Here is a 72,089-nt window from a genome sequence, read left to right on the forward strand (position 1 = left end):
ATAACGATTTATTGATGATTTAAAATGGATGGGGTTAAGGGTAATTAATACCTATTCCAAAGATAGAACGTCCTCGATAGATGGAGCCTTACAAACGATGGGGCTCTAATTTGGCCGTGGCCATCTTGTTAAACTTTCATAAATAAAGTACAACATTATATGCTTATGAAAATCAATGTTATTGGATATAAGTTAAATGTAATTAACTATAATTAAGTACTTCTTTAAGCAATTTGAAATTGATCAACCCCAAATGTATGACGGTAAAGCAAAAATAAAATTATTCAAATTTTAATTAAATTAAGACTGAAGTGACAGATATTATAAAAAAAACGTCTTGGTTTAGACCAAGGCCGAAAAAACAAACGATATGTGTGAGGTTTATCATTTGACTGAAGTTTCATATGTTGCAATTGTTTTAGTTATTTTTATCCATTTAATCCTTAATCAATATTAAATTCAATCAACTGATTTTACTGTTAATCGATCCATTCCCTCTAAATTAATTGAAAAATTACATATCTACGCTTTTTCAAGAACAATTACATTTTCCGAAAACATTTTATCATGAAATTAATTATTTTGAAGGGATTTCGTGTCGACGATTAATAACTTGAAAGCACCTTGACGGGCATAGTTTTAATAGACCTTTTCACCGGTAGAGCGGGGGTGAAAAGGGGGGAAAAATTTCGAGAGGTGAGCATGCGTAGAAAGAATGTTTGGGGGCAGCGCAGTACTTTTAACCATTCCTTTTGCCTTATTTGCTACACATTCGAGTTTATTTTTATAAAACAGTGTTGTATTACTTGTTGTAAAAGTATTAATTGAACTTCCGAGGTAAAATTTTATCGAATTTAATTGATAAACGTAAAATTAGGGCATTTAATGAAATTCTACACACTAAATTGGGCACCAGAGCTTACGGGCAGCGCTTTCGGGAGCGGCATCGGCGGACATCGCCGTCTATTTGCCGATGAAGCGATGATCCCATGCCGTCGCCAAGGCTTAGTGAGTTATAGCGGCGTACTAATATCAATGCATCGTTTCCATTAGAACTTAAACACTTTATTTCTTAACATGGTTTTAATTGTACTATCTAGGTTTTAAATACTAGGCATTTTATTTTAATATTAAATTTCAAAAAGTTCTCCCATACGTCCATCGTAGTTTAGTTTACACGTTAACTCCATAGAAGCGCTATAACTCATGCCCCCAAACATTGCAACTTCTCATGCGCGGCCATAAGTGTGAAAAGGTCTATTAAGGCTGGCTTGACAAATTTTGAAGTTTGCACCAAAAAAGTTTAAATCTGTAGTAAGTTTCTGAGAAGACTGATGTTCAAGAAATTATGATAAATAACTTATTCCGGACTTGCCCGCCAACCTTAATAACCTAAAACTATAAAACATTTGTGTACATGAATGATTACGGTTGTGGCTTGACACTCGCTAGCGCCTGAAGGACCGATCACTCAGTGTAATCGGTGTTCATTTGTAAGTGAGTGGACCATTTTGGAAATTACATACAGATAATTAAAACACAGCCACCATTGAGGTCTTCTCTCTCTCTTGCCTAGAAGCCCCGCTATAGGCGGTGAGAGTTGACTAGCCTCTTGCCTGTAGTGAACTTTGGCACAGTCTGGCAGTGACCCTTGGTGTGAGGGAGAATACCCCAATGGTGGCCTCGCCCCTTTGTGTTTTTCGAAATGGTTTTTATGCGTACTAAAATGATTACACGTAATACGTAACCGGTGAACAAGTAGCGCCAACAATGTAGAAATGACGTTTCAAATGAAGACTGAATTATGACCAAGAAATTTTAAAGCACGGAGAGGGAAATTGCAGTGCAATCTTTTCTTCATAGAGGCGACAATAGAAATGTAGCATTTCGATTAACGAAATTAAATGTATAAATTCATGCAACACCCTTGTTTGGCATCCACTATTAAATATTTACATTTTCCTTTCGAATTATGTCAAAGTTCACCTGCTCTTTTTTGAAAGTCAGTAGAATATTTTAAATATTCAATATTGACCCCTTAACACGTACTCCCTTCAAAATAATTAATTTCATGATAAAATGTTTTCGGAAAATGTAATTGTTCTTGAAAAAGCGTAGATATGTAATTTTTAAATTAATTTAGAGGGAATGGATCGATTAACAGTAAAATCAGTTGATTGAATTTAATATTGATTAAGGATTAAATGGATAAAAATAACTAAAACAATTGCAACATATGAAACTTCAGTCAAATGATAAACCTCACACATATCGTTTGTTTTTTCGGCCTTGGTCTAAACCAAGACGTTTTTTTTATAATTAGATTTTGAGTTAGTGTCAAAGCCTATATAAATAGGCCTATATAAACTCGATAAATTTACAAGTGGGGACCTTCACTGTCATTTCAACAGAGAAGTGGGGTCTTTTAAACACACATTTTCTAATTTCATGTATATTTTTATTTTATAGTTAAAATATTGATTATCAGAATGAAATATAGGTAATCGGACCTTTTAAAGGCTTAACACTTAAGTTTTAAGCTAATTTCAGGTTTACAAGTGGGGACCTAAACCGTCTTCCAACCTTATATCTGGGGACATTTGTGTATAAATTATTAGATTTTGAGTTAGTGTCAAAGCCTATATGGTTCCATCAGGTATTTCAATTTCATTTTTCACACTCGATAAATTTACAAGTGGGGACCTTCACTGTCATTTCAACAGAGAAGTGGGGTCTTTTAAACACACATTTTCTAATTTCATGTATATTTTAATTTTATAGTTTAAATATTGATTATTATAATGAAATTTAGGTAATCGGACCTTTAAAAGGCTTAACACTTAAGTTTTGAGCTAATTTCAGGTTTAAAAGTGGGGACCAAAACCGTCTTCCAACCTTATATCTGGGGACATTTGTGTATAAATTTTTAGATTTTGAGTTAGTGTCAAAGCCTATATGGTTCCATCAGGTATTTCAATTTCATTTTTCACAATCGATAAATTTACAAGTGGGGACCTTAACTGTCATTTCAACAGACAAGTGGGGTGTTTTAAACACACATTTTCTAATTTCATGTATATTTTAATTTTATAGTTTAAATATTGATTATCAGAATGAAATATAGGTAATCGGACCTTTTAAAGGCTTAACACTTAAGTTTTAAGCTAATTCCAGGTTTACAAGTGGGGACCTGAACCGTCTTCCAACCTTATATCTGGGGACATTTGTGTATAAATTATTAGATTTTGAGTTAGTGTCAAAGCCTATATGGTTCCATCAGGTATTTCAATTTCATTTTTCACACTCGATAAATTTACAAGTGGGGACCTTAACTGTCATTTCAACAGACAAGTGGGGTCTTTTAAACACACATTTTCTAATTTCATGTATATTTTAATTTTATAGTTTAAATATTGATTATTATAATGAAATTTAGGTAATCGGACCTTTAAAAGGCTTAACACTTAAGTTTTGAGCTAATTTCAGGTTTAAAAGTGGGGACCAAAACCGTCTTCCAACCTTATATCTGGGGACATTTGTGTATAAATTTTTAGATTTTGAGTTAGTGTCAAAGCCTATATGGTTCCATCAGGTATTTCAATTTCATTTTTCACACTCGATAAATTTACAAGTGGGGACCTTAACTGTCATTTCAACAGACAAGTGGGGTCTTTTAAACACACATTTTCTAATTTCATGTATATTTTAATTTTATAGTTTAAATATTGATTATTATAATGAAATTTAGGTAATCGGACCTTTAAAAGGCTTAACACTTAAGTTTTGAGCTAATTTCAGGTTTAAAAGTGGGGACCAAAACCGTCTTCCAACCTTATATCTGGGGACATTTGTGTATAAATTTTTAGATTTTGAGTTAGTGTCAAAGCCTATATGGTTCCATCAGGTATTTCAATTTCATTTTTCACAATCGATAAATTTACAAGTGGGGACCTTAACTGTCATTTCAACAGACAAGTGGGGTGTTTTAAACACACATTTTCTAATTTCATGTATATTTTAATTTTATAGTTTAAATATTGATTATTATAATGAAATTTTGGTAATCGGACCTTTTAAAGGCTTAACACTTAAGTTTTGAGCTAATTTCAGGTTTACAATCGGGGACCTAAACCGTCTTCCTACCATATATCTGGCGACATTTGTGTATAAATTATTAGATTTTGAGTTAGTGTCAAAGCCTATATGGTTCCATCAGGTATTTCAATTTCATTTTTCACACTCGATAAATTTACAAGTGGGGACCTTAACTGTCATTTCAACAGACAAGTGGGGTCTTTTAAACACACATTTTCTAATTTCATGTATATTTTAATTTTATAGTTTAAATATTGATTATTATAATGAAATTTAGGTAATCGGACCTTTTAAAGGCTTAACACTTAAGTTTTGATCTAATTTCAGGTTTACAAGTGGGGACCTAAACCGTCTTCCAACCTTATATCTGGGGACATTTGTGTATAAATTATTAGATTTTGAGTTAGTGTCAAAGCCATTATGGTTCCATCAGGTATTTCAATTTCATTTTTCACACTCGATAAATTTACAAGTGGGGACCTTCACTGTCATTTCAACAGAGAAGTGGGGTCTTTTAAACACACATTTTCTAATTTCATGTATATTTTAATTTTATAGTTTAAATATTGATTATTATAATGAAATTTAGGTAATCGGACCTTTTAAAGGCTTAACACTTAAGTTTTGAGCTAATTTCAGGTTTACAAGTGGGGACGTAAACCGTCTTCCAACCTTATATCTGGGGACATTTGTGTATAAATTATTAGATTTTGAGTTAGTGTCAAAGCCTATATGGTTCCATCAGGTATTTCAATTTCATTTTTCACACTCGATAAATTTACAAGCGGGGACCTTCACTGTCATTTCAACAGAGAAGTGGGGTCTTTTAAACACACATTTTCTAATTTCATGTATATTTTAATTTTATAGTTTAAATATTGATTATTATAATGAAATTTAGGTAATCGGACCTTTTAAAGGCTTAACACTTAAGTTTTGAGCTAATTTCAGGGGACGTAAACCGTCTTCCAACCTTATATCTGGTGACATTTGTGTATAAATTATTAGATTTTGAGTTAGTGTCAAAGCCTATATGGTTCCATCAGGTATTTCAATTTCATTTTTCACACTCGATAAATTTACAAGCGGGAACCTTCACTGTCATTTCAACAGAGAAGTGGGGTCTTTTAAACACACATTTTCTAGTTTCATGTATATTTTAATTTTATAGTTAATATATTGATTATCAGAATGAAATATAGGTAATCGGACCTTTTAAAGGCTTAACACTTAAGTTTTAAGCTAATTTCAGGTTTACAAGTGGGGACCTAAACCGTCTTCCAACCTTATATCTGGGGACATTTGTGTATAAATTATTAGATTTTGAGTTAGAGTCAAAGCCTATATGGTTCCATCAGGTATTTCAATTTCATTTTTCACACTCGATAAATTTACAAGTGGGGACCTTAACTGTCATTTCAACAGACAAGTAAGGTCTTTTAAACACACATTTTCTAATTTCATGTATATTTTAATTTTATAGTTAGAATATTGATTATCAGAATGAAATATAGGTAATCGGACCTTTTAAAGGCTTAACACTTAAGTTTTGAGCTAATTTCAGGTTTACAAGTGGGGACCTAAACCGTCTTCCTACCTTATATCTGGGGACATTTGTGTATAAATTATTAGATTTTGAGTTAGTGTCAAAGCCTATATGGTTCCATCAGGTATTTCAATTTCATTTTTCACACTCAATAAATTTACAAGCGGGGACCTTCACTGTCATTTCAACAGAGAAGTGGGGTCTTTTAAACACACATTTTCTAGTTTCATGTATATTTTAATTTTATAGTTAATATATTGATTATCAGAATGAAATATAGGTAATCGGACCTTTTAAAGGCTTAACACTTAAGTTTTAAGCTAATTTCAGGTTTACAAGTGGGGACCTAAACCGTCTTCCAACCTTATATCTGGGGACATTTGTGTATAAATTATTAGATTTTGAGTTAGAGTCAAAGCCTATATGGTTCCATCAGGTATTTCAATTTCATTTTTCACACTCGATAAATTTACAAGTGGGGACCTTAACTGTCATTTCAACAGACAAGTAAGGTCTTTTAAACACACATTTTCTAATTTCATGTATATTTTAATTTTATAGTTAGAATATTGATTATCAGAATGAAATATAGGTAATCGGACCTTTTAAAGGCTTAACACTTAAGTTTTGAGCTAATTTCAGGTTTACAAGTGGGGACCTAAACCGTCTTCCTACCTTATATCTGGGGACATTTGTGTATAAATTATTCTACAGGGCCGGCAGGCCCTTGTAGATATGACTTGATACTCTTTTGTAACGTTAAAGCAAAATTCACATGCTTTTACCAATTTTCCTATGGAGATTAACATGGGGTTTTTCATGATATTTAGCCACCTCTAAATGAAAAACTAGAGCGAAGTTACTTTTCGGAATACTCTTAATTTAACAATTAAGTATTCAGGGTGTGCCTTTTGCAAGTGTCATGAAAAACAATTAAGTCTAAGTATTTTAATTTTAGTTAATTACGGAAGTACGGCTCTTGAGTTAAACGTCAGGTTAACCTGTTAGCGCGCTGATACCCATTTCTTCAATTTTCAACCAGATTGAGAACAAGGGAGGGCCTAGCTTTGTGGCTGATAACAAGTTATGTTGACGTTTTCAGTTTGCTTCATTCTGTGGAAGTTGAACCTATAGCGCGAGCAGCCTGCGTACGCGAGTCGCGTGATCCAGGTACTTGTGGGTACTTGTAGGTGCTTGTGGGTACTTGTAGATGCTTGTAGATGCTTGTGGGTGCTTGTAGGTACTTGTGGGTTCTTGTGGGTACTTGTGGGCGCTTGTAGGTACTTGTGGGTTCTTGTGGGTACTTGTGGGTTCTTGTGGGTACTTGTGGGTACTTGTAGGTGCTTGTGGGTACTTGTAGGTGCTTGTGGGTACTTGTAGGTACTTGTGGGTGCTTGTAGGTAATTTTGGGTACTTGTGGGTGCTTTTAGGTACTTGTGGGTACTTGTAGGTACTTGTGGGTACTAGTAGGTACTTGTGGGTACTAGTAGGTACTTGTGGGTACTTGTGGGTACTTGTAGGTACTTGTGGGTACTTGTAGGTACTTGTGGGTACTTGTGGGTACTTGTGGGTACTTGTAGGTACTTGTGGGTACTTGTAGGTACTTGTGGGTACTTGTAGGTACTTGTGGGTACTAGTAGGTACTTGTGGGTAATTGTAGATACTTGTGGGTGCTTGTAGGTACTTGTGGGTGCTTGTAGGTACTTGTGGGTACCTGTGGGTGCTTGTCGGTGTTTATAGGTGCTTGTCGGTGTTTGTAGGTACTTGTGGGTGCTTGTACGTACTTGTGGGTACTTGTGGGTGCTTGTGGATACTTGTAGGTGCTTGTGGGCACTTGTAGGTACTTGTGGATACTTGTAGGTACTTGTGGATACTTGTAGGTACTTGTGGATACTTGTAGGTACTTGTGGGTACTTGTAGGTACTTGTGGGTACTTGTGAGTGCTTGTAGGTACTTGTGAGTGCTTGTAGGTACTTGTGGGTGCTTGTAGGTACTTGTGGGTACTTGTGGGTACTAGTAGGTACTTGTGGGTGCTTGTGGGTACTAGTAGGTACTTGTGGGTACTTGTAGGTACTTGTGGGTACTAGTAGGTACTTGTGGGTAATTGTAGATACTTGTGGGTGCTTGTAGGTACTTGTGGCTGCTTGTAGGTACTTGTGGCTGCTTGTAGGTACTTGTGGCTGCATGTAGGTACTTGTGGGTACCTGTGGGTGCTTGTCGGTGTTTGTAGGTGCTTGTCGGTGTTTGTAGGTGCTTGTCGGTGTTTGTAGGTACTTGTGGGTGCTTGTAGGTACTTGTGGGTGCTTGTAGGTACTTGTGGGTGCTTGTGGATACTTGTAGGTACTTGTGGGTACTTGTGAGTGCTTGTGGGTACTTGTGAGTGCTTGTAGGTACTTGTGAGTGCTTGTAGGTACTTGTGAGTGCTTGTAGATACTTGTGAGTGCTTGTAGGTACTTGTGAGTGCTTGTAGGTACTTGTGAGTGCTTGTAGGTACTTGTGAGTGCTTGTAGGTACTTGTGAGTGCTTGTAGGTACTTGTGAGTGCTAGTAGGTACTTGTGGGTGCTTGTAGGTACTTGTGGGTGCTTGTAGGTACTTGTGGGTGCTTGTAGGTACTTGTGGGTGCTTGTAGGTACTTGTGGGTGCTTGTGTGTGCTTGTGGGTACTTGTAGGTACTTGTGGGTGATTGTAGGTACTTGTGGGTGCTTGTAGGTACTTGTGGGTGATTGTAGGTACTTGTGGGTGATTGTAGGTACTTGTGGGTGATTGTAGGTACTTGTGGGTGATTGTAAATACTTGTGGGTGATTGTAGGTACTTGTGGGTGCTTGTAGGTACTTGTGGGTACTTGCCCCGGGTACTTGTGGGTACTTGCCCCGGGTACTTGTGGGTACTTGCCCCGGGTACTTGTGGGTGCTTGTAGGTACTTGTGGGTACTTGTAGGTACTTGTGGGTGATTGTAGGTACTTGTGGGTACTTGCCCCGGGTACTTGTGGGTGCTTGTAGGTACTTGTGGGTGATTGTAGGTACTTGTGGGTGATTGTAGGTACTTGTGGGTACTTGCCCCGGGTACTTGTGGGTGATTGTAGGTACTTGTGGGTACTTGCCCCGGGTACTTGTGGGTGTTTGTAGGTACTTGTGGGTACTTGTAGGTACTTGTGGGTGCTTGTAGGTGCTTGTCGGTACTTGCCCCGGGTACTTGTGGGTGTTTGTAGGTACTTGAGGGATTATTTAGTGGTTCCAAGCAATCATTTTAGCACTGTTAAAAGCACCGCGTCGAGGGGCTATTCACTAATGAAGATTTTCTTTCATTGGTGATTTTTATTGATGCTTTTAAATGTGATAACGATTTATTGATGATTTAAAATGGATGGGGTTAAGGGTAATTAATACCTATTCCAAAGATAGAACGTCCTCGATAGATGGAGCCTTACAAACGATGGGGCTCTAAATTGGCCGTGGCCATCTTGTTAAACTTTCATAAATAAAGTACAACATTATATGCTTATGAAAATCAATGTTATTGGATATAAGTTAAATGTAATTAACTATAATTAAGTACTTCTTTAAGCAATTTGAAATTGATCAACCCCAAATGTATGACGGTAAAGCAAAAATAAAATTATTCAAATTTTAATTACATTAAGACTGAAGTGACAGATATTATAAAAAAAACGTCTTGGTTTAGACCAAGGCCGAAAAAACAAACGATATGTGTGAGGTTTATCATTTGACTGAAGTTTCATATGTTGCAATTGTTTTAGTTATTTTTATCCATTTAATCCTTAATCAATATTAAATTCAATCAACTGATTTTACTGTTAATCGATCCATTCCCTCTAAATTAATTGAAAAATTACATATCTACGCTTTTTCAAGAACAATTACATTTTCCGAAAACATTTTATCATGAAATTAATTATTTTGAAGGGATTTCGTGTCGACGATTAATAACTTGAAAGCACCTTGACGGGCATAGTTTTAATAGACCTTTTCACCGGTAGAGCGGGGGTGAAAAGGGGGGAAAAATTTCGAGAGGTGAGCATGCGTAGAAAGAATGTTTGGGGGCAGCGCAGTACTTTTAACCATTCCTTTTGCCTTATTTGCTACACATTCGAGTTTATTTTTATAAAACAGTGTTGTATTACTTGTTGTAAAAGTATTAATTGAACTTCCGAGGTAAAATTTTATCGAATTTAATTGATAAACGTAAAATTAGGGCATTTAATGAAATTCTACACACTAAATTGGGCACCAGAGCTTACGGGCAGCGCTTTCGGGAGCGGCATCGGCGGACATCGCCGTCTATTTGCCGATGAAGCGATGATCCCATGCCGTCGCCAAGGCTTAGTGAGTTATAGCGGCGTACTAATATCAATGCATCGTTTCCATTAGAACTTAAACACTTTATTTCTTAACATGGTTTTAATTGTACTATCTAGGTTTTAAATACTAGGCATTTTATTTTAATATTAAATTTCAAAAAGTTCTCCCATACGTCCATCGTAGTTTAGTTTACACGTTAACTCCATAGAAGCGCTATAACTCATGCCCCCAAACATTGCAACTTCTCATGCGCGGCCATAAGTGTGAAAAGGTCTATTAAGGCTGGCTTGACAAATTTTGAAGTTTGCACCAAAAAAGTTTAAATCTGTAGTAAGTTTCTGAGAAGACTGATGTTCAAGAAATTATGATAAATAACTTATTCCGGACTTGCCCGCCAACCTTAATAACCTAAAACTATAAAACATTTGTGTACATGAATGATTACGGTTGTGGCTTGACACTCGCTAGCGCCTGAAGGACCGATCACTCAGTGTAATCGGTGTTCATTTGTAAGTGAGTGGACCATTTTGGAAATTACATACAGATAATTAAAACACAGCCACCAATGAGGTCTTCTCTCTCTCTTGCCTAGAAGCCCCGCTATAGGCGGTGAGAGTTGACTAGCCTCTTGCCTGTAGTGAACTTTGGCACAGTCTGGCAGTGACCCTTGGTGTGAGGGAGAATACCCCAATGGTGGCCTCGCCCCTTTGTGTTTTTCGAAATGGTTTTTATGCGTACTAAAATGATTACACGTAATACGTAACCGGTGAACAAGTAGCGCCAACAATGTAGAAATGACGTTTCAAATGAAGACTGAATTATGACCAAGAAATTTTAAAGCACGGAGAGGGAAATTGCAGTGCAATCTTTTCTTCATAGAGGCGACAATAGAAATGTAGCATTTCGATTAACGAAATTAAATGTATAAATTCATGCAACACCCTTGTTTGGCATCCACTATTAAATATTTACATTTTCCTTTCGAATTATGTCAAAGTTCACCTGCTCTTTTTTGAAAGTCAGTAGAATATTTTAAATATTCAATATTGACCCCTTAACACGTACTCCCTTCAAAATAATTAATTTCATGATAAAATGTTTTCGGAAAATGTAATTGTTCTTGAAAAAGCGTAGATATGTAATTTTTAAATTAATTTAGAGGGAATGGATCGATTAACAGTAAAATCAGTTGATTGAATTTAATATTGATTAAGGATTTAATGGATAAAAATAACTAAAACAATTGCAACATATGAAACTTCAGTCAAATGATAAACCTCACACATATCGTTTGTTTTTTCGGCCTTGGTCTAAACCAAGACGTTTTTTTTATAATTAGATTTTGAGTTAGTGTCAAAGCCTATATGGTTCCATCAGGTATTTCAATTTCATTTTTCACACTCGATAAATTTACAAGTGGGGACCTTCACTGTCATTTCAACAGAGAAGTGGGGTCTTTAAAACACACATTTTCTAATTTCATGTATATTTTAATTTTATAGTTAAAATATTGATTATCAGAATGAAATATAGGTAATCGGACCTTTTAAAGGCTTAACACTTAAGTTTTAAGCTAATTTCAGGTTTACAAGTGGGGACCTAAACCGTCTTCCAACCTTATATCTGGGGACATTTGTGTATAAATTATTAGATTTTGAGTTAGTGTCTAAGCCTATATGGTTCCATCAGGTATTTCAATTTCATTTTTCACACTCGATAAATTTACAAGTGGGGACCTTAACTGTCATTTCAACAGACAAGTAAGGTCTTTTAAACACACATTTTCTAATTTCATGTATATTTTAATTTTATAGTTAGAATATTGATTATCAGAATGAAATATAGGTAATCGGACCTTTTAAAGGCTTAACACTTAAGTTTTGAGCTAATTTCAGGTTTACAAGTGGGGACCTAAACCATCTTCCTACCTTATATCTGGGGACATTTGTGTATAAATTATTAGATTTTGAGTTAGTGTCAAAGCCTATATGGTTCCATCAGGTATTTCAATTTCATTTTTCACACTCGATAAATTTACAAGTGGGGACCTTCACTGTCATTTCAACAGAGAAGTGGGGTCTTTTAAACACACATTTTCTAATTTCATGTATATTTTAATTTTATAGTTTAAATATTGATTATCAGAATGAAATATAGGTAATCGGACCTTTTAAAGGCTTAACACTTAAGTTTTAAGCTAATTTCAGGTTTACAAGTGGGGACCTGAACCGTCTTCCAACCTTATATCTGGGGACATTTGTGTATAAATTATTAGATTTTGAGTTAGTGTCAAAGCCTATATGGTTCCATCAGGTATTTCAATTTCATTTTTCACACTCGATAAATTTACAAGTGGGGACCTTAACTGTCATTTCAACAGACAAGTGGGGTCTTTTAAACACACATTTTCTAATTTCATGTATATTTTAATTTTATAGTTTAAATATTGATTATTATAATGAAATTTAGGTAATCGGACCTTTAAAAGGCTTAACACTTAAGTTTTGAGCTAATTTCAGGTTTAAAAGTGGGGACCAAAACCGTCTTCCAACCTTATATCTGGGGACATTTGTGTATAAATTTTTAGATTTTGAGTTAGTGTCAAAGCCTATATGGTTCCATCAGGTATTTCAATTTCATTTTTCACAATCGATAAATTTACAAGTGGGGACCTTAACTGTCATTTCAACAGACAAGTGGGGTGTTTTAAACACACATTTTCTAATTTCATGTATATTTTAATTTTATAGTTTAAATATTGATTATTATAATGAAATTTTGGTAATCGGACCTTTTAAAGGCTTAACACTTAAGTTTTGAGCTAATTTCAGGTTTACAATCGGGGACCTAAACCGTCTTCCTACCATATATCTGGCGACATTTGTGTATAAATTATTAGATTTTGAGTTAGTGTCAAAGCCTATATGGTTCCATCAGGTATTTCAATTTCCTTTTTCACACTCGATAAATTTACAAGTGGGGACCTTAACTGTCATTTCAACAGACAAGTGGGGTCTTTTAAACACACATTTTCTAATTTCATGTATATTTTAATTTTATAGTTTAAATATTGATTATTATAATGAAATTTAGGTAATCGGACCTTTTAAAGGCTTAACACTTAAGTTTTGATCTAATTTCAGGTTTACAAGTGGGGACCTAAACCGTCTTCCAACCTTATATCTGGGGACATTTGTGTATAAATTATTAGATTTTGAGTTAGTGTCAAAGCCTATATGGTTCCATCAGGTATTTCAATTTCATTTTTCACACTCGATAAATTTACAAGCGGGGACCTTCACTGTCATTTCAACAGAGAAGTGGGGTCTTTTAAACACACATTTTCTAATTTCATGTATATTTTAATTTTATAGTTTAAATATTGATTATTATAATGAAATTTAGGTAATCGGACCTTTTAAAGGCTTAACACTTAAGTTTTGAGCTAATTTCAGGTTTACAAGTGGGGACGTAAACCGTCTTCCAACCTTATATCTGGGGACATTTGTGTATAAATTATTAGATTTTGAGTTAGTGTCAAAGCCTATATGGTTCCATCAGGTATTTCAATTTCATTTTTCACACTCGATAAATTTACAAGCGGGGACCTTCACTGTCATTTCAACAGAGAAGTGGGGTCTTTTAAACACACATTTTCTAATTTCATGTACATTTTAATTTTATAGTTTAAATATTGATTATTATAATGAAATTTAGGTAATCGGACCTTTTAAAGGCTTAACACTTAAGTTTTGAGCTAATTTCAGGGGACGTAAACCGTCTTCCAACCTTATATCTGGTGACATTTGTGTATAAATTATTAGATTTTGAGTTAGTGTCAAAGCCTATATGGTTCCATCAGGTATTTCAATTTCATTTTTCACACTCGATAAATTTACAAGCGGGGACCTTCACTGTCATTTCAACAGAGAAGTGGGGTCTTTTAAACACACATTTTCTAGTTTCATGTATATTTTAATTTTATAGTTAATATATTGATTATTATAATGAAATTTAGGTAATCGGACCTTTAAAAGGCTTAACACTTAAGTTTTGAGCTAATTTCAGGTTTAAAAGTGGGGACCAAAACCGTCTTCCAACCTTATATCTGGGGACATTTGTGTATAAATTATTAGATTTTGAGTTAGTGTCAAAGCCTATATGGTTCCATCAGGTATTTCAATTTCATTTTTCACACTCGATAAATTTACAAGTGGGGACCTTAACTGTCATTTCAACAGACAAGTGGGGTCTTTTAAACACACATTTTCTAATTTCATGTATATTTTAATTTTATAGTTTAAATATTGATTATTATAATGAAATTTAGGTAATCGGACCTTTAAAAGGCTTAACACTTAAGTTTTGAGCTAATTTCAGGTTTAAAAGTGGGGACCAAAACCGTCTTCCAACCTTATATCTGGGGACATTTGTGTATAAATTTTTAGATTTTGAGTTAGTGTCAAAGCCTATATGGTTCCATCAGGTATTTCAATTTCATTTTTCACAATCGATAAATTTACAAGTGGGGACCTTAACTGTCATTTCAACAGACAAGTGGGGTGTTTTAAACACACATTTTCTAATTTCATGTATATTTTAATTTTATAGTTTAAATATTGATTATAATAATGAAATTTTGGTAATCGGACCTTTTAAAGGCTTAACACTTAAGTTTTGAGCTAATTTCAGGTTTACAATCGGGGACCTAAACCGTCTTCCTACCATATATCTGGCGACATTTGTGTATAAATTATTAGATTTTGAGTTAGTGTCAAAGCCTATATGGTTCCATCAGGTATTTCAATTTCATTTTTCACACTCGATAAATTTACAAGTGGGGACCTTAACTGTCATTTCAACAGACAAGTGGGGTCTTTTAAACACACATTTTCTAATTTCATGTATATTTTAATTTTATAGTTTAAATATTGATTATTATAATGAAATTTAGGTAATCGGACCTTTTAAAGGCTTAACACTTAAGTTTTGATCTAATTTCAGGTTTACAAGTGGGGACCTAAACCGTCTTCCAACCTTATATCTGGGGACATTTGTGTATAAATTATTAGATTTTGAGTTAGTGTCAAAGCCTATATGGTTCCATCAGGTATTTCAATTTCATTTTTCACACTCGATAAATTTACAAGCGGGGACCTTCACTGTCATTTCAACAGAGAAGTGGGGTCTTTTAAACACACATTTTCTAATTTCATGTATATTTTAATTTTATAGTTTAAATATTGATTATTATAATGAAATTTAGGTAATCGGACCTTTTAAAGGCTTAACACTTAAGTTTTGAGCTAATTTCAGGTTTACAAGTGGGGACGTAAACCGTCTTCCAACCTTATATCTGGGGACATTTGTGTATAAATTATTAGATTTTGAGTTAGTGTCAAAGCCTATATGGTTCCATCAGGTATTTCAATTTCATTTTTCACACTCGATAAATTTACAAGCGGGGACCTTCACTGTCATTTCAACAGAGAAGTGGGGTCTTTTAAACACACATTTTCTAATTTCATGTATATTTTAATTTTATAGTTTAAATATTGATTATTATAATGAAATTTAGGTAATCGGACCTTTTAAAGGCTTAACACTTAAGTTTTGAGCTAATTTCAGGGGACGTAAACCGTCTTCCAACCTTATATCTGGTGACATTTGTGTATAAATTATTAGATTTTGAGTTAGTGTCAAAGCCTATATGGTTCCATCAGGTATTTCAATTTCATTTTTCACACTCGATAAATTTACAAGCGGGGACCTTCACTGTCATTTCAACAGAGAAGTGGGGTCTTTTAAACACACATTTTCTAGTTTCATGTATATTTTAATTTTATAGTTAATATATTGATTATCAGAATGAAATATAGGTAATCGGACCTTTTAAAGGCTTAACACTTAAGTTTTAAGCTAATTTCAGGTTTACAAGTGGGGACCTAAACCGTCTTCCAACCTTATATCTGGGGACATTTGTGTATAAATTATTAGATTTTGAGTTAGAGTCAAAGCCTATATGGTTCCATCAGGTATTTCAATTTCATTTTTCACACTCGATAAATTTACAAGTGGGGACCTTAACTGTCATTTCAACAGACAAGTAAGGTCTTTTAAACACACATTTTCTAATTTCATGTATATTTTAATTTTATAGTTAGAATATTGATTATCAGAATGAAATATAGGTAATCGGACCTTTTAAAGGCTTAACACTTAAGTTTTGAGCTAATTTCAGGTTTACAAGTGGGGACCTAAACCGTCTTCCTACCTTATATCTGGGGACATTTGTGTATAAATTATTAGATTTTGAGTTAGTGTCAAAGCCTATATGGTTCCATCAGGTATTTCAATTTCATTTTTCACACTCGATAAATTTACAAGCGGGGACCTTCACTGTCATTTCAACAGAGAAGTGGGGTCTTTTAAACACACATTTTCTAGTTTCATGTATATTTTAATTTTATAGTTTAAATATTGATTATTATAATGAAATTTAGGTAATCGGACCTTTTAAAGGCTTAACACTTAAGTTTTGAGCTAATTTCAGGGGACGTAAACCGTCTTCCAACCTTATATCTGGTGACATTTGTGTATAAATTATTAGATTTTGAGTTAGTGTCAAAGCCTATATGGTTCCATCAGGTATTTCAATTTCATTTTTCACACTCGATAAATTTACAAGCGGGGACCTTCACTGTCATTTCAACAGAGAAGTGGGGTCTTTTAAACACACATTTTCTAGTTTCATGTATATTTTAATTTTATAGTTAATATATTGATTATCAGAATGAAATATAGGTAATCGGACCTTTTAAAGGCTTAACACTTAAGTTTTAAGCTAATTTCAGGTTTACATGTGGGGACCTAAACCGTCTTCCAACCTTATATCTGGGGACATTTGTGTATAAATTATTAGATTTTGAGTTAGAGTCAAAGCCTATATGGTTCCATCAGGTATTTCAATTTCATTTTTCACACTCGATAAATTTACAAGTGGGGACCTTAACTGTCATTTCAACAGACAAGTAAGGTCTTTTAAACACACATTTTCTAATTTCATGTATATTTTAATTTTATAGTTAGAATATTGATTATCAGAATGAAATATAGGTAATCGGACCTTTTAAAGGCTTAACACTTAAGTTTTGAGCTAATTTCAGGTTTACAAGTGGGGACCTAAACCGTCTTCCTACCTTATATCTGGGGACATTTGTGTATAAATTATTAGATTTTGAGTTAGTGTCAAAGCCTATATGGTTCCATCAGGTATTTCAATTTCATTTTTCACACTCGATAAATTTACAAGCGGGGACCTTCACTGTCATTTCAACAGAGAAGTGGGGTCTTTTAAACACACATTTTCTAGTTTCATGTATATTTTAATTTTATAGTTAATATATTGATTATCAGAATGAAATATAGGTAATCGGACCTTTTAAAGGCTTAACACTTAAGTTTTAAGCTAATTTCAGGTTTACAAGTGGGGACCTAAACCGTCTTCCAACCTTATATCTGGGGACATTTGTGTATAAATTATTAGATTTTGAGTTAGAGTCAAAGCCTATATGGTTCCATCAGGTATTTCAATTTCATTTTTCACACTCGATAAATTTACAAGTGGGGACCTTAACTGTCATTTCAACAGACAAGTAAGGTCTTTTAAACACACATTTTCTAATTTCATGTATATTTTAATTTTATAGTTAGAATATTGATTATCAGAATGAAATATAGGTAATCGGACCTTTTAAAGGCTTAACACTTAAGTTTTGAGCTAATTTCAGGTTTACAAGTGGGGACCTAAACCGTCTTCCTACCTTATATCTGGGGACATTTGTGTATAAATTATTCTACAGGGCCGGCAGGCCCTTGTAGATATGACTTGATACTCTTTTGTAACGTTAAAGCAAAATTCACATGCTTTTACCAATTTTCCTATGGAGATTAACATGGGGTTTTTCATGATATTTAGCCACCTCTAACTGAAAAACTAGAGCGAAGTTACTTTTCGGAATACTCTTAATTTAACAATTAAGTATTCAGGGTGTGCCTTTTGCAAGTGTCATGAAAAACAATTAAGTCTAAGTATGTTAATTTTAGTTAATTACGGAAGTACGGCTCTTGAGTTAAACGTCAGGTTAACCTGTTAGCGCGCTGATACCCATTTCTTCAATTTTCAACCAGATTGAGAACAAGGGAGGGCCTAGCTTTGTGGCTGATAACAAGTTATGTTGACGTTTTCAGTTTGCTTCATTCTGTGGAAGTTGAACCTATAGCGCGAGCAGCCTGCGTCCGCGAGTCGCGTGATCCAGGTACTTGTGGGTACTTGTAGGTGCTTGTGGGTACTTGTAGATGCTTGTAGATGCTTGTGGGTGCTTGTAGGTACTTGTGGGTTCTTGTGGGTACTTGTGGGCGCTTGTAGGTACTTGTGGGTTCTTGTGGGTACTTGTGGGTTCTTGTGGGTTCTTGTGGGTACTTGTGGGTACTTGTAGGTGCTTGTGGGTACTTGTAGGTGCTTGTGGGTACTTGTAGGTACTTGTGGGTGCTTTTAGGTACTTGTGGGTACTTGTGGGTGCTTTTAGGTACTTGTGGGTGCTTGTAGGTACTTGTGGGTACTTGTGGCTGCTTGTAGGTACTTGTGGGTGCTTGTGGGTACTTGCCCCGGGTGCTTGCCCAGGGTACTTGTGGGTGCTTGCCCAGGGTACTTGTGGGTGCTTGCCCAGGGTACTTGTGGGTGCTTGCCCAGGGTACTTGTGGGTGCTTGCCCAGGGTACTTGTGGTTGCTTGCCCAGGGTACTTGTGGGTGTCTCCCAGGGTACTTGTGGGTGCTTGCCCAGGGTACTTGTGGGTGCTTGCCCCGGGTACTTGTGGGTGATTGTAGGTACTTGTAGGTGATTGTAGGTACTTGTAGGTGATTGTAGGTACTTGTAGGTACTTGTGGGTACTTGTGGGTGCTTGTAGGTACTTGTGGGTGCTTGTAGGTACTTGTGGGTGCTTGTAGGTGCTTGTGGGTGCTTGTAGGTGCTTGTGGGTGCTTGTAGGTACTTGTGGGTGCTTGTGGGTGTTTATAGGTACTTGTGGGTGCTTGTAGGTACTTGTGGGTGCTTGTAGGTACTTGTGGGTGCTTGTAGGTACTTGTGGGTGCTTGTAGGTACTTGTGGGTGCTTGTAGGTACTTGTGGGTGCTTGTAGGTACTTGTGGGTACTAGTAGGTACTTGTGGGTACTAGTAGGTACTTGTGGGTACTTGTGGGTACTTGTAGGTACTTGTGGGTACTTGTAGGTACTTGTGGGTACTTGTGGGTACTTGTGGGTACTTGTAGGTACTTGTGGGTACTTGTAGGTACTTGTCGGTACTTGTAGGTACTTGTCGGTACTTGTAGGTACTTGTGGGTGATTGTAGGTACTTGTGGGTACTAGTAGGTACTTGTGGGTAATTGTAGATACTTGTGGGTGCTTGTAGGTACTTGTGGGTGCTTGTAGGTACTTGTGGGTACCTGTGGGTGCTTGTCGGTGTTTATAGGTGCTTGTCGGTGTTTGTAGGTACTTGTGGGTGCTTGTAGGTACTTGTGGGTACTTGTGGGTGCTTGTGGATACTTGTAGGTGCTTGTGGGCACTTGTAGGTACTTGTGGATACTTGTAGGTACTTGTGGATACTTTTAGGTACTTGTGGATACTTGTAGGTACTTGTGGGTACTTGTAGGTACTTGTGGGTACTTGTGAGTGCTTGTAGGTACTTGTGAGTGCTTGTAGGTACTTGTGAGTGCTTGTAGGTACTTGTGGGTGCTTGTAGGTACTTGTGGGTACTTGTGGGTACTAGTAGGTACTTGTGGGTGCTTGTGGGTACTAGTAGGTACTTGTGGGTACTTGTAGGTACTTGTGAGTACTAGTAGGTACTTGTGGGTAATTGTAGATACTTGTGGGTGCTTGTAGGTACTTGTGGCTGCTTGTAGGTACTTGTGGCTGCTTGTAGGTACTTGTGGCTGCATGTAGGTACTTGTGGGTGCTTGTCGGTGTTTGTAGGTGCTTGTCGGTGTTTGTAGGTGCTTGTCGGTGTTTGTAGGTACTTGTGGGTGCTTGTAGGTACTTGTGGGTGCTTGTAGGTACTTGTGGGTGCTTGTAGGTACTTGTGGGTGCTTGTGGATACTTGTAGGTACTTGTGGGTACTTGTGAGTGCTTGTGGGTACTTGTGAGTGCTTGTAGGTACTTGTGAGTGCTTGTAGGTACTTGTGAGTGCTTGTAGATACTTGTGAGTGCTTGTAGGTACTTGTGAGTGCTTGTAGGTACTTGTGAGTGCTTGTAGGTACTTGTGAGTGCTTGTAGGTACTTGTGAGTGCTTGTAGGTACTTGTGAGTGCTAGTAGGTACTTGTGGGTGCTTGTAGGTACTTGTGGGTGCTTGTAGGTACTTGTGGGTGCTTGTAGGTACTTGTGGGTGCTTGTAGGTACTTGTGGGTGCTTGTGGGTGCTTGTGGGTACTTGTAGGTACTTGTGGGTGATTGTAGGTACTTGTGGGTGCTTGTAGGTACTTGTGGGTGATTGTAGGTACTTGTGGGTGATTGTAGGTACTTGTGGGTGATTGTAGGTACTTGTGGGTGATTGTAGGTACTTGTGGGTGATTGTAGGTACTTGTGGGTGCTTGTAGGTACTTGTGGGTACTTGCCCCGGGTACTTGTGGGTACTTGCCCCGGGTACTTGTGGGTACTTGCCCCGGGTACTTGTGGGTGCTTGTAGGTACTTGTGGGTACTTGTAGGTACTTGTGGGTGATTGTAGGTACTTGTGGGTACTTGCCCCGGGTACTTGTGGGTGCTTGTAGGTACTTGTGGGTGATTGTAGGTACTTGTGGGTGATTGTAGGTACTTGTGGGTACTTGCCCCGGGTACTTGTGGGTGATTGTAGGTACTTGTGGGTACTTGCCCCGGGTACTTGTGGGTGTTTGTAGGTACTTGTGGGTACTTGTAGGTACTTGTGGGTGCTTGTAGGTGCTTGTCGGTACTTGCCCCGGGTACTTGTGGGTGTTTGTAGGTACTTGAGGGATTATTTAGTGGTTCCAAGCAATCATTTTAGCACTGTTAAAAGCACCGCGTCGAGGGGCTATTCACTAATGAAGATTTTCTTTCATTGGTGATTTTTATTGATGCTTTTAAATGTGATAACGATTTATTAATGATTTAAAATGGATGGGGTTAAGGGTAATTAATACCTATTCCAAAGATAGAACGTCCTCGATAGATGGAGCCTTACAAACGATGGGGCTCTAATTTGGCCGTGGCCATCTTGTTAAACTTTCATAAATAAAGTACAACATTATATGCTTATGAAAATCAATGTTATTGGATATAAGTTAAATGTAATTAACTATAATTAAGTACTTCTTTAAGCAATTTGAAATTGATCAACCCCAAATGTATGACGGTAAAGCAAAAATAAAATTATTCAAATTTTAATTACATTAAGACTGAAGTGACAGATATTATAAAAAAAAACGTCTTGGTTTAGACCAAGGCCGAAAAAACAAACGATATGTGTGAGGTTTATCATTTGACTGAAGTTTCATATGTTGCAATTGTTTTAGTTATTTTTATCCATTTAATCCTTAATCAATATTAAATTCAATCAACTGATTTTACTGTTAATCGATCCATTCCCTCTAAATTAATTGAAAAATTACATATCTACGCTTTTTCAAGAACAATTACATTTTCCGAAAACATTTTATCATGAAATTAATTATTTTGAAGGGATTTCGTGTCGACGATTAATAACTTGAAAGCACCTTGACGGGCATAGTTTTAATAGACCTTTTCACCGGTAGAGCGGGGGTGAAAAGGGGGGAAAAATTTCGAGAGGTGAGCATGCGTAGAAAGAATGTTTGGGGGCAGCGCAGTACTTTTAACCATTCCTTTTGCCTTATTTGCTACACATTCGAGTTTATTTTTATAAAACAGTGTTGTATTACTTGTTGTAAAAGTATTAATTGAACTTCCGAGGTAAAATTTTATCGAATTTAATTGATAAACGTAAAATTAGGGCATTTAATGAAATTCTACACACTAAATTGGGCACCAGAGCTTACGGGCAGCGCTTTCGGGAGCGGCATCGGCGGACATCGCCGTCTATTTGCCGATGAAGCGATGATCCCATGCCGTCGCCAAGGCTTAGTGAGTTATAGCGGCGTACTAATATCAATGCATCGTTTCCATTAGAACTTAAACACTTTATTTCTTAACATGGTTTTAATTGTACTATCTAGGTTTTAAATACTAGGCATTTTATTTTAATATTAAATTTCAAAAAGTTCTCCCATACGTCCATCGTAGTTTAGTTTACACGTTAACTCCATAGAAGCGCTATAACTCATGCCCCCAAACATTGCAACTTCTCATGCGCGGCCATAAGTGTGAAAAGGTCTATTAAGGCTGGCTTGACAAATTTTGAAGTTTGCACCAAAAAAGTTTAAATCTGTAGTAAGTTTCTGAGAAGACTGATGTTCAAGAAATTATGATAAATAACTTATTCCGGACTTGCCCGCCAACCTTAATAACCTAAAACTATAAAACATTTGTGTACATGAATGATTACGGTTGTGGCTTGACACTCGCTAGCGCCTGAAGGACCGATCACTCAGTGTAATCGGTGTTCATTTGTAAGTGAGTGGACCATTTTGGAACTTACATACAGATAATTAAAACACAGCCACCATTGAGGTCTTCTCTCTCTCTTGCCTAGAAGCCCCGCTATAGGCGGTGAGAGTTGACTAGCCTCTTGCCTGTAGTGAACTTTGGCACAGTCTGGCAGTGACCCTTGGTGTGAGGGAGAATACCCCAATGGTGGCCTCGCCCCTTTGTGTTTTTCGAAATGGTCTTTATGCGTACTAAAATGATTACACGTAATACGTAACCGGTGAACAAGTAGCGCCAACAATGTAGAAATGACGTTTCAAATGAAGACTGAATTATGACCAAGAAATTTTAAAGCACGGAGAGGGAAATTGCAGTGCAATCTTTTCTTCATAGAGGCGACAATAGAAATGTAGCATTTCGATTAACGAAATTAAATGTATAAATTCATGCAACACCCTTGTTTGGCATCCACTATTAAATATTTACATTTTCCTTTCGAATTATGTCAAAGTTCACCTGCTCTTTTTTGAAAGTCAGTAGAATATTTTAAATATTCAATATTGACCCCTTAACACGTACTCCCTTCAAAATAATTAATTTCATGATAAAATGTTTTAGGAAAATGTAATTGTTCTTGAAAAAGCGTAGATATGTAATTTTTAAATTAATTTAGAGGGAATGGATCGATTAACAGTAAAATCAGTTGATTGAATTTAATATTGATTAAGGATTAAATGGATAAAAATAACTAAAACAATTGCAACATATGAAACTTCAGTCAAATGATAAACCTCACACATATCGTTTGTTTTTTCGGCCTTGGTCTAAACCAAGACGTTTTTTTTTATAATTAGATTTTGAGTTAGTGTCAAAGCCTATATGGTTCCATCAGGTATTTCAATTTCATTTTTCACACTCGATAAATTTACAAGTGGGGACCTTCACTGTCATTTCAACAGAGAAGTGGGGTCTTTTAAACACACATTTTCTAATTTCATGTATATTTTAATTTTATAGTTAAAATATTGATTATCAGAATGAAATATAGGTAATCGGACCTTTTAAAGGCTTAACACTTAAGTTTTGAGCTAATTTCAGGTTTACAAGTGGGGACCTAAACCATCTTCCTACCTTATATCTGGGGACATTTGTGTATAAATTATTAGATTTTGAGTTAGTGTCAAAGCCTATATGGTTCCATCAGGTATTTCAATTTCATTTTTCACACTCGATAAATTTACAAGTGGGGACCTTCACTGTCATTTCAACAGAGAAGTGGGGTCTTTTAAACACACATTTTCTAATTTCATGTATATTTTAATTTTATAGTTTAAATATTGATTATTATAATGAAATTTAGGTAATCGGACCTTTAAAAGGCTTAACTTTTAAGTTTTGAGCTAATTTCAGGTTTAAAAGTGGGGACCAAAACCGTCTTCCAACCTTATATCTGGGGACATTTGTGTATAAATTATTAGATTTTGAGTTAGTGTCAAAGCCTATATGGTTCCATCAGGTATTTCAATTTCATTTTTCACACTCGATAAATTTACAAGCGGGGACCTTCACTGTCATTTCAACAGAGAAGTGGGATCTTTTAAACACACATTTTCTAATTTCATGTATATTTTAATTTTATAGTTAATATATTGATTATCAGAATGAAATATAGGTAATCGGACCTTTTAAAGGCTTAACACTTAAGTTTTAAGCTAATTTCAGGTTTACAAGTGGGGACCTAAACCGTCTTCAACCTTATATCTGGGGACATTTGTGTATAAATTATTAGATTTTGAGTTAGTGTCAAAGCCTATATGGTTCCATCAGGTATTTCAATTTCATTTTTCACACTCGATAAATTTACAAGCGGGGACCTTCACTGTCATTTCAACAGAGAAGTGGGGTCTTTTAAACACACATTTTCTAATTTCATGTATATTTTAATTTTATAGTTTAAATATTGATTATTATAATGAAATTTAGGTAATCGGACCTTTTAAAGGCTTAACACTTAAGTTTTGAGCTAATTTCAGGTTTACAAGTGGGGACGTAAACCGTCTTCCAACCTTATATCTGGGGACATTTGTGTATAAATTATTAGATTTTGAGTTAGTGTCAAAGCCTATATGGTTCCATCAGGTATTTCAATTTCATTTTTCACACTCGATAAATTTACAAGCGGGGACCTTCACTGTCATTTCAACAGAGAAGTGGGGTCTTTTAAACACACATTTTCTAATTTCATGTATATTTTAATTTTATAGTTTAAATATTGATTATTATAATGAAATTTAGGTAATCGGACCTTTTAAAGGCTTAACACCTAAGTTTTGAGCTAATTTCAGGTTTACAAGTGGGGACGTAAACCGTCTTCCAACCTTATATCTGGTGACATTTGTGTATAAATTATTAGATTTTGAGTTAGTGTCAAAGCCTATATGGTTCCATCAGGTATTTCAATTTCATTAGAGAATAGTAAGCCTCGATACCCGCGGGCAGCGCAGGGGGGGATGAATTTTTTCCCCCATGGTTTATACCCGCGAAGGGGGGGACGAATTTTTGCCCCCATGCCTCCATCCCCGGAGGGGGGTTGGTGTGTCTCCCCCTCACCTCCTCCACCTGAAGGGTGGAGGTTGTTCTTGAGTGTATGCTCTCTCTTTGCGCTAAGTCCCCTTTTTTTTTTATTCTGACTTTCACTTTCTCTTTACCCAGCCCGATACCCGCAAGAGCGCTGTGAAGGCTGGAGAGTTTTTTTTTCTCTCTCTCTCTTGGTTCCCTGACTTTCACCGTCTCTTTCCCTTTGACCGTCTCTTTATTTTTGACCGTCTCTTTATTTTTACGCTTGCGAATGTACTAGCCTAGCGTCGCGAGAGCGCTGTGAAGGAGAGTTTTTTTTTCCTCTCTCGTCGTTTCCTCTTCTCCTTTACATGTGCAAAGCGGGGGAATGCGTGTACAACCATAGCGGCTCGCGTTTTCTCTCCGAATAGCACTGAAATGTTATAGGAATATATCTCTCGGGTTCCTCTTCTCCGTTACGCGTGCAAAGCGGGGGAATGCCTGTACAAGCCTAGGAATTTCTATCCCAACGTTTTTTTAATTTTACACGGAATTTTAATTCCGGTAATATTTTTTTTTTTACTTTTGCAATATGTATAAATCAAGAGGCGTTAAATATTTTATCCATGTTTTATTTGTCTATATATAATTTTAAATATTTTATCCATGTTTTATTTGTATATATATATATAATTTTAAATATTTTATCCATGTTTTATTTGTATATATATATATAATTTTAAATAGAAAAAAATTGAAAGATTAAAGGCCTGTTTGTAAATGAACATCATTTGCTACAGCTATGAGGAAACGCTTTTGCCTAAACCGGTCTAGGACTCCCTCATTGGGGGTACCCGCTCTCCCCTTGAAATAGTCGGTGATAGCGGCATTGAGACTAAAAATAGAAAGAAAAGATATTAGGGATCCATCTTTAAAAAAATAATGCTAATTAACTTACGAGCCCGAGCGAGACGTGTTAACGTAAACCGGCATAGGGTTTCCGGGAGTGGGTGTTATGTCAACGAATGGTATGAGTCGAGAACTCAACTCCCGGAAGACAACGTCGTCCTCGCGGAGATCAAAACCATGTCCGAGATTCTCCGCGCGAATCCTCACTAAGTCCTTATGGACATCAGCAAGGATCCTATAAAAATGTTTGAATATAGCCATTAAAGTTTTAAAAAATATAGAGACTTTACCTGAAGAGGCTGCAATCATTTGGCAGATGTTCATTTACTCTCGGCGGGTTTTCCTGGGGTTGATGTGGGGGTGGCTGACGCTGTTGATGTGGGGGTGGCTGACGCTGTTGCCACTCGTAAAAATTTTGTCTCGGGTCCTCCTCGTCGTCCGTGTATAAAAGAACATCGTCAATATGACTGTACGCCCTATTAAGTTCAAAAGTTAGTCTTTCCACGATTTCAGAAAAAAAACAGTATGCTCACATGATAATGGTGGATGATGTTCTGGCCGAAGCTAAACCGAGAATGATTTTAGTATTGGGAAACTCTCCGTATATATAGTATGGAGGGGGCCCGTTGAAACCCAGACACTCTTTACCCCCCCCCCTATAATATACAAAAACGGTTTCTTACCTTTGGGGGCTAGGGGCGGGAAATTGAATAGCCCCCCGAGACGCGGATATTTATGTTATCGAAAAAGCCCTAGATCTACCATCTGTTGGGCGAGCACCCCGTAGGCGACTTTGTCGAGGAACAGTTTCGCCCGACGTATATCGTGCTCGGTTGCTCTCCGAACGTCTGCGGCGTCAATCACGCCGTCAGCATCAACCTCCCCTTCGGATTCCCTGTATATTCGGGCTCTCCTTTTAAAAAACTTTAAGATGGCCGTATTGAGACTGTAAAGAAAAAAGAAATTAGAAATGGTCTTAAAAAAGAAAAAAAACTATATAACTTACAAGCCGGAATAACAGTTAGCTATGTTTAAGGGCTGTTCCTCGACTAGGGGTGCCCCCTCTAGGGGTTCTACAGGGAATACCATGAAACCCAACAGGGTTTGACCCAGGGCTTCGATAACATAATTTGTCTCGACCGAGTACACTTGTTCGATGGCCGGGCGTACTTCGTTGTTGGCAAGCCATTCTTCTTCCTCGGCCTCCTGACGGATCTGGGCTAAGATCCTGATCAAATTTTATGGAGGAAATATAGCTACTAAAAAATAGGAGAAAACATGGAATGTTTACCGTTGGATGTTGCAATCCAATGGCGTAGGATCTTCATCATCCTCATCCAATTCCTCATCCAATTCCTCATTCTCCCATTCCTCCTCCCCTCCCTCCTCCCCTCCTTCCACCACCACTTCCTCTAGTTCAGCTAGAGGAAAAGGTTCTTCTTCCAAAGGTTCATCTTGGACAGGTGGGTTTAGGAATTCAAATACCTCATTCCCAAACGGTAAAGGGTTGGGTGCCCTAAATAACAAAAAAACTTATTCTATGGTTTCAGGAGAAAAAACATTATACTCACATGTTGAAAGTTTGGTGCAGGATTTAGTCTTAGTAGTAGTGGTTCGTCAGTGTTTAGGCTGAGAGTGATTTTTGTATTGGGTAAATTGCCGTATTTATAGAAACCATGGAGAAACCGGGGGGTTCTTTTAGTCTCCGACGCTCTTTCTATATACCCCAATACAAAAACCTTATGATCTTTCCAATATTCAAAAGTTGTTATTGAAGCAAACGAGACCCCAAAATAATACAAGTCTAGACCACCTCACATATCTAAAAAAAAACAAGAATTTGACCCCGAGTTCAAATGATTTCTAACGATAATAACACATTCCTAGCCGATTTCCATGTACCCTAGCTTTCAATACATTAATAAAAACAAGTCTAGACGCGGTCACATTCCTAAAAAAAAAACAAGAATTTGACCCCGAGTTCAAATGATTTCTAACGATAATAATAACACCGATTTCCATGTACCCTAGCCGCATGTCTTTCAATAAATTAATAAATAATACAAGTCTAGACCATCTCACATATCTAAAAAAACAGAATTTTGACCCCGAGTTCAAATGATTTCTAACGATAATAATAACACCGATTTCCATGTACCCTAGCCGCATGTCTTTCAATAAATTAATAAATAATACAAGTCTAGACCATCTCACATATCTAAAAAAACAGAATTTTGACCCCGAGTTCAAATGATTTCTAACGATAATAATAACACCGATTTCCATGTACCCTAGCTTTCAATAAATTAATAAATAATACAAGTCTAGACCATCTCACATATCTAAAAAAACAGAATTTTGACCCCGAGTTCAAATTATTTCTAACGATAATAATAACACCGATTTCCATGTACCCTAGCCGCATGTCTTTCAATAAATTAATAAATATTACAAGTCTAGACGCTGTCACAAAAAAACAAGAATTTGACCCCGAGTTCAAATGATTTCTAACGATAATAACACAATCCTAGCCGATTTCTTTGTAGACTAGTTAATGTTGTCCACAATGCTTTAGAAACGTCTTGTTATGGTCCTATAAATATATATGCCTATCCAGATCAAATGACAAAAATTACGTTTTAAAAAATTTATTTCAATACAAATTTACACCAGGCCAAAAAGATTGACAACGCTTATACGTTTCTTTAAATAAGAAGTTTGAGACATTAATATATTAAATATATTATACGATTGAAAATCAAAACTTATTCCGCGTTCCTTTAATCTACTTTCAAAAGCCATTAATATTTTATACGGTGAAACGTACGAGCCAAAATATGATAGTACACGATCAAAATTAATATGATCTTCAATTTCTTCAAAAGAAAAGAATTCACCGTAACCTATGTGTAATATTTTATATATGGTAATAAGTTCAGCGCAGATCAAATCACCAAGTAATAAATACACCTGTTCGTTCGATACAAGCTTTTTCACATGTTCATTAATATATGGCATTAATCGATTTAACTCGCTTGCTTCTGAAGCGTTCAATGTGAAGTCGATACTGTCTCCACCCCTGATATTCGTTTCCAGCTTTAGATTGTTAAAGGTTGCGTGTGCTGATGTCGAAGATAATGGAGTATCGGCTAAAATAGCGTCGTATGATGTGGGTTCTTGGCAACTTGTCCATCCGCTAAGCGGACCAATTTTGGATGCAAAAGCTTGCCAGGTGTCAACATCAAAGCGAAACGTGGACAAATCTGGTTCTTTCTGGCATATTCTAATCTCTATATTGAGATCAGACGTGAATCCGAAAGATAGAAATACTTCTCCCAAATGAAATCTCGAATTGATTTTACGAGGTTTGGACGGGAGTTTTCGTTTACGAAAATTATCAACTTCCATTCTTATCTTAAAAAAAGCAACCGTTGCTATTATACCAAGCGAGCGCCCAAAACTGTTACGCAAAAATTCTACTTACAATTCAAGCGACCTTCTTATTCGACTGTCAAAATCAAAGTGAGCCCTAACATGGCTTATGTCTTCATTCTTTAGAGGGGGGAGAAAGGGGGGGTTAGTTCTAGTTAAAGGTTGGCTTCTTTCATATAGGGTAAACATGTCTGGGCAAAGATTTGTTCTAGTTAGAGTTTAGCTTGGGGGTAGAGAGAGAGGGGGAGTTCTAGTTAGAGTTTAGTTTTGGGGAGAGGGGGGGAGTTCTAGTTAGAGTTTAGTTTTGGGGAGAGAGGGGGGGGGGTTGGCAGTTCTAGTTAGAGTTTGGTTTTGGGGAGAGAGGGTGGGTGGCAGTTCTAGTTTAAGGTTGGCCTCTTTCATATAGGGTAAACAGGCCTGGACGAAACTGTGTTGGTCGGTTCTTGTTAGAGTACGGGCTCTTTAGAGGGAGAGAGGGGGGATGTATCTAAAAAAGATTACATTTTTGCTTCGTAAAAAGCCGTTACGTACAACATGTGGGGGGGAGGAGGGGGGTAAGCTGAGTGTTATGACCTATATAAGGCAATATGTTGAGTATGCAAAACTCATTCTCTACTTCAGAGTTATAAAGTAAAGACGAATAGCATAGTCTCGCTTTTAGAAAAGTTTTACAAAACCTGCCCGGACACGTCTTGATTTGAAAGGTAACGTATTTTTATATTCTTTTTTGTTTTTCATGGGGATAGCATTTAACGTAAGTTTTTTTTTTTTACTATAAAAACGCGTAAAGATGGATCAAGAATCTATTTTATTCGAGATCGAGGAATTGGCCGCGTTACGACCATGGCCAATTAAGAAAATTTACGCTTTTTTCTTTAATTTATGTACATTACTCAAACTTAACCCAGCTACAGTCGGGGAAATTTTACCGCCTTGTTTGTCTAATAGAGGATACGCTATTCTTGAAACATTTACAGACATATTTAAATATATGTTAAGCGTACCGCGTGAACCCGAACAATGCCGCAACGCGGAAGAGTTGGACACACTCTATAATAATGTGCCTTTAGCGTATCGTGATCTATATAGGGCCCGTTTCGAACAAAGAGCGTTAGAAATAAATCAACGCGATATAGACGCTCAAGAATCTATTTTATTAGAGATCGAGTCGTTGGTTGTTTCGCGACCTTGGCCCATTGAGAAAATCTACGCTTTTTTCTTTGATTTATGTACAGTACTCAAACTTAACCCAGCTACAGTCGGGGAAATATTACCGCCATTTTTGTCAAATAGAGGATACGCTATTCTTGAAACATTTACAGACATATTTAAATATATGTTAAGCGTACCGCGTGAGCCTGAACAATGCCGCGACATTAAAGAGTTGGAAACATTCTTTAATAATCTGCCTTTAACGTGTAGTGAGCAATATATGGCTCGTTTCGAAAAAAGGGCGTTTGACATAGGTCAACGCGATATAGACGAAATGCAAGCTGAAAATCTACTCGTTGATGAGCAAGATGAAAACATGATTAAAGCTTTTAACATTTTCGAAAAGGAAGAATCAATTGTGCGGGAATTTGAATCTTCCCAGAACGATCGTATAGCTCGCGACTTTTTAAACAATAATCCAGAGCTGGGTTTCGCCTCTCAAAACGATTTCGCCTCTATAGATTTTTCGGGTCTTAGTAATTTCCCTGACCAATCTGGAGGCGGAGCGAGGGGGGCAGTTATGACGCCAATAGATTCTCTACCTCACTGTGAAATTACGGATCAAAGAGTGCAAATGTACCCTAGATTTAACCTAACGGGTCTCGAAATCACCGTAAGAATAACTAATAATTTGGTTGAAGGCTTAGCCAATATTGTCCAGGCCGTTCTTAATAGGTTAGCTCCATCTGATATGATTCAGATAACGGCCGAAAGTTTAAGCTTGCCAAACAGGGGCGAGATATCACTCTCATTTCGTAGAGCTGACCAATTGGACTCTAAATCTGTTTTAGATGAGATAGAGTCAGTTTTATACGATGATGAGTTTGAAAGATTCTTTTTGGGACCCATCGTCTTAAAATTTCACGTGGTGAGAATCCCGGTAGAAGGGTTTGGCCGTGCTGCTCCCAAAGGAGTGCGGTCCTTTGATATCTTTTCTCGTGACTCTCGAGGAATTATCAGGATAGTGAACAATGATAATCTCTGTCTAGCGAGAGCGATTTCCGTGGCAATTGCGCATTCGGAACATAAGAAAAACCCGACTAATATCGCGCTTAAAAACAAATTTAAGTCGATTTCGTACACACGAGCGGATAGAGGCGATACGGCCTCTCAACGAGATGCCGCTATAGAGCTTTGCCGCAAAGCTAAAGTTAACCCGAAAGACTGCGGTAAAGTAGAATCTATACAAAAATTTAAAGCCGAATTAGCGCAATATAATATATTAATATATATTTTTAAAAATAATTTGCCCGAGTTGATTTTGGGGGAAATCGACAATGACGACAATAGACCTCGTTTGATATTAATTAATCAAAATAGACATTACAACGTCGTCACGTCTTTAAGACCTTTGTTCGGGATGGACCATTACTGTGAAAATTGTCTGGTAGGATTTAGAAACAAGAGAGATCATAGTTGCAATCTTTATTGTTACAATTGTTTACGAGATCAAACTTGTACGGGTGCTGACCGAGCGTGTGACAAATGTCTCAAGGTTTTCAAAGGAGATGAATGTTTTAATTATCATAAACAAGATGGTGTAGACGGGAAGAGTATTTGCGCACAACTATTTCATTGCAAACAATGTTTCACGCAAATAAATTTATTTAAGCGTAAAAATCAGCCCCATACGTGCTGTGAGACCTATTGTTCTGTGTGCAGTAGATACACTCCCAGTCCACACTATTGTTACGTTCAGGTAATTAAAGAAGAACCTCCTAAAGTTCGCCAAGCTAAGAAACAGAAAGTTGTCCCTGATTTGCTTTATATTTTTTATGATTTTGAAGCGATTCAGATATTAGAATCTGAGGAAAAAAAAGGGGCGTTAGTCCACCAGCCTCTCCTTTGCGTATCAGAGATGGTATGCGAAAGTTGTATCGATGTGCCCGAGGCTGGTTTCGTCTGCGGGAAATGTGGGTCACTAGGCCCGAGACAGAGAGTTTTTGAAGGAGCAAACCCTGTTTCAAATTTTTTAGCTTTTCTAAGAACATTAGCCTCTGTCAAGAAGGTAACTTTATTGGCTCATAATGCTAGCGGATACGATAATCAGTTTCTATTGCGAGAGATTATGGCTCTAGGCGAAGAATTTAAACCTAACTGCATAATTAACGGCACTAAAATTATAAATTTAACTGTCTTTAATTTAAATTTCCTTGACTCTTTCAATTTTATCTCCGTACCACTCTCTAAATTCGCCGCCACTTTCGGCTTAGAAGATGCGGCAAAGGGTTATTTCCCTCATTTTTTATTTAACGTGGTTAAAGATCACGTCTTCGACCTTAATAATCAATTAGCAACAAATTATGTCTTAGAAAACCAAATGCCTCCTCCAGAAGCTTACGGGTCGGAAAATTTAACCTCCAAAAATCTCAAAGAGTTTATGGAGTGGTACGATAAACAAATTGAGGAGAAAAAAGGCTTTAATTTTCTGGAGGAATTAAAGTTTTATTGCATCAAGGATGTTGTGATATTAAAGTTAGGTTGTCTAGCTTTTAGAAAAATTTTCTTGGACATTGCCCAGGTGGAACCTTTCCAGGTCGCGTGTACTATAGCCGGTTTGTGTAGCTGGGTATACAGGAGACACTTTATGGATAAAGATTCTATAGGCATTATTCCTCATAACCTCTATAGAATGATTGATAATCAGTCACTTGTGGCTATAGAATGGTTATCCTGGTATGCTCACGAAAACGGCGTAAATATACAGTCTGCGTTTAACGGCTCTGAAGCCAAACTTTTGAAAATGAAAGTGGACGGCCTTTGTGATAAAGATGTTCTAGAGTTTAACGGGTGTTATTTCCATGGTTGCCCCAAATGCTACAAAGTCAACCGTAACCAATCTTTGCAAGGTGATCCTGGTCAAACCTTGAACACCTTGTACGTCAGAACTTTAAAAAAGAAGGAACGAATCGAGAAAGCGGGTTTTAAAGTAATAACGAAGTGGGAATGTGATTGGACTAAAGATAAAACCGATAATCCGGCTATTGGTGTTTTTCTGGAAGCAGAAAACATTAAAGAAAAAGTACGCGAACCTTTAAATCCTCGCGATGCCTTTTTTGGTGGAAGAACGTCGGTACTTAAACTATACCATAAAGTATCCGGCAGCGAGAAAATGCATTACGTTGACGTAACTAGTCTCTATCCTTTCGTCAACAAGAGAAAGAAGCTGCCAGTCGGGCACCCAGAAATTTTACTGGATAATATTCCCGACATTTTCACATTCGATGGATTTCTGAAATGCGAAGTTTTGCCGCCAATTGGCCTCTTTCACCCTGTTTTGCCCACAAGGTTAAACAATAAATTAGTTTTCACTCTTTGCCGGGAGTGTGCCTTGAAACGTTTCCAAGGAGACTGTCGCCATTCCGACGAAGAGCGAAAACTAATCGGCACTTGGGTGATTGATGAACTTCGTGCCGCTGTAAATCGGGGTTATGTTATCCTAAAAAAGATAGAGGCCTGGAAATACAAGGTGCGACAATATAACCCTGAAACTGGCGAGGCCGGCTTGTTTCAAAAATACGTTGATTCGTTCCTTCTTCATAAGCAGACGGCTAGTGGTTACCCCTCGAATTGCGTTACCCCCGAGGAACGTGACAATTATATTAAAAATTTTAAAATTAGAGAGGGGGTACTTTTAGACCCAGTCAAGATTAAAAGAAACGAAGGGTTGCGTAGCGTAGCAAAACTTGCCTTGAATAGTCTTTGGGGTAAATTCGGGGAAAGAGTGAAACCAACCAAAACGGAAATTATCAAAGAACCCCGCAGACTTTACGAACTCTTAAGTAACCCGGATGTTGAAGTAAAAAGCGTTTTAACCATAAATGAAGAAACGCTGCTAGTCAAATGGGTTCCTACGACTGAGGCCGACGTTGTTTTGAAGCATACCAACGTCTCTATAGCCTGCTATACAACGGCCATGGCCCGTCTTTGTTTATTAGAATATCTGGAAATTGTCGGGGATAAATGCTATTACTACAATACAGATTCTCTTGTGTACATGTCCCCCCTGGGAATACCGCTAATAGAAACTGGTAACTTTCTGGGTGAAATGACCAACGAATTGGAAGGTTATGGTAAAAACGCCTACATTGATACCTTTGTCAGTGGAGGATGCAAAAACTATAGTTATTGGGTAACAGATCCAGACTCTGGCAAAAGGTTCAATACAACCAAAGTCAAAGGGTTTCGTCTTAATGTCTCTAACGAGAAACTAGTCAATCACGAAACTTTAAAAGGATTACTAGGCGTTGATTTAGACAAAGCCCTTTTGCCCATAACTGTTCCAATTCCGAGACACATTTCGAGGCTTCCCAATCACACGCTTGTCTCTATAGACACTCACAAAGTTTATAGAGCCACGGTCGATAAAATCCGTATACTAGACAATTTCAAAACAGTCCCCTATGGCTACCAGAACCCAACTTAATTTATTAACTAATTTATTGATTTATTTATTTATTAATTTAAAACTAATTTATTAATTTAAAACTAATTTATTAATTTAAAACTAATTTATTAATTTAAAACTAATTTAAAACTAATTTATTAATTTAAAACTAATTTATTAATTTATTGACTAATTTATTAATTTATTTAAAAGTGTATATTGTATATTTAAAATAAAAAAAAATTTAAACTGATTTTGTTCCTTTTTTTCCCGCGCTTCCTGTCATACGCGTTTCCCTGTCATACGCGACACGCGGCGCGTTTCCTTGCTATGCACGACGCGATCATTTCCGCGACACGCTAGAAGAAGAAGAAGAAGAAGACGCGCGCGACCCCTATATTAACGTTTGGCCACTTAAAGTTTAATTTATTTAAGCTCGAGAGCTCGGAGAACAATGATTCCCTTTTATCACCCGTGTACCATAACGGTAAATGGACCGAGTGGGGCTGGAAAGACGTTTCTTTGCGAAAGAATCATTAAAAATCATCGGGAAATGTTTGAACCCAATATCGCTGAAATTATTTTCTATTATTCAGAATATCAACCATTTTACGACAGATTGAAAGGTTTGGTTGTCTTTAAGGAAGGTTTGCCGGATATGAACGAGTACGATGGCTCTCGAAATTGTCTTCTAGTAATAGACGATTTAATGGATCAGAACAAATCAGGTTTGATCGGTTCAATTTTTACCAAGTTTAGTCATCATCGTAATTTAAGCGTGCTATATTTAACTCAAAATCTTTATCATAAATCCAGCGATGCTAGGGACATAAGTTTAAACACAAATTATTTGATACTGTTCAAGCAGGTTAGAGATAAATTGCAAATAAATTATCTAGCTAGACAAATGTACCCTCGTAACCCGAAATTTTTAATGGAGAGTTACATGGACGCTACAGAACAACCTCATTCGTATTTGCTACTGGACTTTAAACAAAACTGTCCCGAAGATTATAGGGTTAGAACAAAAATATTTCCCGATGAGACAATGGTAGTGTACGTGCCCAAAAAGAGATAAATAAGACTCGTATCATACAAGAGCATTCATTTGAATTATGAAACGCCGAGCGATTACATCACAGCGAGACGTTCTCGCACTCTTGAGTAAACTTAAAAAAGGGCCTAGACACGCCTTTATAAGATCCGCGGATAAAGGTTTAATAGACGCTATATCAGAATTAGTTTTAAATACGCTACACGGAAACGTGAAATTGAATTTGGCCCAAAGAAGTAGGCTATACAGGTATAAGAATAACCTACGCAAAATAGCTAGTAAAAGAATAGCTTGGAAAAAGAAAAGGGCTATTTTATCGAACCAAAAGGGAGAAGGTCTTTTTTCTTTACTCGTACCGCTTCTTTCCTCGGTTATCGGAGCTTTTAGTTCGTAATGTACCATAAAATGACCTTGGTACCCTTGAATGAACGGCAAATACCGTCTCAACCCACTATTCAACCCGCTGATACTCTAAAGACAGATTTTATGCAAGAATTGAATAGGGAGATGCAAACGGTTTTAAACAACAAATCGTTAGACGATCGCTCCAAATGGATTATGTACCAGCAGCTAGTCCAAAGGTACAATAACGTTTCTCGAGAAATCGTGCCGGATCCGACCGAAAAATGGATTGACATGTTCCCCCTCAAATATAAGGGGAGAGCAAAGAAGGTTTTCACTCAGTTACAATCGCTTGGCGAAACCTTAAGGTTCTCGAAAGAAGGAAGAGTATTTGTAAACGGACGAGAGATCAAAAATTCTGATATAGCGCAGTTAGTATACCATTACATTTCCCCCCTTAAAGAAATACCCGAGGGCTGGAGCGATTTTCATAGCATTTTAAAAGAAATTGAAGGACCAAAAAACGCCGTCTCTCCCGAACCAGTCCCCATCCTTCCCCCTCCTCCTCTCCTTCATTTCACTTCCCCGCCAAAACGAACGCCCTTAAAGAGACGGCTAAGAAATTACAATAAAGAAAATTCAAGCGGGGCTCGTTACGTTACGAAAAGGAAATCTTCTTCTATAATACCAAAATGGCTGAGCTTCAACCCGACAACACCGAAAAATTAAAAACCATATACTATGATCCTTCTAACCCCGCCTCGTTTTCAGGAATAGACGCTTTACATCGAGCTGTTAAAGATGATGGTATATCGAAAGCGGAAGTAATTTCGTTTTTGGAAAGTTCCACCCCGTATACTTTGCATAAAACGGCTCGTAAAAAGTTTAAGAGGCGCCAAATTATAGTTCACAATATCGGTGATTTGTACCAAATAGACTTGGTTGACATGCGATCCTTGGCCAAAGATAATGATAACTACACGTTTCTATTGACGTGTATAGATTGTTTTAGTAGAAAACTATGGGTCGTGCCTTTACTACGTAAGACGGGAAAAGAAGTTGTTAGAGCCTTAGCTCTTATATTCAAAGACCAAATACCGATTAGAATAGAAACGGATAAAGGGAAGGAATTTTTGAATTCCTCGGTCAGAAAATTTCTCAAAGAAAAGGGGGTTAAATTCTTTACAACCGAGAATGACGTCCACCACGCCCCCATTGTAGAAAGAGTGAATAGAACGCTAAAGTCTCGTATGTTTAAACTGTTTACCCATCTCCATACTAGAAGGTATATCGACCACCTACGAGATATAGTGTCGGCGTATAACGGCGCTTGGCATAGTACTATTAAGATGACGCCGAATAACGTTAAGCCAACCAATATATTAGAAGTGTATAGAAATATTTACGGGACTGAAAACAAAGGACAGAAAAAACGCCCTCCTCCCCGAATAAAAGTGGGTGATTACGTCAGGGTTAGCAAAGTAAAAATGGTTTTTGAAAAGGGTTACGAAGCCAATTACTCCACCGAAGTTTTCCAAGTTGATTTTATCGGAACTGCCCGTGATCCGGTGATTTACAAGTTAAAGGATCTGGAAGGAAACCCTATAAGTGGCGTGTTCTATCGCGAAGAGGTTCAGAAAACGGTTAAACCTGAAAGGTTCAACATTGAAAAAATTATAAAGCGACGAAAAAGGCGTGGAAAATTGGAGTTATTAGTATCTTGGGAAGGTTACCCGAAAACCCAAACCTCTTGGGTTCGTGGAGAAGATGTCGAATCAATCGTTTTACCTAACCCTACCAAGTAACGTCAACGGCTCGTTATTTCCCGATAATACCAGGGCGCATTACTGTACCAAGCTACCTAACCCTATTCATTTAAATGGAAAATGGGAAGTGTCTCTAGTAGATATAATGTATACGTCTACTTTTTACAACGTGCCAAGGCCTAAGGAAGAACGTGATGTTAGCTTTCATAACGTTTCCAGATACGGAAGCAAATATACAGTAGGGGAGGTAGCCGAAGGCAAGAAAAGAGAGAGAAAAAGTAAAGACGCTAGGCGGGAGACCATAGTTGCGCCCGACGTTCCCCCGGGGTTTTACAAGTCTATAGAACATTTAATAAACGTCATAAATAATTCGTTTGACAAAAATGGCCCATCACCGCGGTTGATTTACGATAACGTAACCGGACACATTACTATAAACCAATCTGAAAAATTATTGAAACCTTATTTAAAATTCGAAAAACCCATTGCCGAAATACTGGGATACGATGAAGCTAGCGAATGTATAGGTCGTAGCCAAAGGCCCTCTAATTTGAATTACCACGTTCCGGACCAGTTATTTATCTATTTAAATATCGCTAGCGATCAGATTGTAGGCGACCACTCGGTTCCTTTACTACGGATCGTTTCGGTTGATGCCAAGAAACCATACGGGTCTCAAATATTTCAAACCTTTACCAATCCTCATTACGTACCCGTTGGTAAAAATTACTTTGATATCATCGAAGTTAATATAAGGAATAGTTTAGGGGAACCGGCGCCATTTGAATACGGGAGCTTAACGGTTAAACTACACTTGCGATGCCTAAGCCAGACGTCTTAGAACGGAGACAATGTTGCTACAAGCAATATTACAATAATCAAGCGGGAACCGGAACCGGAACCGGAGGGTATTATATAGGAAATAACCCTAATTTGAAAGGTCACGGGGGGTTCGGATCCTTTTTTAGCGGATTGGTAAGGTTTGTTAGGCCTTTGCTTACAAGCGGTGCCAAATTTCTCGGCAGAAAAGCCGTTAGTACGGGGACCAAAATTTTCAGTGACGTAGTATCGGGCAAGGATATTAAAGAGGCTGCTAAGAAAAGAGTAACGGAAACTTTAGATGATATTAGAACACAGCATGGGGGAGGGGGGAAACGTCGCAGACGTAAAAAACCCTTGAAACGAAAACGGGCTCAAAGTAAAAAAGGTATAAAACGAGCGGCTACCAGGAAAATAAAGCCAGTTCGCCGTCGTATACCCTACAGGTCAAGACGACACGATATATTCTCCTAAAAATGTTTCAAGCGACAAAATCTGAGCTGGATTTTTTCGAATCTGTCCCGATTCAAACATCGGTAGAATCGACCAAGTATGTTTGCTATCGACCTATTTCGGTTTTGGATGGAGACTCTCAGATTGAATTTTACGTTCCCGGAAATGGCGAAGAATATATTGACGCCTCTCTAACTATGCTTTATGTTCGAGCTAAAATAGTACATACGGACGGTACTGATCTTGTTGAAGCCGATAACGTAGGACCCATCAACAATTTTTTACATTCGCTCTGGGATACGGTAGAAGTGACCGCCAATGATACGCCTATTTCATCTTCAACCGGAAACTACGCCTTCAAGGCCTACCTAGAAACATTGCTAAACTATGGCGGAGACGCTAAAAAATCTCATTTAACTTCTTCATTATGGCATAAAGACACGGCTGGGAAAATGGTTTCTGTAACTGAAAACCAGGGACATCTTGTTAGAAAAGAGTTAGCAAAGGAATCGAAAGAGATTGAAATGTACGGAGCCCTACACGCTGATATGTTTAACGTTTCAAAATTCATACCCAATGGCGTCAGTCTTAGAGTCAGGATGACCCGAAATAAACCGGGTTTTGTTTTGCTCGGAGCTCCTCCCCCCGGTGGCGTGTGGTACAAGCACGAAATACTCGAAGTAGGTTTATATATTCGTAAAGTGAGAGTAGCCCCTCGGGTAATGCTAGCTTTAGAATCGGCTTGGACTAAAGCCACGGCTAAATATCCATTCACTAGGACAGAAGTGAAAGTTTTTACCATTTCGGCAAATATTCAAAAAACTACTATAGATAACGTATATTTAGGGGTTTTACCAAACAGATTAACAGCGGGTTTAGTAACTCATAACTCGTATAACGGCAAATTGAGTTGGAACCCTTTCGAATTCAACAACTTTAACGTGAATTATATTAATCCGATTATCGGCTCGGAACAAGTACTCGCTAAGCCTTTGCGACCAAATTTCAAAAAGGGCCTTTACGCTAGATCATATTATTCTCTGTTTACCGGATCTGGTACTCATTACAAAGACGATGGTAACGAAATATCTATGAAGGAGTATCCCAAAGGTTATACGCTTTACTGTTTTGATTTGACTCAAGATGGTACCGCGTCAGATATAAATCATTACAACCCTATACGACAAGGACAATTGCGACTTGAACTCGGGTTCGAAGAACCAGTACCCGAAACGCTGAGTTTGATCGTTTATTCAGAATTTCAAAGTTTAATGCACATAGATCATAATAGAACCGTCGTTGTAGATTCGCCATGAACGCTTCAACCATAAGAAGGGTTTTGAGATACACCCGCGGTTTCATGGGCGTATACCCGCGCGATGTTCTACCCAAATATATCCTTCGATACCCGGCTTCCATTGTTATAAATCTAGATAATCACAAAGGAAACGGTAGTCATTGGATTTGTCTCTATATCGATGGGAATAAACAATGTTATTATTTTGATTCTTTGGGTTTGGGTCCCTTGACAGAAGATATTAAAACATTTATGAGAGAAAATTCTACGAAAATAAACTATAATAGGAGGGCTTTGCAGCCCCCAGACAGTTCCGCTTGCGGTATATACTGCGTTGTATACATTATGCACAGAACGAGGAGAAGAAGCACAAACATGTTTTTCAAGAAATTTAAGAGGGATCCGTGGATGAATGACGTCATCATTTCCAACCTCTATAAGAGAACCACGCCCTCCCACTGAATTCTCTTACCCAATCCCGACTCGGTATTAGACCGTGTTATGACGTCAGCCGTTCCAGCCTCTATAAGAGAAACACACACCCCGTGAATTCTCGTATCCAATCCCGACTCGGTTGGTGTTATGACGTCAACCAATCTCTATAAAAGAAGCCCTACGGTCGTTAGAGGATTCATATCTACTCCCGGCTCGGTTTTAAACAGTCACCCACAGACTCGCTGCTAGTTATTATTATGAAGTCCGCCGTTATTGAATTAGAATACCTGAACGGACGCACTCGTAGTGATGGCAGCACGGACATTATCGTGAAAGAATTGGCCATAACAACCATCGAGGCCAAGCCGGCTACCGTTTCCTGGACATTCGCGCCGCCGTACAATAAATCACACGTCTCGATTTCAAAACAACGGCAAAACCAGTGGGTTTCGCGTAATCTGCACCGATTGGACTGGAATGCCGGCTTAACCTCATACGCCAAACTCGACGATTGCCTCGCCGCCGGTCTACAGGGGGTCGACCTAATCTTTTCAAAGGGTGACGAAAAAGTCACCTTTCTCTCTGACCGTCTCAACAGAACGGTTCACGACTTGAACGACTTCAAGTGTCCGAAAGCCACGACCGCGGACATCATTTCTCTTCCCGTACGGTGCTTGTACCCTCACCCCGTCGGTGAGCACCGAACGGCTTGCGCCTTTGACAAGGCTTTAATTTACGCCTTATGGGCGCACTCTAACAAAGCCGAAATTAATATTTCGTGCAATCTAGATATCCTTAATGATATTTACATGTAAAAAAAATGAATAAATGTATTTTTTCCTTTAAAAATGATTTTATTTTTTCAACATACACATATTACAGCTTGAAAACAGATTCTCTGAAGGGGGGAGAACATGTCTGGTCGTGTTATTTGCAGACGAGTGACGTAAACAACATTTGTAAAGGGGGGGGGTGAGAGGTTCATAGCAGGGATGGCGAACGGGTCTGGGCACGAATTATCTTTAATCTTGGGGGGATCCATTTGGTTCGAATGTCGTAAACAACTTTGTATACAAAGAACGTCTGCGGGGCTGGCTGACAAGTCTGGGCAAAGATTTGTTCTAGTTAGAGTTTAGCTTGGGGGTAGAGAGAGAGGGGGAGTTCTAGTTAGAGTTTAGTTTTGGGGAGAGAGAGGGGGGGTGGCAGTTCTAGTTATAGGTTTAGTTTGGTAGTTAGAGTTTAGCCTGGGGGTAGAGAGAGAGGGGGAGTTCTAGTTAGAGTTTAGTTTTGGGGAGAGAGGGGGGTGGCAGTTCTAGTTATAGGTTTAGTTTGGTGGCATGGGGGTCGGCTCTTGATATATTTTGAGTTTGGTTCTAGCTAAAGTTTAGGGGTGTGGGGGGAAGGCGAACGGGTCTGGGCATGAATTATTATTTTAGCCGCTAGGGGGGTGTTGTACATGTTGAATTATATAAGCAAACGGAAAAGAACGTTGGGTTTCATAACTAGTATGAACACCGAGGCGAAAAGACGTGAAAGTTTCCATCGCTGGAAGGGTCCGTATACAAACCCCCGAGATCTAGCTAGAGACGGATTTTTTTATTTATATACGTATGGTCACGATACCGTAGAGTGTTATTTTTGTCACGGTATATTAAACGATTGGAAAATTCGGGATTCTGTGCACGAAGAACACAAACGTCATTTTCCTAGTTGTCCCTTCATCCGCGGACTTCCAACAAACAACGTACCGATCGAAGACGACAAGGGTCACGACGTACCACCCACCGCCCGCTCTGATTATATGGAGTTTCGCATTCCAAAGTCTGTCATTCAAAAGGCAATTTTGGATACCTACGTCCAAGAAATTTTCAGCGACCCCAAGAACCGCGAGATGTTGAACACGACATGAATTCGGAAGAAGCCCGTTTAAAAACTTTCCAATCGTGGCCGTCGCTTTACGTTGATGCAGGCGAACTAGCGCGAGACGGGTTTTATTTAGGCCGTAGAGATACCTTCAGATGTTTCTTTTGCCATGGTACTCTTCAAGTATGGACAAACTCGGAATCGGTAAACGATAAACATAGACAATTGTACCCAGACTGTCCATACATTTTCGGGCAACAAACGCTAGTCCACACGGACCATACCTTCAGATGTTTCTTTTGCCACGGGACTCTTCAAGTATGGACAACCTCGGAATCGGTACGCGATAAACATAGACAATTGTACCCTGACTGCCCCTTCATTCTTGGAAAACGGACGCTCAATGTGCCTATCGAAGTAGACGTTACTTCGGAAAAAGATGACTATATCTGTCTTATCAAGAAAAGACGAATTTAAAAGACTCTTACAATGGTGAAAAAAAAGGTTACTTTTTGCCCTTTTACCGTAATATATAAAATACCTTACGAGGATCGTTTTAACTATTATTATATCGATAAATTGCATTTTAATGAACGCATCCGTAATATTAATACTTTACTAGAAAAAATACTTTATGTAAAAAAAATAAAACATGGATAAAATATTTAACGCCTCTTGATTTATACATATTGCAAAAGTAAAAAAAAAAATATTACCGGAATTAAAATTCCGTGTAAAATTAAAAAAACGTTGGGATAGAAATTCCTAGGCTTGTACAGGCATTCCCCCGCTTTGCACGCGTAACGGAGAAGAGGAACCCGAGAGATATATTCCTATAACATTTCAGTGCTATTCGGAGAGAAAACGCGAGCCGCTATGGTTGTACACGCATTCCCCCGCTTTGCACATGTAAAGGAGAAGAGGAAACGACGAGAGAGGAAAAAAAAACTCTCCTTCACAGCGCTCTCGCGCCGCTAGGCTAGTACATTCGCAAGCGTAAAAATAAAGAGACGGTCAAAGGGAAAGAGACGGTGAAAGTCAGGGAACCAAGAGAGAGAGAGAAAAAAAAACTCTCCAGCCTTCACAGCGCTCTTGCGGGTATCGGGCTGGGTAAAGAGAAAGTGAAAGTCAGAATAAAAAAAAAAGGGGACTTAGCGCAAAGAGAGAGCATACACTCAAGAACAACCTCCACCCTTCAGGTGGAGGAGGTGAGGGGGAGACACACCAACCCCCCTCCGGGGATGGAGGCATGGGGGCAAAAATTCGTCCCCCCCTTCGCGGGTATAAACCATGGGGGAAAAAATTCATCCCCCCCTGCGCTGCCCGCGGGTATCGAGGCTTACTATTCTCTTTCATTTTTCACACTCGATAAATTTACAAGCGGGGACCTTCACTGTCATTTCAACAGAGAAGTGGGGTCTTTTAAACACACATTTTCTAATTTCATGTATATTTTAATTTTATAGTTAATATATTGATTATCAGAATGAAATATAGGTAATCGGACCTTTTAAAGGCTTAACACTTAAGTTTTAAGCTAATTTCAGGTTTACAAGTGGGGACCTAAACCGTCTTCAACCTTATATCTGGGGACATTTGTGTATAAATTATTAGATTTTGAGTTAGTGTCAAAGCCTATATGGTTCCATCAGGTATTTCAATTTCATTTTTCACACTCGATAAATTTACAAGCGGGGACCTTCACTGTCATTTCAACAGAGAAGTGGGGTCTTTTAAACACACATTTTCTAATTTCATGTATATTTTAATTTTATAGTTTAAATATTGATTATTATAATGAAATTTAGGTAATCGGACCTTTTAAAGGCTTAACACTTAAGTTTTGAGCTAATTTCAGGTTTACAAGTGGGGACGTAAACCGTCTTCCAACCTTATATCTGGGGACATTTGTGTATAAATTATTAGATTTTGAGTTAGTGTCAAAGCCTATATGGTTCCATCAGGTATTTCAATTTCATTTTTCACACTCGATAAATTTACAAGCGGGGACCTTCACTGTCATTTCAACAGAGAAGTGGGGTCTTTTAAACACACATTTTCTAATTTCATGTATATTTTAATTTTATAGTTTAAATATTGATTATTATAATGAAATTTAGGTAATCGGACCTTTTAAAGGCTTAACACCTAAGTTTTGAGCTAATTTCAGGTTTACAAGTGGGGACGTAAACCGTCTTCCAACCTTATATCTGGTGACATTTGTGTATAAATTATTAGATTTTGAGTTAGTGTCAAAGCCTATATGGTTCCATCAGGTATTTCAATTTCATTTTTCACACTCGATAAATTTACAAGCGGGGACCTTCACTGTCATTTCAACAGAGAAGTGGGGTCTTTTAAACACACATTTTCTAATTTCATGTATATTTTAATTTTATAGTTAATATATTGATTATCAGAATGAAATATAGGTAATCGGACCTTTTAAAGGCTTAACACTTAAGTTTTAAGCTAATTTCAGGTTTACAAGTGGGGACCTAAACCGTCTTCCAACCTTATATCTGGGGACATTTGTGTATAAATTATTAGATTTTGAGTTAGAGTCAAAGCCTATATGGTTCCATCAGGTATTTCAATTTCATTTTTCACACTCGATAAATTTACAAGTGGGGACCTTAACTGTCATTTCAACAGACAAGTAAGGTCTTTTAAACACACATTTTCTAATTTCATGTATATTTTAATTTTATAGTTTAAATATTGATTATTATAATGAAATTTAGGTAATCGGACCTTTTAAAGGCTTAACACTTAAGTTTTGATCTAATTTCAGGTTTACAAGTGGGGACCTAAACCGTCTTCCAACCTTATATCTGGGGACATTTGTGTATAAATTATTAGATTTTGAGTTAGTGTCAAAGCCTATATGGTTCCATCAGGTATTTCAATTTCATTTTTCACACTCGATAAATTTACAAGCGGGGACCTTCACTGTCATTTCAACAGAGAAGTGGGGTCTTTTAAACACACATTTTCTAATTTCATGTATATTTTAATTTTATAGTTTAAATATTGATTATTATAATGAAATTTAGGTAATCGGACCTTTTAAAGGCTTAACACCTAAGTTTTGAGCTAATTTCAGGTTTACAAGTGGGGACGTAAACCGTCTTCCAACCTTATATCTGGTGACATTTGTGTATAAATTATTAGATTTTGAGTTAGTGTCAAAGCCTATATGGTTCCATCAGGTATTTCAATTTCATTTTTCACACTCGATAAATTTACAAGCGGGGACCTTCACTGTCATTTCAACAGAGAAGTGGGGTCTTTTAAACACACATTTTCTAATTTCATGTATATTTTAATTTTATAGTTAATATATTGATTATCAGAATGAAATATAGGTAATCGGACCTTTTAAAGGCTTAACACTTAAGTTTTAAGCTAATTTCAGGTTTACAAGTGGGGACCTAAACCGTCTTCCAACCTTATATCTGGGGACATTTGTGTATAAATTATTAGATTTTGAGTTAGAGTCAAAGCCTATATGGTTCCATCAGGTATTTCAATTTCATTTTTCACACTCGATAAATTTACAAGTGGGGACCTTAACTGTCATTTCAACAGACAAGTAAGGTCTTTTAAACACACATTTTCTAATTTCATGTATATTTTAATTTTATAGTTTAAATATTGATTATTATAATGAAATTTAGGTAATCGGACCTTTTAAAGGCTTAACACTTAAGTTTTGATCTAATTTCAGGTTTACAAGTGGGGACCTAAACCGTCTTCCAACCTTATATCTGGGGACATTTGTGTATAAATTATTAGATTTTGAGTTAGTGTCAAAGCCTATATGGTTCCATCAGGTATTTCAATTTCATTTTTCACACTCGATAAATTTACAAGCGGGGACCTTCACTGTCATTTCAACAGAGAAGTGGGATCTTTTAAACACACATTTTCTAATTTCATGTATATTTTAATTTTATAGTTAATATATTGATTATCAGAATGAAATATAGGTAATCGGACCTTTTAAAGGCTTAACACTTAAGTTTTAAGCTAATTTCAGGTTTACAAGTGGGGACCTAAACCGTCTTCAACCTTATATCTGGGGACATTTGTGTATAAATTATTAGATTTTGAGTTAGTGTCAAAGCCTATATGGTTCCATCAGGTATTTCAATTTCATTTTTCACACTCGATAAATTTACAAGCGGGGACCTTCACTGTCATTTCAACAGAGAAGTGGGGTCTTTTAAACACACATTTTCTAATTTCATGTATATTTTAATTTTATAGTTTAAATATTGATTGTTATAATGAAATTTAGGTAATCGGACCTTTTAAAGGCTTAACACTTAAGTTTTGATCTAATTTCAGGTTTACAAGTGGGGACCTAAACCGTCTTCCAACCTTATATCTGGGGACATTTGTGTATAAATTATTAGATTTTGAGTTAGTGTCAAAGCCTATATGGTTCCATCAGGTATTTTAATTTCATTTTTCACACTCGATAAATTTACAAGCGGGGACCTTCACTGTCATTTCAACAGAGAAGTGGGGTCTTTTAAACACACATTTTCTAATTTCATGTATATTTTAATTTTATAGTTTAAATATTGATTATTATAATGAAATTTAGGTAATCGGACCTTTTAAAGGCTTAACACTTAAGTTTTGAGCTAATTTCAGGTTTACAAGTGGGGACGTAAACCGTCTTCCAACCTTATATCTGGGGACATTTGTGTATAAATTATTAGATTTTGAGTTAGTGTCAAAGCCTATAAGGTTCCATCAGGTATTTCAATTTCATTTTTCACACTCGATAAATTTACAAGCGGGGACCTTCACTGTCATTTCAACAGAGAAGTGGGGTCTTTTAAACACACATTTTCTAATTTCATGTATATTTTAATTTTATAGTTAATATATTGATTATCAGAATGAAATATAGGTAATCGGACCTTTTAAAGGCTTAACACTTAAGTTTTAAGCTAATTTCAGGTTTACAAGTGGGGACCTAAACCGTCTTCCAACCTTATATCTGGGGACATTTGTGTATAAATTATTAGATTTTGAGTTAGAGTCAAAGCCTATATGGTTCCATCAGGTATTTCAATTTCATTTTTCACACTCGATAAATTTACAAGTGGGGACCTTAACTGTCATTTCAACAGACAAGTAAGGTCTTTTAAACACACATTTTCTAATTTCATGTATATTTTAATTTTATAGTTAGAATATTGATTATCAGAATGAAATATAGGTAATCGGACCTTTTAAAGGCTTAACACTTAAGTTTTGAGCTAATTTCAGGTTTACAAGTGGGGACCTAAACCGTCTTCCTACCTTATATCTGGGGACATTTGTGTATAAATTATTAGATTTTGAGTTAGTGTCAAAGCCTATATGGTTCCATCAGGTATTTCAATTTCATTTTTCACACTCGATAAATTTACAAGTGGTGACCTTAACTGTCATTTCAACAGACAAGTAAGGTCTTTTAAACACACATTTTCTAATTTCATGTATATTTTAATTTTATAGTTAGAATATTGATTATCAGAATGAAATATAGGTAATCGGACCTTTTAAAGGCTTAACACTTAAGTTTTGAGCTAATTTCAGGTTTACAAGTGGGGACCTAAACCGTCTTCCTACCTTATATCTGGGGACATTTGTGTATAAATTATTAGATTTTGAGTTAGTGTCAAAGCCTATATGGTTCCATCAGGTATTTCAATTTCATTTTTCACACTCGATAAATTTACAAGTGGGGACCTTCACTGTCATTTAAACAGAGAAGTGGGGTCTTTTAAACACACATTTTCTAATTTCATGTATATTTTAATTTTATAGTTAAAATATTGATTATCAGAATGAAATATAGGTAATCGGACCTTTTAAAGGCTTAACACTTAAGTTTTAAGCTAATTTCAGGTTTACAAGTGGGGACCTAAACCGTCTTCCAACCTTATATCTGGGGACATTTGTGTATAAATTATTAGATTTTGAGTTAGTGTCAAAGCCTATATGGTTCCATCAGGTATTTCAATTTCATTTTTCACACTCGATAAATTTACAAGTGGGGACCTTAACTGTCATTTCAACAGACAAGTAAGGTCTTTTAAACACACATTTTCTAATTTCATGTATATTTTAATTTTATAGTTAGAATATTGATTATCAGAATGAAATATAGGTAATCGGACCTTTTAAAGGCTTAACACTTAAGTTTTGAGCTAATTTCAGGTTTACAAGTGGGGACCTAAACCGTCTTCCTACCTTATATCTGGGGACATTTGTGTATAAATTATTAGATTTTGAGTTAGTGTCAAAGCCTATATGGTTCCATCAGGTATTTCAATTTCATTTTTCACACTCGATAAATTTACAAGCGGGGACCTTCACTGTCATTTCAACAGAGAAGTGGGGTCTTTTAAACACACATTTTCTAATTTCATGTATATTTTAATTTTATAGTTTAAATATTGATTATTATAATGAAATTTAGGTAATCGGACCTTTTAAAGGCTTAACACTTAAGTTTTGAGCTAATTTCAGGTTTACAAGTGGGGACGTAAACCGTCTTCCAACCTTATATCTGGGGACATTTGTGTATAAATTATTAGATTTTGAGTTAGTGTCAAAGCCTATATGGTTCCATCAGGTATTTCAATTTCATTTTTCACACTCGATAAATTTACAAGCGGGGACCTTCACTGTCATTTCAACAGAGAAGTGGGGTCTTTTAAACACACATTTTCTAATTTCATGTATATTTTAATTTTATAGTTAATATATTGATTATCAGAATGAAATATAGGTAATCGGACCTTTTAAAGGCTTAACACTTAAGTTTTAAGCTAATTTCAGGTTTACAAGTGGGGACCTAAACCGTCTTCCAACCTTATATCTGGGGACATTTGTGTATAAATTATTAGATTTTGAGTTAGAGTCAAAGCGTATATGGTTCCATCAGGTATTTCAATTTCATTTTTCACACTCGATAAATTTACAAGTGGGGACCTTAATTGTCATTTCAACAGACAAGTAAGGTCTTTTAAACACACATTTTCTAATTTCATGTATATTTTAATTTTATGGTTAGAATATTGATTATCAGAATGAAATATAGGTAATCGGACCTTTTAAAGGCTTAACACTTAAGTTTTGAGCTAATTTCAGGTTTACAAGTGGGGACCTAAACCGTCTTCCTACCTTATATCTGGGGACATTTGTGTATAAATTATTAGATTTGGAGTTAGTGTCAAAGCCTATATGGTTCCATCAGGTATTTCAATTTCATTTTTCACACTCGATAAATTTACAAGTGGGGACCTTCACTGTCATTTCAACAGAGAAGTGGGGTCTTTTAAACACACATTTTCTAATTTCATGTATATTTTAATTTTATAGTTAAAATATTGATTATCAGAATGAAATATAGGTAATCGGACCTTTTAAAGGCTTAACACTTAAGTTTTGAGCTAATTTCAGGTTTACAAGTGGGGACGTAAACCGTCTTCCAACCTTATATCTGGGGACATTTGTGTATAAATTATTAGATTTTGAGTTAGTGTCAAAGCCTATAAGGTTCCATCAGGTATTTCAATTTCATTTTTCACACTCGATAAATTTACAAGCGGGGACCTTCACTGTCATTTCAACAGAGAAGTGGGGTCTTTTAAACACACATTTTCTAATTTCATGTATATTTTAATTTTATAGTTAATATATTGATTATCAGAATGAAATATAGGTAATCGGACCTTTTAAAGGCTTAACACTTAAGTTTTAAGCTAATTTCAGGTTTACAAGTGGGGACCTAAACCGTCTTCCAACCTTATATCTGGGGACATTTGTGTATAAATTATTAGATTTTGAGTTAGAGTCAAAGCCTATATGGTTCCATCAGGTATTTCAATTTCATTTTTCACACTCGATAAATTTACAAGTGGGGACCTTAACTGTCATTTCAACAGACAAGTAAGGTCTTTTAAACACACATTTTCTAATTTCATGTATATTTTAATTTTATAGTTAGAATATTGATTATCAGAATGAAATATAGGTAATCGGACCTTTTAAAGGCTTAACACTTAAGTTTTGAGCTAATTTCAGGTTTACAAGTGGGGACCTAAACCGTCTTCCTACCTTATATCTGGGGACATTTGTGTATAAATTATTAGATTTTGAGTTAGTGTCAAAGCCTATATGGTTCCATCAGGTATTTCAATTTCATTTTTCACACTCGATAAATTTACAAGTGGGGACCTTAACTGTCATTTCAACAGACAAGTAAGGTCTTTTAAACACACATTTTCTAATTTCATGTATATTTTAATTTTATAGTTAGAATATTGATTATCAGAATGAAATATAGGTAATCGGACCTTTTAAAGGCTTAACACTTAAGTTTTGAGCTAATTTCAGGTTTACAAGTGGGGACCTAAACCGTCTTCCTACCTTATATCTGGGGACATTTGTGTATAAATTATTAGATTTTGAGTTAGTGTCAAAGCCTATATGGTTCCATCAGGTATTTCAATTTCATTTTTCACACTCGATAAATTTACAAGTGGGGACCTTCACTGTCATTTAAACAGAGAAGTGGGGTCTTTTAAACACACATTTTCTAATTTCATGTATATTTTAATTTTATAGTTAAAATATTGATTATCAGAATGAAATATAGGTAATCGGACCTTTTAAAGGCTTAACACTTAAGTTTTAAGCTAATTTCAGGTTTACAAGTGGGGACCTAAACCGTCTTCCAACCTTATATCTGGGGACATTTGTGTATAAATTATTAGATTTTGAGTTAGTGTCAAAGCCTATATGGTTCCATCAGGTATTTCAATTTCATTTTTCACACTCGATAAATTTACAAGTGGGGACCTTAACTGTCATTTCAACAGACAAGTAAGGTCTTTTAAACACACATTTTCTAATTTCATGTATATTTTAATTTTATAGTTAGAATATTGATTATCAGAATGAAATATAGGTAATCGGACCTTTTAAAGGCTTAACGCTTAAGTTTTGAGCTAATTTCAGGTTTACAAGTGGGGACCTAAACCGTCTTCCTACCTTATATCTGGGGACATTTGTGTATAAATTATTAGATTTTGAGTTAGTGTCAAAGCCTATATGGTTCCATCAGGTATTTCAATTTCATTTTTCACACTCGATAAATTTACAAGCGGGGACCTTCACTGTCATTTCAACAGAGAAGTGGGGTCTTTTAAACACACATTTTCTAATTTCATGTATATTTTAATTTTATAGTTTAAATATTGATTATTATAATGAAATTTAGGTAATCGGACCTTTTAAAGGCTTAACACTTAAGTTTTGAGCTAATTTCAGGTTTACAAGTGGGGACGTAAACCGTCTTCCAACCTTATATCTGGGGACATTTGTGTATAAATTATTAGATTTTGAGTTAGTGTCAAAGCCTATATGGTTCCATCAGGTATTTCAATTTCATTTTTCACACTCGATAAATTTACAAGCGGGGACCTTCACTGTCATTTCAACAGAGAAGTGGGGTCTTTTAAACACACATTTTCTAATTTCATGTATATTTTAATTTTATAGTTAATATATTGATTATCAGAATGAAATATAGGTAATCGGACCTTTTAAAGGCTTAACACTTAAGTTTTAAGCTAATTTCAGGTTTACAAGTGGGGACCTAAACCGTCTTCCAACCTTATATCTGGGGACATTTGTGTATAAATTATTAGATTTTGAGTTAGAGTCAAAGCCTATATGGTTCCATCAGGTATTTCAATTTCATTTTTCACACTCGATAAATTTACAAGTGGGGACCTTAATTGTCATTTCAACAGACAAGTAAGGTCTTTTAAACACACATTTTCTAATTTCATGTATATTTTAATTTTATAGTTAGAATATTGATTATCAGAATGAAATATAGGTAATCGGACCTTTTAAAGGCTTAACACTTAAGTTTTGAGCTAATTTCAGGTTTACAAGTGGGGACCTAAACCGTCTTCCTACCTTATATCTGGGGACATTTGTGTATAAATTATTAGATTTGGAGTTAGTGTCAAAGCCTATATGGTTCCATCAGGTATTTCAATTTCATTTTTCACACTCGATAAATTTACAAGTGGGGACCTTAACTGTCATTTCAACAGACAAGTGGGGTCTTTTAAACACACATTTTCTAATTTCATGTATATTTTAATTTTATAGTTTAAATATTGATTATTATAATGAAATTTAGGTAATCGGACCTTTTAAAGGCTTAACACTTAAGTTTTGAGCTAATTTCAGGTTTAAAAGTGGGGACCAAAACCGTCTTCCAACCTTATATCTGGGGACATTTGTGTATAAATTTTTAGATTTTGAGTTAGTGTCAAAGCCTATATTTTTCCATCAGGTATTTCAATTTCATTTTTCACAATCGATAAATTTACAAGTGGGGACCTTCACAGTCATTTCAACTGACAAGTGGGGTCTTTTAAACACACATTGTCTAATTTCATGTATATTTTAATTTTATAGTTAATATATTGATTATCAGAATGAAATTTAAGTAATCAGTCCTATTTCTAGCTTAACACTTAAGTTTTGAGCTAATTTCAGGTTTACAAGTGGGGATTTAAACCGTCTTCCAACCTTATATCTGGGGACATTTGTGTATAAATTATTAGATTTTGAGTTAGTGTCAAAGCCTATATGGTTCCATCAGGTATTTCAATTTCATTTTTCACACTCGATAAATTTACAAGTGGGGACCTTCACTGTCATTTCAACAGAGAAGTGGGGTCTTTTAAACACACATTTTCTAATTTCATGTATATTTTAATTTTATAGTTAAAATATTGATTATCAGAATGAAATATAGGTAATCGGACCTTTTAAAGGCTTAACACTTAAGTTTTAAGCTAATTTCAGGTTTACAAGTGGGGACCTAAACCGTCTTCCAACCTTATATCTGTGGACATTTGTGTATAAATTATTAGATTTTGAGTTAGTGTCAAAGCCTATATGGTTCCATCAGGTATTTCAATTTCATTTTTCACACTCGATAAATTTACAAGTGGGGACCTTAACTGTCATTTCAACAGACAAGTGGGGTCTTTTAAACACACATTTTCTAATTTCATGTATATTTTAATTTTATAGTTTAAATATTGATTATTATAATGAAATTTAGGTAATCGGACCTTTTAAAGGCTTAACACTTAAGTTTTGAGCTAATTTCAGGTTTAAAAGTGGGGACCAAAACCGTCTTCCAACCTTATATCTGGGGACATTTGTGTATAAATTTTTAGATTTTGAGTTAGTGTCAAAGCCTATATGGTTCCATCAGGTATTTCAATTTCATTTTTCACAATCGATAAATTTACAAGTGGGGACCTTCACAGTCATTTCAACTGACAAGTGGGGTCTTTTAAACACACATTTTCTAATTTCATGTATATTTTAATTTTATAGTTAATATATTGATTATCAGAATGAAATTTAAGTAATCAGTCCTATTTCTAGCTTAACACTTAAGTTTTGAGCTAATTTCAGGTTTACAAGTGGGGATTTAAACCGTCTTCCAACCTTATATCTGGGGACATTTGTGTATAAATTATTAGATTTTGAGTTAATGTCAAAGCCTATATGGTTCCATCAGGTATTTCAATTTCATTTTTCACACTCGATAAATTTACAAGTGGGGACCTTAACTGTCATTTCAACAGACAAGTGGGGTGTTTTAAACACACATTTTCTAATTTCATGTATATTTTAATTTTATAGTTTAAATATTGATTATTATAATGAAATTTTGGTAATCGGACCTTTTAAAGGCTTAACACTTAAGTTTTGAGCTAATTTCAGGTTTACAAGTGGGGACCTAAACCGTCTTCCTACCTTATATCTGGGGACATTTGTGTATAAATTATTAGATTTTGAGTTAGTGTCAAAGCCTATATGGTTCCATCAGGTATTTCAATTTCATTTTTCACACTCGATAAATTTACAAGTGGGGACCTTCACTGTCATTTCAACAGAGAAGTGGGGTCTTTTAAACACACATTTTCTAATTTCATGTATATTTTAATTTTATAGTTAAAATATTGATTATCAGAATGAAATATAGGTAATCGGACCTTTTAAAGGCTTAACACTTAAGTTTTAAGCTAATTTCAGGTTTACAAGTGGGGACCTAAACCGTCTTCCAACCTTATATCTGGGGACATTTGTGTATAAATTATTAGATTTTGAGTTAGTGTCAAAGCCTATATGGTTCCATCAGGTATTTCAATTTCATTTTTCACACTCGATAAATTTACAAGTGGGGACCTTAACTGTCATTTCAACAGACAAGTAAGGTCTTTTAAACACACATTTTCTAATTTCATGTATATTTTAATTTTATAGTTAGAATATTGATTATCAGAATGAAATATAGGTAATCGGACCTTTTAAAGGCTTAACACTTAAGTTTTGAGCTAATTTCAGGTTTACAAGTGGGGACCTAAACCGTCTTCCTACCTTATATCTGGGGACATTTGTGTATAAATTATTAGATTTTGAGTTAGTGTCAAAGCCTATATGGTTCCATCAGGTATTTCAATTTCATTTTTCACACTCGATAAATTTACAAGTGGGGACCTTCACTGTCATTTCAACAGAGAAGTGGGGTCTTTTAAACACACATTTTCTAATTTCATGTATATTTTAATTTTATAGTTAAAATATTGATTATCAGAATGAAATATAGGTAATCGGACCTTTTAAAGGCTTAACACTTAAGTTTTAAGCTAATTTCAGGTTTACAAGTGGGGACCTAAACCGTCTTCCAACCTTATATCTGGGGACATTTGTGTATAAATTATTAGATTTTGAGTTAGTGTCAATGCCTATATGGTTCCATCAGGTATTTCAATTTCATTTTTCACACTCGATAAATTTACAAGTGGGGACCTTAACTGTCATTTCAACAGACAAGTAAGGTCTTTTAAACACACATTTTCTAATTTCATGTATATTTTAATTTTATAGTTAGAATATTGATTATCAGAATGAAATATAGGTAATCGGACCTTTTAAAGGCTTAACACTTAAGTTTTGAGCTAATTTCAGGTTTACAAGTGGGGACCTAAACCGTCTTCCTACCTTATATCTGGGGACATTTGTGTATAAATTATTAGATTTTGAGTTAGTGTCAAAGCCTATATGGTTCCATCAGGTATTTCAATTTCATTTTTCACACTCGATAAATTTACAAGTGGGGACCTTCACTGTCATTTCAACAGAGAAGTGGGGTCTTTTAAACACACATTTTCTAATTTCATGTATATTTTAATTTTATAGTTAAAATATTGATTATCAGAATGAAATATAGGTAATCGGACCTTTTAAAGGCTTAACACTTAAGTTTTAAGCTAATTTCAGGTTTACAAGTGGGGACCTAAACCGTCTTCCAACCTTATATCTGGGGACATTTGTGTATAAATTATTAGATTTTGAGTTAGTGTCAAAGCCTATATGGTTCCATCAGGTATTTCAATTTCATTTTTCACACTCGATAAATTTACAAGTGGGGACCTTAACTGTCATTTCAACAGACAAGTAAGGTCTTTTAAACACACATTTTCTAATTTCATGTATATTTTAATTTTATAGTTAGAATATTGATTATCAGAATGAAATATAGGTAATCGGACCTTTTAAAGGCTTAACACTTAAGTTTTGAGCTAATTTCAGGTTTACAAGTGGGGACCTAAACCGTCTTCCTACCTTATATCTGGGGACATTTGTGTATAAATTATTAGATTTTGAGTTAGTGTCAAAGCCTATATGGTTCCATCAGGTATTTCAATTTCATTTTTCACACTCGATAAATTTACAAGTGGGGACCTTAACTGTCATTTCAACAGACAAGTGGGGTGTTTTAAACACACATTTTCTAATTTCATGTATATTTTAATTTTATAGTTTAAATATTGATTATTATAATGAAATTTTGGTAATCGGACCTTTTAAAGGCTTAACACTTAAGTTTTGAGCTAATTTCAGGTTTACAAGTGGGGACCTAAACCGTCTTCCTACCTTATATCTGGGGACATTTGTGTATAAATTATTAGATTTTGAGTTAGTGTCAAAGCCTATATGGTTCCATCAGGTATTTCAATTTCATTTTTCACACTCGATAAATTTACAAGTGGGGACCTTCACTGTCATTTCAACAGAGAAGTGGGGTCTTTTAAACACACATTTTCTAATTTCATGTATATTTTAATTTTATAGTTAAAATATTGATTATCAGAATGAAATATAGGTAATCGGACCTTTTAAAGGCTTAACACTTAAGTTTTAAGCTAATTTCAGGTTTACAAGTGGGGACCTAAACCGTCTTCCAACCTTATATCTGGGGACATTTGTGTATAAATTATTAGATTTTGAGTTAGTGTCAAAGCCTATATGGTTCCATCAGGTATTTCAATTTCATTTTTCACACTCGATAAATTTACAAGTGGGGACCTTAACTGTCATTTCAACAGACAAGTAAGGTCTTTTAAACACACATTTTCTAATTTCATGTATATTTTAATTTTATAGTTAGAATATTGATTATCAGAATGAAATATAGGTAATCGGACCTTTTAAAGGCTTAACACTTAAGTTTTGAGCTAATTTCAGGTTTACAAGTGGGGACCTAAACCGTCTTCCTACCTTATATCTGGGGACATTTGTGTATAAATTATTAGATTTTGAGTTAGTGTCAAAGCCTATATGGTTCCATCAGGTATTTCAATTTCATTTTTCACACTCGATAAATTTACAAGTGGGGACCTTCACTGTCATTTCAACAGAGAAGTGGGGTCTTTTAAACACACATTTTCTAATTTCATGTATATTTTAATTTTATAGTTAAAATATTGATTATCAGAATGAAATATAGGTAATCGGACCTTTTAAAGGCTTAACACTTAAGTTTTAAGCTAATTTCAGGTTTACAAGTGGGGACCTAAACCGTCTTCCAACCTTATATCTGGGGACATTTGTGTATAAATTATTAGATTTTGAGTTAGTGTCAAAGCCTATATGGTTCCATCAGGTATTTCAATTTCATTTTTCACACTCGATAAATTTACAAGTGGGGACCTTAACTGTCATTTCAACAGACAAGTAAGGTCTTTTAAACACACATTTTCTAATTTCATGTATATTTTAATTTTATAGTTAGAATATTGATTATCAGAATGAAATATAGGTAATCGGACCTTTTAAAGGCTTAACACTTAAGTTTTGAGCTAATTTCAGGTTTACAAGTGGGGACCTAAACCGTCTTCCTACCTTATATCTGGGGACATTTGTGTATAAATTATTAGATTTTGAGTTAGTGTCAAAGCCTATATGGTTCCATCAGGTATTTCAATTTCATTTTTCACACTCGATAAATTTACAAGTGGGGACCTTCACTGTCATTTCAACAGAGAAGTGGGGTCTTTTAAACACACATTTTCTAATTTCATGTATATTTTAATTTTATAGTTAAAATATTGATTATCAGAATGAAATATAGGTAATCGGACCTTTTAAAGGCTTAACACTTAAGTTTTAAGCTAATTTCAGGTTTACAAGTGGGGACCTAAACCGTCTTCCAACCTTATATCTGGGGACATTTGTGTATAAATTATTAGATTTTGAGTTAGTGTCAAAGCCTATATGGTTCCATCAGGTATTTCAATTTCATTTTTCACACTCGATAAATTTACAAGTGGGGACCTTCACTGTCATTTCAACAGAGAAGTGGGGTCTTTTAAACACACATTTTCTAATTTCATGTATATTTTAATTTTATAGTTAAAATATTGATTATCAGAATGAAATATAGGTAATCGGACCTTTTAAAGGCTTAACACTTAAGTTTTAAGCTAATTTCAGGTTTACAAGTGGGGACCTAAACCGTCTTCCAACCTTATATCTGGGGACATTTGTGTATAAATTATTAGATTTTGAGTTAGTGTCAAAGCCTATATGGTTCCATCAGGTATTTCAATTTCATTTTTCACACTCGATAAATTTACAAGTGGGGACCTTAACTGTCATTTCAACAGACAAGTGGGGTCTTTTAAACACACATTTTCTAATTTCGTGTATATTTTAATTTTATAGTTTAATTATTGATTATTATAATGAAATTTAGGTAATCGGACCTTTTAAAGGCTTAACACTTAAGTTTTGAGCTAATTTCAGGTTTACAAGTGGGGACGTAAACCGTCTTCCAACCTTATATCTGGTGACATTTGTGTATAAATTATTAGATTTTGAGTTAGTGTCAAAGCCTATATGGTTCCATCAGGTATTTCAATTTCATTTTTCACACTCGATAAATTTACAAGTGGGGACCTTAACTGTCATTTCAACAGACAAGTAAGGTCTTTTAAACACACATTTTCTAATTTCATGTATATTTTAATTTTATAGTTAGAATATTGATTATCAGAATGAAATATAGGTAATCGGACCTTTTAAAGGCTTAACACTTAAGTTTTGAGCTAATTTCAGGTTTACAAGTGGGGACCTAAACCGTCTTCCTACCTTATATCTGGGGACATTTGTGTATAAATTATTAGATTTTGAGTTAGTGTCAAAGCCTATATGGTTCCATCAGGTATTTCAATTTCATTTTTCACACTCGATAAATTTACAAGTGGGGACCTTCACTGTCATTTCAACAGAGAAGTGGGGTCTTTTAAACACACATTTTCTAATTTCATGTATATTTTAATTTTATAGTTAAAATATTGATTATCAGAATGAAATATAGGTAATCGGACCTTTTAAAGGCTTAACACTTAAGTTTTAAGCTAATTTCAGGTTTACAAGTGGGGACCTAAACCGTCTTCCAACCTTATATCTGGGGACATTTGTGTATAAATTATTAGATTTTGAGTTAGTGTCAAAGCCTATATGGTTCCATCAGGTATTTCAATTTCATTTTTCACACTCGATAAATTTACAAGTGGGGACCTTAACTGTCATTTCAACAGACAAGTAAGGTCTTTTAAACACACATTTTCTAATTTCATGTATATTTTAATTTTATAGTTAGAATATTGATTATCAGAATGAAATATAGGTAATCGGACCTTTTAAAGCCTTAACACTTAAGTTTTGAGCTAATTTCAGGTTTACAAGTGGGGACCTAAACCGTCTTCCTACCTTATATCTGGGGACATTTGTGTATAAATTATTAGATTTTGAGTTAGTGTCAAAGCCTATATGGTTCCATCAGGTATTTCAATTTCATTTTTCACACTCGATAAATTTACAAGTGGGGACCTTCACTGTCATTTCAACAGAGAAGTGGGGTCTTTTAAACACACATTTTCTAATTTCATGTATATTTTAATTTTATAGTTAAAATATTGATTATCAGAATGAAATATAGGTAATCGGACCTTTTAAAGGCTTAACACTTAAGTTTTAAGCTAATTTCAGGTTTACAAGTGGGGACCTAAACCGTCTTCCAACCTTATATCTGGGGACATTTGTGTATAAATTATTAGATTTTGAGTTAGTGTCAAAGCCTATATGGTTCCATCAGGTATTTCAATTTCATTTTTCACACTCGATAAATTTACAAGTGGGGACCTTAACTGTCATTTCAACAGACAAGTAAGGTCTTTTAAACACACATTTTCTAATTTCATGTATATTTTAATTTTATAGTTAGAATATTGATTATCAGAATGAAATATAGGTAATCGGACCTTTTAAAGGCTTAACACTTAAGTTTTGAGCTAATTTCAGGTTTACAAGTGGGGACCTAAACCGTCTTCCTACCTTATATCTGGGGACATTTGTGTATAAATTATTAGATTTTGAGTTAGTGTCAAAGCCTATATGGTTCCATCAGGTATTTCAATTTCATTTTTCACACTCGATAAATTTACAAGTGGGGACCTTAACTGTCATTTCAACAGACAAGTGGGGTGTTTTAAACACACATTTTCTAATTTCATGTATATTTTAATTTTATAGTTTAAATATTGATTATTATAATGAAATTTTGGTAATCGGACCTTTTAAAGGCTTAACACTTAAGTTTTGAGCTAATTTCAGGTTTACAAGTGGGGACCTAAACCGTCTTCCTACCTTATATCTGGGGACATTTGTGTATAAATTATTAGATTTTGAGTTAGTGTCAAAGCCTATATGGTTCCATCAGGTATTTCAATTTCATTTTTCACACTCGATAAATTTACAAGTGGGGACCTTCACTGTCATTTCAACAGAGAAGTGGGGTCTTTTAAACACACATTTTCTAATTTCATGTATATTTTAATTTTATAGTTAAAATATTGATTATCAGAATGAAATATAGGTAATCGGACCTTTTAAAGGCTTAACACTTAAGTTTTAAGCTAATTTCAGGTTTACAAGTGGGGACCTAAACCGTCTTCCAACCTTATATCTGGGGACATTTGTGTATAAATTATTAGATTTTGAGTTAGTGTCAAAGCCTATATGGTTCCATCAGGTATTTCAATTTCATTTTTCACACTCGATAAATTTACAAGTGGGGACCTTAACTGTCATTTCAACAGACAAGTAAGGTCTTTTAAACACACATTTTCTAATTTCATGTATATTTTAATTTTATAGTTAGAATATTGATTATCAGAATGAAATATAGGTAATCGGACCTTTTAAAGGCTTAACACTTAAGTTTTGAGCTAATTTCAGGTTTACAAGTGGGGACCTAAACCGTCTTCCTACCTTATATCTGGGGACATTTGTGTATAAATTATTAGATTTTGAGTTAGTGTCAAAGCCTATATGGTTCCATCAGGTATTTCAATTTCATTTTTCACACTCGATAAATTTACAAGTGGGGACCTTCACTGTCATTTCAACAGAGAAGTGGGGTCTTTTAAACACACATTTTCTAATTTCATGTATATTTTAATTTTATAGTTAAAATATTGATTATCAGAATGAAATATAGGTAATCGGACCTTTTAAAGGCTTAACACTTAAGTTTTAAGCTAATTTCAGGTTTACAAGTGGGGACCTAAACCGTCTTCCAACCTTATATCTGGGGACATTTGTGTATAAATTATTAGATTTTGAGTTAGTGTCAAAGCCTATATGGTTCCATCAGGTATTTCAATTTCATTTTTCACACTCGATAAATTTACAAGTGGGGACCTTAACTGTCATTTCAACAGACAAGTAAGGTCTTTTAAACACACATTTTCTAATTTCATGTATATTTTAATTTTATAGTTAGAATATTGATTATCAGAATGAAATATAGGTAATCGGACCTTTTAAAGGCTTAACACTTAAGTTTTGAGCTAATTTCAGGTTTACAAGTGGGGACCTAAACCGTCTTCCTACCTTATATCTGGGGACATTTGTGTATAAATTATTAGATTTTGAGTTAGTGTCAAAGCCTATATGGTTCCATCAGGTATTTCAATTTCATTTTTCACACTCGATAAATTTACAAGTGGGGACCTTCACTGTCATTTCAACAGAGAAGTGGGGTCTTTTAAACACACATTTTCTAATTTCATGTATATTTTAATTTTATAGTTAAAATATTGATTATCAGAATGAAATATAGGTAATCGGACCTTTTAAAGGCTTAACACTTAAGTTTTAAGCTAATTTCAGGTTTACAAGTGGGGACCTAAACCGTCTTCCAACCTTATATCTGGGGACATTTGTGTATAAATTATTAGATTTTGAGTTAGTGTCAAAGCCTATATGGTTCCATCAGGTATTTCAATTTCATTTTTCACACTCGATAAATTTACAAGTGGGGACCTTCACTGTCATTTCAACAGAGAAGTGGGGTCTTTTAAACACACATTTTCTAATTTCATGTATATTTTAATTTTATAGTTAAAATATTGATTATCAGAATGAAATATAGGTAATCGGACCTTTTAAAGGCTTAACACTTAAGTTTTAAGCTAATTTCAGGTTTACAAGTGGGGACCTAAACCGTCTTCCAACCTTATATCTGGGGACATTTGTGTATAAATTATTAGATTTTGAGTTAGTGTCAAAGCCTATATGGTTCCATCAGGTATTTCAATTTCATTTTTCACACTCGATAAATTTACAAGTGGGGACCTTAACTGTCATTTCAACAGACAAGTGGGGTCTTTTAAACACACATTTTCTAATTTCGTGTATATTTTAATTTTATAGTTTAATTATTGATTATTATAATGAAATTTAGGTAATCGGACCTTTTAAAGGCTTAACACTTAAGTTTTGAGCTAATTTCAGGTTTACAAGTGGGGACGTAAACCGTCTTCCAACCTTATATCTGGTGACATTTGTGTATAAATTATTAGATTTTGAGTTAGTGTCAAAGCCTATATGGTTCCATCAGGTATTTCAATTTCATTTTTCACACTCGATAAATTTACAAGTGGGGACCTTAACTGTCATTTCAACAGACAAGTAAGGTCTTTTAAACACACATTTTCTAATTTCATGTATATTTTAATTTTATAGTTAGAATATTGATTATCAGAATGAAATATAGGTAATCGGACCTTTTAAAGGCTTAACACTTAAGTTTTGAGCTAATTTCAGGTTTACAAGTGGGGACCTAAACCGTCTTCCTACCTTATATCTGGGGACATTTGTGTATAAATTATTAGATTTTGAGTTAGTGTCAAAGCCTATATGGTTCCATCAGGTATTTCAATTTCATTTTTCACACTCGATAAATTTACAAGTGGGGACCTTCACTGTCATTTCAACAGAGAAGTGGGGTCTTTTAAACACACATTTTCTAATTTCATGTATATTTTAATTTTATAGTTAAAATATTGATTATCAGAATGAAATATAGGTAATCGGACCTTTTAAAGGCTTAACACTTAAGTTTTAAGCTAATTTCAGGTTTACAAGTGGGGACCTAAACCGTCTTCCAACCTTATATCTGGGGACATTTGTGTATAAATTATTAGATTTTGAGTTAGTGTCAAAGCCTATATGGTTCCATCAGGTATTTCAATTTCATTTTTCACACTCGATAAATTTACAAGTGGGGACCTTAACTGTCATTTCAACAGACAAGTAAGGTCTTTTAAACACACATTTTCTAATTTCATGTATATTTTAATTTTATAGTTAGAATATTGATTATCAGAATGAAATATAGGTAATCGGACCTTTTAAAGCCTTAACACTTAAGTTTTGAGCTAATTTCAGGTTTACAAGTGGGGACCTAAACCGTCTTCCTACCTTATATCTGGGGACATTTGTGTATAAATTATTAGATTTTGAGTTAGTGTCAAAGCCTATATGGTTCCATCAGGTATTTCAATTTCATTTTTCACACTCGATAAATTTACAAGTGGGGACCTTCACTGTCATTTCAACAGAGAAGTGGGGTCTTTTAAACACACATTTTCTAATTTCATGTATATTTTAATTTTATAGTTAAAATATTGATTATCAGAATGAAATATAGGTAATCGGACCTTTTAAAGGCTTAACACTTAAGTTTTAAGCTAATTTCAGGTTTACAAGTGGGGACCTAAACCGTCTTCCAACCTTATATCTGGGGACATTTGTGTATAAATTATTAGATTTTGAGTTAGTGTCAAAGCCTATATGGTTCCATCAGGTATTTCAATTTCATTTTTCACACTCGATAAATTTACAAGTGGGGACCTTCACTGTCATTTCAACAGAGAAGTGGGGTCTTTTAAACACACATTTTCTAATTTCATGTATATTTTAATTTTATAGTTAAAATATTGATTATCAGAATGAAATATAGGTAATCGGACCTTTTAAAGGCTTAACACTTAAGTTTTAAGCTAATTTCAGGTTTACAAGTGGGGACGTAAACCGTCTTCCAACCTTATATCTGGTGACATTTGTGTATAAATTATTAGATTTTGAGTTAGTGTCAAAGCCTATATGGTTCCATCAGGTATTTCAATTTCATTTTTCACACTCGATAAATTTACAAGTGGGGACCTTCACTGTCATTTCAACAGAGAAGTGGGGTCTTTTAAACACACATTTTCTAATTTCATGTATATTTTAATTTTATAGTTAAAATATTGATTATCAGAATGAAATATAGGTAATCGGACCTTTTAAAGGCTTAACACTTAAGTTTTAAGCTAATTTCAGGTTTACAAGTGGGGACCTAAACCGTCTTCCTACCTTATATCTGGGGACATTTGTGTATAAATGATTAGATTTTGAGTTAGTGTCAAAGCCTATATGGTTCCATCAGGTATTTCAATTTCATTTTTCACACTCGATAAATTTACAAGTGGGGACCTTCACTGTCATTTCAACAGAGAAGTGGGGTCTTTTAAACACACATTTTCTAATTTCATGTATATTTTAATTTTATAGTTAAAATATTGATTATCAGAATGAAATATAGGTAATCGGACCTTTTAAAGGCTTAACACTTAAGTTTTAAGCTAATTTCAGGTTTACAAGTGGGGACCTAAACCGTCTTCCAACCTTATATCTGGGGACATTTGTGTATAAATTATTAGATTTTGAGTTAGTGTCAAAGCCTATATGGTTCCATCAGGTATTTCAATTTCATTTTTCACACTCGATAAATTTACAAGTGGGGACCTTAACTGTCATTTCAACAGACAAGTAAGGTCTTTTAAACACACATTTTCTAATTTCATGTATATTTTAATTTTATAGTTAGAATATTGATTATCAGAATGAAATATAGGTAATCGGACCTTTTAAAGGCTTAACACTTAAGTTTTGAGCTAATTTCAGGTTTACAAGTGGGGACCTAAACCGTCTGCCTACCTTATATCTGGGGACATTTGTGTATAAATTATTAGATTTTGAGTTAGTGTCAAAGCCTATATGGTTCCATCAGGTATTTCAATTTCATTTTTCACACTCGATAAATTTACAAGTGGGGACCTTCACTGTCATTTCAACAGAGAAGTGGGGTCTTTTAAACACACATTTTCTAATTTCATGTATATTTTAATTTTATAGTTAAAATATTGATTATCAGAATGAAATATAGGTAATCGGACCTTTTAAAGGCTTAACACTTAAGTTTTAAGCTAATTTCAGGTTTACAAGTGGGGACCTAAACCGTCTTCCAACCTTATATCTGGGGACATTTGTGTATAAATTATTAGATTTTGAGTTAGTGTCAAAGCCTATATGGTTCCATCAGGTATTTCAATTTCATTTTTCACACTCGATAAATTTACAAGTGGGGACCTTAACTGTCATTTCAACAGACAAGTAAGGTCTTTTAAACACACATTTTCTAATTTCATGTATATTTTAATTTTATAGTTAGAATATTGATTATCAGAATGAAATATAGGTAATCGGACCTTTTAAAGGCTTAACACTTAAGTTTTGAGCTAATTTCAGGTTTACAAGTGGGGACCTAAACCGTCTTCCTACCTTATATCTGGGGACATTTGTGTATAAATTATTAGATTTTGAGTTAGTGTCAAAGCCTATATGGTTCCATCAGGTATTTCAATTTCATTTTTCACACTCGATAAATTTACAAGTGGGGACCTTCACTGTCATTTCAACAGAGAAGTGGGGTCTTTTAAACACACATTTTCTAATTTCATGTATATTTTAATTTTATAGTTAAAATATTGATTATCAGAATGAAATATAGGTAATCGGACCTTTTAAAGGCTTAACACTTAAGTTTTAAGCTAATTTCAGGTTTACAAGTGGGGACCTAAACCGTCTTCCAACCTTATATCTGGGGACATTTGTGTATAAATTATTAGATTTTGAGTTAGTGTCAAAGCCTATATGGTTCCATCAGGTATTTCAATTTCATTTTTCACACTCGATAAATTAACAAGTGGGGACCTTCACTGTCATTTCAACAGAGAAGTGGGGTCTTTTAAACACACATTTTCTAATTTCATGTATATTTTAATTTTATAGTTAAAATATTGATTATCAGAATGAAATATAGGTAATCGGACCTTTTAAAGGCTTAACACTTAAGTTTTAAGCTAATTTCAGGTTTACAAGTGGGGACGTAAACCGTCTTCCAACCTTATATCTGGTGACATTTGTGTATAAATTATTAGATTTTGAGTTAGTGTCAAAGCCTATATGGTTCCATCAGGTATTTCAATTTCATTTTTCACACTCGATAAATTTACAAGTGGGGACCTTCACTGTCATTTCAACAGAGAAGTGGGGTCTTTTAAACACACATTTTCTAATTTCATGTATATTTTAATTTTATAGTTAAAATATTGATTATCAGAATGAAATATAGGTAATCGGACCTTTTAAAGGCTTAACACTTAAGTTTTAAGCTAATTTCAGGTTTACAAGTGGGGACCTAAACCGTCTTCCTACCTTATATCTGGGGACATTTGTGTATAAATTATTAGATTTTGAGTTAGTGTCAAAGCCTATATGGTTCCATCAGGTATTTCAATTTCATTTTTCACACTCGATAAATTTACAAGTGGGGACCTTCACTGTCATTTCAACAGAGAAGTGGGGTCTTTTAAACACACATTTTCTAATTTCATGTATATTTTAATTTTATAGTTAAAATATTGATTATCAGAATGAAATATAGGTAATCGGACCTTTTAAAGGCTTAACACTTAAGTTTTAAGCTAATTTCAGGTTTACAAGTGGGGACCTAAACCGTCTTCCAACCTTATATCTGGGGACATTTGTGTATAAATTATTAGATTTTGAGTTAGTGTCAAAGCCTATATGGTTCCATCAGGTATTTCAATTTCATTTTTCACACTCGATAAATTTACAAGTGGGGACCTTAACTGTCATTTCAACAGACAAGTAAGGTCTTTTAAACACACATTTTCTAATTTCATGTATATTTTAATTTTATAGTTAGAATATTGATTATCAGAATGAAATATAGGTAATCGGACCTTTTAAAGGCTTAACACTTAAGTTTTGAGCTAATTTCAGGTTTACAAGTGGGGACCTAAACCGTCTTCCTACCTTATATCTGGGGACATTTGTGTATAAATTATTAGATTTTGAGTTAGTGTCAAAGCCTATATGGTTCCATCAGGTATTTCAATTTCATTTTTCACACTCGATAAATTTACAAGTGGGGACCTTCACTGTCATTTCAACAGAGAAGTGGGATCTTTTAAACACACATTTTCTAATTTCATGTATATTTTAATTTTATAGTTAAAATATTGATTATCAGAATGAAATATAGGTAATCGGACCTTTTAAAGGCTTAACACTTAAGTTTTAAGCTAATTTCAGGTTTACAAGTGGGGACCTAAACCGTCTTCCAACCTTATATCTGGGGACATTTGTGTATAAATTATTAGATTTTGAGTTAGTGTCAAAGCCTATATGGTTCCATCAGGTATTTCAATTTCATTTTTCACACTCGATAAATTTACAAGTGGGGACCTTAACTGTCATTTCAACAGACAAGTAAGGTCTTTTAAACACACATTTTCTAATTTCATGTATATTTTAATTTTATAGTTAGAATATTGATTATCAGAATGAAATATAGGTAATCGGACCTTTTAAAGGCTTAACACTTAAGTTTTGAGCTAATTTCAGGTTTACAAGTGGGGACCTAAACCGTCTTCCTACCTTATATCTGGGGACATTTGTGTATAAATTATTAGATTTTGAGTTAGTGTCAAAGCCTATATGGTTCCATCAGGTATTTCAATTTCATTTTTCACACTCGATAAATTTACAAGTGGGGACCTTAACTGTCATTTCAACAGACAAGTGGGGTCTTTTAAACACACATTTTCTAATTTCGTGTATATTTTAATTTTATAGTTTAATTATTGATTATTATAATGAAATTTAGGTAATCGGACCTTTTAAAGGCTTAACACTTAAGTTTTGAGCTAATTTCAGGTTTACAAGTGGGGACGTAAACCGTCTTCCAACCTTATATCTGGTGACATTTGTGTATAAATTATTAGATTTTGAGTTAGTGTCAAAGCCTATATGGTTCCATCAGGTATTTCAATTTCATTTTTCACACTCGATAAAGTTACAAGCGGGGACCTTCACTGTCATTTCAACAGAGAAGTGGGGTCTTTTAAACACACATTTTCTAATTTCATGTATATTTTAATTTTATAGTTAATATATTGATTATCAGAATGAAATATAGGTAATCGGACCTTTTAAAGGCTTAACACTTAAGTTTTAAGCTAATTTCAGGTTTACAAGTGGGGACCTAAACCGTCTTCCAACCTTATATCTGGGGACATTTGTGTATAAATTATTAGATTTTGAGTTAGTGTCAAAGCCTATATGGTTCCATCAGGTATTTCAATTTCATTTTTCACACTCGATAAATTTACAAGTGGGGACCTTAACTGTCATTTCAACAGACAAGTAAGGTCTTTTAAACACACATTTTCTAATTTCATGTATATTTTAATTTTATAGTTAGAATATTGATTATCAGAATGAAATATAGGTAATCGGACCTTTTAAAGGCTTAACACTTAAGTTTTGAGCTAATTTCAGGTTTACAAGTGGGGACCTAAACCGTCTTCCTACCTTATATCTGGGGACATTTGTGTATAAATTATTAGATTTTGAGTTAGTGTCAAAGCCTATATGGTTCCATCAGGTATTTCAATTTCATTTTTCACACTCGATAAATTTACAAGTGGGGACCTTCACTGTCATTTCAACAGAGAAGTGGGGTCTTTTAAACACACATTTTCTAATTTCATGTATATTTTAATTTTATAGTTAGAATATTGATTATCAGAATGAAATATAGGTAATCGGACCTTTTAAAGGCTTAACACTTAAGTTTTGAGCTAATTTCAGGTTTACAAGTGGGGACCTAAACCGTCTTCCTACCTTATATCTGGGGACATTTGTGTATAAATTATTAGATTTTGAGTTAGTGTCAAAGCCTATATGGTTCCATCAGGTATTTCAATTTCATTTTTCACACTCGATAAATTTACAAGTGGGGACCTTCACTGTCATTTCAACAGAGAAGTGGGGTCTTTTAAACACACATTTTCTAATTTCATGTATATTTTAATTTTATAGTTAAAATATTGATTATCAGAATGAAATATAGGTAATCGGACCTTTTAAAGGCTTAACACTTAAGTTTTAAGCTAATTTCAGGTTTACAAGTGGGGACCTAAACCGTCTTCCAACCTTATATCTGGGGACATTTGTGTATAAATTATTAGATTTTGAGTTAGTGTCAAAGCCTATATGGTTCCATCAGGTATTTCAATTTCATTTTTCACACTCGATAAATTTACAAGTGTGGACCTTAACTGTCATTTCAACAGACAAGTAAGGTCTTTTAAACACACATTTTCTAATTTCATGTATATTTTAATTTTATAGTTAGAATATTGATTATCAGAATGAAATATAGGTAATCGGACCTTTTAAAGGCTTAACACTTAAGTTTTGAGCTAATTTCAGGTTTACAAGTGGGGACCTAAACCGTCTTCCTACCTTATATCTGGGGACATTTGTGTATAAATTATTAGATTTTGAGTTAGTGTCAAAGCCTATATGGTTCCATCAGGTATTTCAATTTCATTTTTCACACTCGATAAATTTACAAGTGGGGACCTTCACTGTCATTTCAACAGAGAAGTGGGGTCTTTTAAACACACATTTTCTAATTTCATGTATATTTTAATTTTATAGTTAAAATATTGATTATCAGAATGAAATATAGGTAATCGGACCTTTTAAAGGCTTAACACTTAAGTTTTAAGCTAATTTCAGGTTTACAAGTGGGGACCTAAACCGTCTTCCAACCTTATATCTGGGGACATTTGTGTATAAATTATTAGATTTTGAGTTAGTGTCAAAGCCTATATGGTTCCATCAGGTATTTCAATTTCATTTTTCACACTCGATAAATTTACAAGTGGGGACCTTCACTGTCATTTCAACAGAGAAGTGGGGTCTTTTAAACACACATTTTCTAATTTCATGTATATTTTAATTTTATAGTTAGAATATTGATTATCAGAATGAAATATAGGTAATCGGACCTTTTAAAGGCTTAACACTTAAGTTTTGAGCTAATTTCAGGTTTACAAGTGGGGACCTAAACCGTCTTCCTACCTTATATCTGGGGACATTTGTGTATAAATTATTAGATTTTGAGTTAGTGTCAAAGCCTATATGGTTCCATCAGGTATTTCAATTTCATTTTTCACACTCGATAAATTTACAAGTGGGGACCTTCACTGTCATTTCAACAGAGAAGTGGGGTCTTTTAAACACACATTTTCTAATTTCGTGTATATTTTAATTTTATAGTTAAAATATTGATTATCAGAATGAAATATAGGTAATCGGACCTTTTAAAGGCTTAACACTTAAGTTTTAAGCTAATTTCAGGTTTACAAGTGGGGACCTAAACCGTCTTCCAACCTTATATCTGGGGACATTTGTGTATAAATTATTAGATTTTGAGTTAGTGTCAAAGCCTATATGGTTCCATCAGGTATTTCAATTTCATTTTTCACACTCGATAAATTTACAAGTGGGGACCTTAACTGTCATTTCAACAGACAAGTAAGGTCTTTTAAACACACATTTTCTAATTTCATGTATATTTTAATTTTATAGTTAGAATATTGATTATCAGAATGAAATATAGGTAATCGGACCTTTTAAAGGCTTAACACTTAAGTTTTGAGCTAATTTCAGGTTTACAAGTGGGGACCTAAACCGTCTTCCTACCTTATATCTGGGGACATTTGTGTATAAATTATTAGATTTTGAGTTAGTGTCAAAGCCTATATGGTTCCATCAGGTATTTCAATTTCATTTTTCACACTCGATAAATTTACAAGTGGGGACCTTCACTGTCATTTCAACAGAGAAGTGGGGTCTTTTAAACACACATTTTCTAATTTCATGTATATTTTAATTTTATAGTTAAAATATTGATTATCAGAATGAAATATAGGTAATCGGACCTTTTAAAGGCTTA

General features: G+C 35.3%; 3 protein-coding genes across 3 annotated transcripts; 1 reads left to right on the plus strand and 2 right to left on the minus strand.

The window, feature by feature from the left end:
* Positions 1–25,721: 25,721 nt before the first annotated feature.
* LOC149677965 (uncharacterized) lies at positions 25,722–26,378 on the minus strand. The gene is made up of 2 exons (XM_089837470.1): positions 26,104–26,378; positions 25,722–26,040 (listed from the first exon to the last, which is right to left on the minus strand). The coding sequence occupies exons 1-2, from the start codon at positions 26,376–26,378 to the stop codon at positions 25,908–25,910; spliced, it is 408 nt and encodes a 135-aa protein (XP_089693596.1). The 3' UTR covers positions 25,722–25,907.
* A 46-nt stretch (positions 26,379–26,424) lies between these two features.
* Positions 26,425–28,918, minus strand: LOC149677966 (uncharacterized). The gene is made up of 6 exons (XM_089837469.1): positions 27,626–28,918; positions 27,346–27,570; positions 27,061–27,282; positions 26,738–27,000; positions 26,588–26,618; positions 26,425–26,530 (listed from the first exon to the last, which is right to left on the minus strand). Coding segments are annotated over exons 1-4 (657 nt in total). The 5' UTR covers positions 27,628–28,918; the 3' UTR covers positions 26,425–26,530; positions 26,588–26,618; positions 26,738–26,792.
* A 10,624-nt stretch (positions 28,919–39,542) lies between these two features.
* Positions 39,543–40,835, plus strand: LOC149677967 (uncharacterized protein F54H12.2-like). The gene is made up of 2 exons (XM_089837431.1): positions 39,543–40,174; positions 40,382–40,835. The coding sequence occupies exons 1-2, from the start codon at positions 39,543–39,545 to the stop codon at positions 40,833–40,835; spliced, it is 1,086 nt and encodes a 361-aa protein (XP_089693557.1).
* Positions 40,836–72,089: the final 31,254 nt, after the last annotated feature.

The sequence above is a fragment of the Phalangium opilio genome, unplaced genomic scaffold, assembly GCF_054372755.1.
Source record: "Phalangium opilio isolate 3A_F unplaced genomic scaffold, DU_Popi_V2 ptg000043l_1, whole genome shotgun sequence".
Lineage (NCBI taxonomy): Eukaryota > Metazoa > Arthropoda > Arachnida > Opiliones > Phalangiidae > Phalangium > Phalangium opilio.

Bases quoted from the DNA above. Each gene is read 5' to 3' on its own strand.
- LOC149677965 (XM_089837470.1), bottom strand. From the start codon at position 26,378: ATGAACATCTGCCAAATGATTGCAGCCTCTTCAGGTAAAGTCTCTATA. The intron at 26,041-26,103 runs GTAAGTTAATTA...TTCTATTTTTAG, and splicing joins AACACGTCTCGCTCGGGCTC to TCTCAATGCCGCTATCACCG.
- LOC149677967 (XM_089837431.1), top strand. From the start codon at position 39,543: ATGTTTCAAGCGACAAAATCTGAGCTGGATTTTTTCGAATCTGTCCCG. The intron at 40,175-40,381 runs GTGGTACAAGCA...TTTACCAAACAG, and splicing joins GCTCCTCCCCCCGGTGGCGT to ATTAACAGCGGGTTTAGTAA.
- LOC149677966 (XM_089837469.1), bottom strand. The intron at 27,283-27,345 runs GTAAACATTCCA...AAATTTGATCAG, and splicing joins TTGGATTGCAACATCCAACG to GATCTTAGCCCAGATCCGTC. The intron at 27,001-27,060 runs GTAAGTTATATA...TTTTCTTTACAG, and splicing joins GCTAACTGTTATTCCGGCTT to TCTCAATACGGCCATCTTAA.